The sequence below is a fragment of the Leptodactylus fuscus genome, chromosome 10, assembly GCF_031893055.1.
Source record: "Leptodactylus fuscus isolate aLepFus1 chromosome 10, aLepFus1.hap2, whole genome shotgun sequence".
Lineage (NCBI taxonomy): Eukaryota > Metazoa > Chordata > Amphibia > Anura > Leptodactylidae > Leptodactylus > Leptodactylus fuscus.
Window position 1 is genome coordinate 65,642,259 of NC_134274.1, and position 72,089 is coordinate 65,714,347.

Below are 72,089 nucleotides of genomic sequence, written 5' to 3' on the forward strand. Positions count from 1 at the left end.
AGTGCAGAACTGGGGTGCCTAGATATGGTGGGAAAGTGTGGAACTGGGGTGCCTAGATATGGTGGGACAGTTCAGAACTGGGGTTCCTAGGTATGGTGGGACAGTAGAGAACTGGGGTGCCTAGCTATGGTTGGACAGTACGGAACTGGGGTGCGTAAGTATGGTGCGACAGTGCTGAACTGGGGTGCCTAGGTATGATGGGACAGTGCAGAACTATGGTGCCTAGGTATGATGGGACAGTGCAGAACTGGGGTGCCTAGGTATGGTGGGACAATACAGAACTGGGGTTCCTAGCTATGGTGGGACAGTTCAGAACTGGGGTGCCTAGGTATGGTGGAACAGTACAGAACTGGGGTTCCTAGGTATGATGGGAAAGTGTGGAACTGGGGTGCCTAGGTATGGTGGGACAGTGCAGAACTGGGGTGCCTAGCTATGGTGGGACAGTACAGAACTGGGGTTCCTAGGTATGGTGGGACAGTAGAGAACTGGGGTGCCTAGCTATGGTTGGACAGTACGGAACTGGGGTGCGTAAGTATGGTGCGACAGTGCTGAACTGGGGTGCCTAGGTATGATGGGACAGTGCAGAACTAGGGTGCCTAGGTATGATGGGACAGTGCAGAACTGGGGTGCCTAGGTATGGTGGGACAGTGCAGAACTGGGGTTCCTAGCTATGGTGGGACAGTTCAGAACTGGGGTGCCTAGGTATGGTGGAACAGTACAGAACTGGGGTTCCTAGGTATGATGGGAAAGTGCAGAACTGGGGTGCCTAGGTATGGTGGGACAGTACAGAACTGGGGTGCCTAGATATGGTGGGACAGTACGGAACTGGGGTGCCTAGGTATGGTGCAAAAGTTCGGAACTGGGGTGCCTAGCTATGGTGGAACAGTACAGAAATGGGGTTCCTAGGTATGGTGGGAATCTGCAGAACTGGGGTGCCTAGGTATGGTGGGACAGTGCGGAACTACGGTGCCTAGCTATGGTGGGACAGTACAGAACTGAGTTTCCTAGGTATGATGTGAAAGTGCAGAACTGGGTTGCCTAGATATGGTGGGAAAGTGTGGAACTGGGGTGCTTAGGTATGGTTGGACAGTGCAGAACTGGGGTGCCTAGCTATGGTGGGACAGTACAGAACTGGGGTTCCTAGGTATGATGGGAAAGGGCAGAACTGGGGTGCCTAGGTATGGTGGAAAAGTGCAGAACTGGGGTTCCTAGGTATGGTAAAACAGTAAAGATCTGGGGTGCCTAGCTATGGTGGGACAGTACGGAACTGGGGTGCGTAGGTATGGTGGGACAGTGCGGAACTGGGGTGCCTAGGTAAGGTGGGACAATGTAGAACTAGGGTGCCTACGTATGGTGGGACAGTGCAGAACTGGGGTGCCTAGGTATGGTGGGACAGTACGGAACTGGGGTGCGTAAATATGGTGCGACAGTGTGGAACTGGGGTGCCTAGGTATGGTGGGACAGTGCAGAACTAGGGTGCCTAGGTATGGTGAAACAGTGCAGAACTAGGGTGCCTAGGTATGGTGGGTACAGTGCGGAACTGGGGTGCCTAGCTATGGTGGGACAGTACAGAACTGGGGTTCCTAGGTATGGTGGGACAGTGCGGAACTGGGGTGCCTAGATATGGTGGGACAGTACGGAACTGGGGTGCCTAGGTATGGTGCAACAGTTCGGAACTGGGGTGCCTAGCTATGGTGGGACAGTACAGAAATGGGGTTCCTAGGTATGGTGGGAAAGTGCAGAACTGGGGTGCCTAGGTATGGTGGGTACAGTGCAGAACTGGGGTGCCAAGCTATGGTGGGAAAGTACAGAACTGGGGTTCCTAGGTATGGCGGGACAGTACAGAACTGGGGTGCCTAGCTATGGTGGGACAGTACGGAACCGGGGTGCCTAGGTATGGTATGACAGTTCGGAACTGGGGTGCCTAGCTATGGTGGGACAGTACAGAAATGGGGTTCCTAGATATGGTGGGAAAGTGCAGAACTGGGGTGCCTAGGTATGGTGGGACAGTGCGGAACTGAGGTTCCTAGGTATGATTGGAAAGTGCAGAACTGGGGTGCCTAGATATGGTGGGAAAGTGTGGAACTGGGGTGCCTAGGTATGGTGGGACAGTACAGAACTGAGGTTCCTAGGTATGATTGGAAAGTGCAGAACTGGGGTGCCTAGATATGGTGGGAAAGTGTGGAACTGGGGTGCCTAGGTATGGTGGGACAGTGCAGAACTGGGGTTCCTAGGTATGGTGGGACAGTACAGAACTGGGGTGCCTAGCTATGGTGGGACAGTACAGAACTGGGGTGCCTAGCTATGGTGGGACAGTAAGGAACTGGGGTGCCTAGGCATGGTGGGACAGTACAGAAATGGGGTTCCTAGGTATGGTGGGAAAGTGCAGAACTGGGGTGCCTAGGTATGGTGGGACAGTGCAGAACTGGGGTGCCTAGATATGGTGGGACAGTACGGAACTGGGGTTCCTAAGTATGATGGGAAAGTGCAGAACTGGGGTGCCTAGGTATGTTGGTACAGTACAGAACTGGGGTTCCTAGGTATGGTGGGACAGTACAGAACTGGGGTGCCTAGCTATGGTGGGACAGTACGGAACTGGGGTGCCTAGGTATGGTGCGACAGTGCGGAACTGGGGTGCCTAGATATGGTGGGACAGTGCAGAACTAGGGTGCCTAGGTATGGTGGGACAGTGCAGAACTGGGGTGCCTAGCTATGGTGGGACTGTACAAAAATGGGGTTCCTAGGTATAGTGGGAAAGTGCAGAACTGGGGTTCCTAGGTATGGTGGGACAGTGCGGAACTGGGGTGCCTAGCTATGGTGGGACAGTACAGAACTGAGGTTCCTAGGTATGATGTGAAAGTGCAGAACTGGGGTGCCTAGATTTGGTGGGAAAGTGTGGAATTGGGGTGCCTATGTATGGTGGGACAGTGCAGAACTGGGGTGCCTAGCTATGGTGGGACAGTACAGAACTGGGGTTCCTAGATATGATGGAAAAGTGCAGAACTGGGGTGCCTAGGTATGGTGGGAAAGTGCAGAACTGGGGTTCCTAGGTATGGTGGGACAGTACAGAACTGGGGTGCCTAGCTATGGTGCGACAGTGCGGAACTGGGGTGCCTAGGTATGGTGGGACAATATAGGACTAGGGTGCCTACGTATGGTGGGACAGTGCAGAACTGGGGTGCCTAGGTATGGTGGGACAATACAGAACTGGGGTTCCTGGCTATGGTGGGACAGTACGGAACTGGGGTGCGTAGGTATGGTGCGACAGTGCGGAACTGGGGTGCCTAGGTATGGTGGGACAGTGCAGAACTGGGGTGCCTAGGTATGGTGGGATAGTGCAGAACTGGGGTGCCTAGGTATGGTGGGACAGTGCAGAACTAGGGTGCCTAGGTATGGTGGGATAGTGCAGAACTGGGGTGCCTAGGTATGGTGGGACAATACAGAACTAGGGTTCCTATCTATGGTGGGACAGTGCAGAACTGGGGTGCCTAGGTATGGTGGAACAGTGCAGAACTAGGGTGCCTAGGTATGGTGGGACAGTGCGGAACTGGGGTGCCTAGCTATGGTGGGACAATACAGAACTGAGGTTCATAGTCCTAGGTATGATGGGAAAGTGCAGAACTGGGTTGCCTAGGTATGGTGGGACAGTGCAGAACTGGGGTGCCTAGCTATGGTGGGACCGTACAGAAATGGGGTTCCTAGGTATGGTGGGAAAGTGCAGAACTGGGGTGCCTAGGTATGGTGGGACAGTGCGGAACTGGGGTGCCGAGCTATGGTGGGACAGTACAGAACTGAGGTTCCTAGGTATGATTGGAAAGTGCAGAACTGAGGTGCCTAGATATGGTGGGAAAGTGTGGAACTGGGGTGCCTAGGTATGGTGGGATAGTGCAGAACTAGGGTGCCTAGGTATGGTGGGACAATACAGAACTAGGGTTCCTATCTATGGTGGGACAGTGCAGAACTGGGGTGCCTAGGTATGGTGGAACAGTGCAGAACTAGGGTGCCTAGGTATGGTGGGACAGTGCGGAACTGGGGTGCCTAGCTATGGTGGGACAATACAGAACTGAGGTTCATAGTCCTAGGTATGATGGGAAAGTGCAGAACTGGGGTGCCTAGGTATGGTGGGACAGTGCAGAACTGGGGTGCCTAGCTATGGTGGGACCGTACAGAAATGGGGTTCCTAGGTATGGTGGGAAAGTGCAGAACTGGGGTGCCTAGGTATGGTGGGACAGTGCGGAACTGGGGTGCCGAGCTATGGTGGGACAGTACAGAACTGAGGTTCCTAGGTATGATTGGAAAGTGCAGAACTGAGGTGCCTAGATATGGTGGGAAAGTGTGGAACTGGGGTGCCTAGGTATGGTGGGACAGTGCAGAACTAGGGTGCCTAGGTATGGTGGGACAGTGCAGAAGTGGGGTGCCTAGCTATGGTGGGACAGTAAGGAACAAAGGTGCCTAGGTATGGTGCGACAGTTCAGGCTGGGGTGCATAGCTATGGTGAGACTGTACAGAAATGGGGTTCCTAGGTATGGTGGGAAAGTGCAGAACTGGGGTTCCTAGGTATGGTGGGACAGTGCGGAACTGGGGTGCCAAGCTATGGTGGGACAGTACAGACCTGAGGTTCCTAGGTATGAAGTAAAAGTGCAGAACTGCGGTGCCTAGATATGGTGGGAAAGTGTGGAACTGGGGTGCCTAGGTATGATGGGAAAGTGCAGAACTGGGGTTCCTAGGTATGGTGGGACAGTGCAGAACTGGGGTTCCTAGGTATGGTGGGACAGTACAGAACTGGGGTGCCTACCTATGGTGGGACAGTACGGAACTGGAGTGCGTAGGTATGGTGCGACAGTTCGGAACTGGGGTGCCTAGCTATAGTGGGACAGTACAGAACTGGGGTGCCTAGGTATGGTGGGACAATACAGAACTGGGGTTCCTAGTTATGGTGGGATAGTACGGAACTGGGGTGCGTAGGTATGGTGCGACAGTGCAGAAGTGGGGTGCCTAGGTATGGTGGGACAGTGCAGAACTAGGGTGCCTAGGTATGGTAGAACAGTGTGGACCTGGGGTGCCTAGGTATGGTGGGACAGTGCAGACCTGGGGTGCCTAGCTATGGTGGGACAGTACAGAACTGGGGTTTCTAGGTATGATGAGAAAGTGCAGAACTGGGGTGCCTAGGTATGGTGGGACAGTGCAGAACTGGGGTTCCTAGGTATGGTGGGACAGTACAGAACTGGGGTGCCTAGCTATGGTGGGACAGTACGGAACTGGGGTGCCTAGGTATGGTGGGACAGTGCGGAACTGGGGTGCCTAGATATGGTTGGACAGTATGGAACTGGGGTGCCTAGGTATGGTGCAACAGTTCGGAACTGGGGTGCCTAGCTATGGTGGGACAGTACAGAAATGGGGTTTATAGGTATGGTTGGGAAAGTGCAGAACTGGGGTGCCTAGATTTGGTGGGTACAGTGCGGAACTGGGGTGCCTAGCTATGGTGGGACAGTACAGAAATGGGGTTCATAGGTATGGTGGGAAAGTGCAGAACTGGGGTGCCTAGGTATGGTGGGACAGTGCGGAACTGGGGTGCCTAGCTATGGTGGGACAGTACAGAACTGAGGTTCCTTGGTATGATTGGAAAGTGCAGAACTGCGGTGCCTAGATATGGTGGGAAAGTGTGGAACTGGGGTGCCTAGGTATGGTGGGACAGTACAGAACTGGGGTTCCTAGGTATGGTGGGACAGTACAGAACTGGGGTGCCTAGCTATGGTGGGACAGTACAGAACTGGGGTGCCTAGCTATGGTGGGACAGTACAGAACTGGGGTGCCTAGCTATGGTGGGACAGTACGGAACTGGGGTGCCTAGGCATGGTGGGACAGTACAGAAATGGGGTGCCTAGGTATGGTGGGAAAGTGTGGAACTGGGGTGCCTAGGTATGGTGGGACAGTGCAGAACTGGGGTGCCTAGCTGTGGTGGGACAGTACAGAACTGGGGTTCCTAGGTATGATGGGAAAGGGCAGAACTGGGGTTCCTAGGTATGGTGGGACAGTACAGAACTGGGGTGCCTAGCTATGGTGGGACAGTACGGAACTGGGGTGCCTAGGTATGGTGGGACAGTGCGGAACTGGGGTGCCTAGATATGGTTGGACAGTATGGAACTGGGGTGCCTAGGTATGGTGCAACAGTTCGGAACTGGGGTGCCTAGCTATGGTGGGACAGTACAGAAATGGGGTTTATAGGTATGGTTGGGAAAGTGCAGAACTGGGGTGCCTAGATTTGGTGGGTACAGTGCGGAACTGGGGTGCCTAGCTATGGTGGGACAGTACAGAAATGGGGTTCATAGGTATGGTGGGAAAGTGCAGAACTGGGGTGCCTAGGTATGGTGGGACAGTGCGGAACTGGGGTGCCTAGCTATGGTGGGACAGTACAGAACTGAGGTTCCTTGGTATAATTGGAAAATGCAAAACTGCGGTGCCTAGATATGGTGGGAAAGTGTGGAACTGGGGTGCCTAGGTATGGTGGGACAGTACAGAACTGGGGTTCCTAGGTATGGTGGGACAGTACAGAACTGGGGTGCCTAGCTATGGTGGGACAGTACAGAACTGGGGTGCCTAGCTATGGTGGGACAGTACGGAACTGGGGTGCCTAGGCATGGTGGGACAGTACAGAAATGGGGTTCCTAGGTATGGTGGGAAAGTGTGGAACTGGGGTGCCTAGGTATGGTGGGACAGTGCAGAACTGGGGTGCCTAGCTGTGGTGGGACAGTACAGAACTGGGGTTCCTAGGTATGATGGGAAAGTGCAGAACTGGGGTTCCTAGGTATGATGGGAAAGTGCAGAACTGGGTTGCCTAGGTATGGTGGGACAGTACAGAACTGGGGTTCCTAGGTATGGTGGGACAGTATAGAACTGGGGTGCCTAGCTATGGTGGGACAGTACGGAACTGGGGTGCCTAGGTATGGTGCGACAGTGCGGAACCGGGGTGCTTAGCTATGGTGGGACAGTACGGAACTGGGGTGCGTAGGTATGGTGCGACAGTGCGGAACTAGGGTGCCTAGGTATGGTGGGACAGTGCAGAACTAGGGTGCCTAGGTATGGTGGGACAATACAGAACTGGGTTTCCTAGCTATGGTGGGACAGTACAGAACTGGGGTTCCTAGGTATGATGGGAACGTGCAGAACTGGGGTGCTTAGGTATGGTGGGACAGTGCAGAACTGGGGTGCCTAGCTATGGTGGGACAGTACAGAACTGGGGTTCCTAGGTATGATGGGACAGTGCAGAACTGGGGTGCCTAGCTATGGTGGGACAGTACAGAACTGGGGTTCCTAGGTATGGTGGGACAGTACAGAACTGGGGTGCCTAGCTATGGTGGGACAGTACGGAACTGGGGTGCCTAGGTATGGTGCGACAGTGCAGAACTGGGGTGCCTAGGTATGGTGGGACATTGCAAAACTAGGGTGCCTAGGTATGGTGGGACAGTGCGGAACTGGGGTTCCTAGCTGTGGTGGGACAGTACAGAACTGGGGTTCCTAGGTATGATGGGAAAGTGCAGAACTGGGGTTCCTAGGTATGATGGGAAAGTGCAGAACTGGGTTGCCTAGGTATGGTGGGACAGTACAGAACTGGGGTTCCTAGGTATGGTGGGACAGTACAGAACTGGGGTGCCTAGCTATGGTGGGACAGTACGGAACTGGGGTGCCTAGGTATGGTGCGACAGTGCGGAACCGGGGTGCCTAGCTATGGTGGGACAGTACGGAACTGGGGTGCGTAGGTATGGTGCGACAGTGCGGAACTGGGGTGCCTAGGTATGGTGGGACAGTGCAGAACTATGGTGCCTAGGTATGGTGGGACAATACAGAACTGGGTTTCCTAGCTATGGTGGGACAGTACAGAACTGGGGTTCCTAGGTATGATGGGAACGTGCAGAACTGGGGTGCCTAGGTATGGTGGGACAGTGCAGAACTGGGGTGCCTAGCTATGGTGGGACAGTACAGAACTGGGGTTCCTAGGTATGATGGGACAGTGCAGAACTGGGGTGCCTAGCTATGGTGGGACAGTACAGAACTGGGGTTCCTAGGTATGGTGGGACAGTACAGAACTGGGGTGCCTAGCTATGGTGGGACAGTACGGAACTGGGGTGCCTAGGTATGGTGCGACAGTGCAAAACTAGGGTGCCTAGGTATGGTGGGACAGTGTAGAACTGGAGTTCCTAGCTATGGTGGGACAGTGCAGAACTAGGGTGCCTAGGTATTGTCACAGCAGTAGAAGTGTCTCTGGGGGCCCACTCTACTGTTGCATGTAAATATTGCCTGCTTATTTTTCGGATAGAGTATAAAGCAATGTTTTTTCATCTTTTTTTTTTAAACCCAGAAGTTTATTTTACTTTCCAATTTAACCTGGCCATATGAAGCTTTGTTTTTTTCAATGATACTATTTGGGGAGAACATATCATTCTTGATGAAGCTTTATTTTTATTTTTTGGGGGGGAGGGATATGAAAAATTGAAACTATACTGTAATTTTTTTTCAATGTTTTTCTTTTTATGAGATGTACTTTGTAGTATAAATAACTTGAACATTTTCACCAGTCATTACAATTGTGGTGATACCAAATAAGGTATGTACAGCTTATATTTTATTTCCTACTTTTGCATTGTAAATGCATGCTTTATGGAAAAAGCATGGAAAAATCACAATTCAAGAGTCTTCCTTTTTTCTTTTTACACTTTTTTTTTTTTACTTAAAAGGGCTGTCTGGGAAAACCACTACAGGAGACCAGTACTCCAGTATCTCTCAATGCAGTTCAGCCCTGCCGCTCTTGTTTTCTTTCAGTGGAAGTCCCTACTGCACTGTGAAGTCTCATTCCTGAGGTCGCTAATTGACCTCAGCGGCCATGTGCAGTAGTGATTTAAAAAAATGATCATCTTGGACAACCCCTTTAAGAACTACATACAGTTCTAATTGTAGTTTCTAGTAGTACATTTCTACTATGCAAGTAAACCAGAGGTTTTTAATTTTTAAGTCATCAATATGTGATCGGAAAGCGGTGCCGATGACATCAAGTTTATCGTTCGTATGGCACAGCAGCAGCTAAGTCCTGGTCAAGTAAATGGGGCTGAGCTGCAATACCAAACAGAGCTGCTACTATATGCATAGTACTGTGCTTGGTATTCAGTCAAAATGTGACCTGTTCAACCAGCTAATGTTAGGGATTCGGGTATCGTATTGCATATTGATGTGGCTACCCCAAAATGGCCGCCGGCTCCTGTATTGAACTACAAGAGCGGCTACTCCAAAATGGCCAGCGGCCGTGGCCATTTTTGGGTAGCCGCTCTTGCAGTTCAATACAGGAGCCGGCAGCCATTTTGGGGTAGCCGCTCATACAATTCAATACAAGAGCTGACGACCATTTTGGGGTGGCCTCTCTATGCTCTTGTATAGAACTACAAGAGCAAGAGAAGCCAGAAGAGGCAGAGTTGCTGCAGAAGAAGGAGGCGGCGCAGGAAAGAGCTCTGGGCAGCAATGGGGAAGCGCTCATCGGTGTTTCAACGCTGGGGCCCACCCTCATTGCTGCGGAGAGCTAATTTGCATACCGGTTAAAACCGGTATTTCTACGGAACAGCGCGACAGAGACCACGTCTAAAGGTAGGAGACGAATAGCCTTTCTTAAGGCTATTCCGACGTGGTAATTAGAAAAAAAAGTAGTTTAATAGTAGAATCCCTTTAAACATAAAGATGGCACTGAAAGCCAAATTTGCTGATGGTATCTAATAGGGGCTGCATATAGTGAGAATAGAAGGGGATTTAGCACTGAGGCCTGAGGACCCCCAACAGCAAGTGAAGAGGAAAAGTGACAAAGCCTGCAAATGATACACTAAAAGCACTGTCTGAGAGAAAGAACAATCTCATGGTAATTAAGGTAACTATACTTTTTTGTCTACCTCTATAATTTAAGCCTCCAGCAACAGGCTCACTACATTTTAACCACTTCGTGACTGGACTGTTTTCTAAGGTTCATAACTGGACACATTTTTAGTTTTTTGGTATATACAGTTTTGAATACTATAGTGCTTTTTTTCATTCAGGTTATTTAAACAATTGTTGCACATTTTTCAGTGAAATGTAGCGCTTCATTCTAATTTCCTTTTTGTTTTTGCATATTTTTTTTTTTTAATATCAGGAAAAATAAATATTTTTTAATTTTTTTTAAAATAGCACAAAGTGTGCTACTGAAATTTTTTTCAATTGCTGTTCCTCTCTGTTGAGGTTAGTTTTATATTACTGACACATAACTTTGTGTTGCCAGCAGGGGCGTAACTACCGTGGTAGCAGCAGTAGCAGCTGCCACAGGGCCCGGGCCATTAGGGGGCCCGGTGACAGCCGCTACCGCTGCGGTTTTTTTCAATAGGCAGTTACGGGCCCTATTCACTTGCCGATCCTGGCTGGGCCGGGATCGGCAAGTGACACCGCGGGCCCCACAGAGGCTATCATTATACTCGGGGGTCTTTGCAGACCCCCGAGTATAATGACCAGCGGATCGGGAGAGGTAATAAACATAAAAAACTGTTACTTACCTCTCCGCGATCCTGCCAGGCCTCCGTCCTACTGCTGTCTGACGTCTCTGACGTCACATGAACCCGGCATGCTTCCCGGGTTATGTGACGTCCGATGTCATTAACGAAGGACGCGAGAGGAGGACAGTACAGCACAGGAGCCGGGGAACAGGTAAGAAGCAACAGTGGGGTTTTTTTTTTAATGTTTTTATTCCCGATTTAGTCTCCGATTATTATACTCTGGGGTCTGAAAAGACCCCAGAGTATAATAATTGTTTATGGGTGTCCACAGAGGGACACTATTGGGGTTAACACTGTGTGTGCAGGGGACACTATAGGGGTTAACACTGTGTGTGCAGGGGACACTATAGGGGTTAACACTGTGTGTGCAGGGGACACTATAGGGGTTAACACTGTGTGTGCAGGGGACACTATAGGGGTTAACACTGTGTGTGCAGGGGACACTATAGGGGTTAACACTGTGTGTGCAGGGGACACTATAGGGGTTAACACTGTGTGTGCATGGGACACTATAGGGGTTAACACTGTGTGTGCAGGGGACACTATAGGGGTTAACACTGTGTGTGCAGGGGACACTATTGGGGTTAATACTGTGTGTGCAGGGGACACTATTGGGGTTAATACTGTGTGTGCAGGGGACACTATTGGGGTTAATACTGTGTGCAGGGGCAAGTAAGTAAGGGACATAATAGAGTGCGGAGGAGGGGGTCAGTCGAGGTCTTCGGCGTCAGTTGGGATGGGGGGGGGGGGGGGGCCCATGTCAAAAGTTCGCCACGGGGCCCCGCCATTCCTAGTTACGCCACTGGTTGCCAGAGTTGGGCTAGAACCAGTGATGTGGGTGTCAGTGGCAGACAGTATATAGTGCACTGTATTGTGAAGTACTAATGGAGATTATACCATCTGGGGGGCACTAAATGGCCATCATAACTGTGTGGCAGAATTATGGGGAATCATACTATGTGAGCAATGCTAGGCCGGTATCATACTGTGTGGAGAACTAAAGGAGCATTATCCTGTGTCAGAGTACTATGGGCATCATACTATGTGGGGTGCACTAAGGAGACATCACACTGTGTGGTAGACACTAAGAGGATATAATACTGTGTATTTCTACTACGAAGTCATTATGAAAGCAAGGAGACACTAATAGGGTGCAATTACTGTATATTACACAGTATTATTTTGTAGTGACACAAAGAAGACTGACATCTGGCAATGGCAATGTACATCACCAGGAAAATTACTGGTGGGCCGACTGGAATATGGGCCATTGGGCTGGCAAGCTACTTACCCTGAATCCTTTTACCCAGACTATTGCTGCAGAGTGCAGCCTGGCAGCACTGAGAATGTTTGTTGGATGAGCTTCCTAAAATTCTTTGCATGAGGTTCACCAAAATGCTATTATATTCTGGGATCTCTTCAAACCCTGGTGTATAATGAGCCTCCAAGGTGGTTTCTCTTCTGAGATGTCATGAATGACGTCACAGACCGCTGAGGCCTGTGACTGAGCCTCGGCGATCATGTCAGCATCATAGCCAAAATGCATGCACCTGAGCCCAGGAAAAGTGAGTTACACTGTTTATTATGTTTAATCACCTCCCCTGGGCCTCCACTCATTATGCTCTGAAAAGACCTCAATGTATAATAATGGTTCATGGGTGGCGAAACCCCAAAATTTGGGTTCTTCCGAAACTTAAATTTTTGAACATGTATAGGTACTTACATAGGACTGCTGCCTTTACATATACAGCAGGTAGCCCTGTGTAATATAGTGTGTATATATACTGTAGTATAGTGACAGGCAGCAGTTTGACATAGTAACTTACATACGACTGCTGCCTCTCCCTCCATGTAAAGCAGTTCTGTGCAAAATTACTTTTACTGCTTTACCAGGAGCCACTTATGCTGACCCTGTATACTTGTATTGACTCCACCTACTTGTATTGACTCCACCTACTTGCACTGAGTCTGCCTAGACAATGGGACCACGTTTAATTTTTTTTTTTCTCCCAGGGCTATTATCAGTTTCCAATCTGCCCCTGGTGGACATGGTTAGAGGCTGTACAGACAGCAGCTGCCACTATGTCTACTACGTCTTATGTCTCTCATGTCTATGCCTTCTCTGAACATCTGTTACCTAGTAGTTCCCATTAGTCCTTGACCTTGTCTCTACTCCATCCCACAGAACCTCTACCACTTCTTTCCCCACACACTTTCACCTGTCCTCATCTCAAAAAGTACAACCACCCCAGCAGGGTGCCCATTCTTGATAGTGCCAAAAGAGTTCTCCTGCTGAAACAGTTACACTTTGTGCATGTACCTTTAATAATAATAATAATAATGATATTACAGTATAGGTCTAGAAACTGTTAGCCTACATGACCATGCCAGAAAATGGCCATGAAAAATGTAAATTTTTACACAGCAGTTTGGCACTCAGGTGTACGCATTTTAGTGAATCGCTCATACATTTGCATGTATTGAGGGATCCGTGAAAACAGGCAAAATAGGTCATTATTCTGTTGAAACAGATTATCAAAAAATCGGTAATGTGAATAATAAAGTGAATTTGATGAACCCGTGTGATCATCGTTGGAAAAAAAACAAAAAACGCTGTCACACAGCCAATTTTCACTTTCAATTAATGTGTTTAAAGCATCCAAAATGTTTTGCAACTCTTTGAAGTACCACAATTGGACAATGGGTAAAAAATATGCAAATCTATTCTCCAGGATAGATTTGCATATTTTTTTACCCAGAATCCCTAGCGGAGCAGGAATGACTTGTAAGTCTCCGTACTGCCTATGTAGGCAAACACTCTCCCTGATGTGTACGATTATCCTCTGACCAAGGCTCTGGAACTCTCTGCCCCAGGAAGTGGTGATGGCGGATTCACTGAACAAGTTCAAAGTGGGCCTGGATGCCTTTCTTGAAGAGAAAAATATAACGGGTTATGGTCTCTAGATTTTAAGGACACGTTGATCCAAGGTTCTATACTGACTGCCAGATTTGGAGTTGGGAAGGAATTTTTCCCCTGAAATGCGTCAATTGGCATGAGCCTCATGGGGTTTTTTTTGCCTTCCCCTGGATCAACACTAGGGGACTGTAGGGTTATAGGTTGGACTTGACGGACTGATGTCTTTATCCAACCTCATCTACTATGTAACTATGTAATTGGACAATGTAACCCTCAGATTAAAGAAGGCTTTAGAGAAGAAGCTCCAAACCAGTGTCAGAATGAGGTGCCTAGGGCCCACAGGCAAAATAAATTCTGAGGGCCCTCTATACTTCTAGATGCAAATATTACCTGACAGTAATTCACAAATTCGTAAAATGTCGCTAACACTATTTTTTCCAGTAGTAGCTTCCTGCCTAGCCCTATTTCTATCTTGGCGTCCTTTCTGCAGCCTGCTGTCTGGCTCTTGCCTTCAACTAGAACCCTTTTAGATTTGTGAGCTTGGCAAGATGCTGCAAAATTATAGGCTATTGGGACCCCTGCTTTGTGACTGACTGTTAAGGCCAGGGCCCCATGTAGCGTAAACGCTTCTCAGTTGTCCAGTATGTCTACACTATATAAAAATAAACTGGATATTCAGTATATTAGATGCTGTACAATGAGTATCTGTATGAAGTATGCCATGGTCAACTGGAGACCCACCTGGTTCAGGAAACCAGTGGGGGCTTTCACCTGTGGACCAGCGTACAGCAAAATGCACATAAGAAGTAATGGAAATATAATAGACAATGAACTCTATGCTGCTGTGGTTTCAAACAAACAAGACACAATTGATGTGAAGAAATCAAGGAGGAAGATCCACATAACACTGTGGAGTGCACAGGAGATAGAGTGATGTTTTATAAAGTCAATGAAGCTTAGTCTTGCACGACAAGCTAGAAACATTTAGTCAGGGGTTGATGATCCTGTTATTAGCTGGGGGCAAATAAGGGCATTTGTGAAAACACTGCTTTTTTTTTACTTTCACAATTCACATGCATAAAAGTATTTATGGGCCATGATAAGTACCGGTAAATTGCAACCTGTGCAGCGGGGTTTCTCATCAATGGAGGGAGTGCAGTTTGTTGTTGGAAACCAGTAGCGTGGTCTTGGGTACCTACAAAATAGGGCCATTGGCAGAGCAAATAACAGATGGTGTGTTATGATTAGCTGAGTCACCCAGCTGTAAAACTGATGTGAGATAAAATATGACGAGTTATAGATATAGAGAATGGGGGTTTTAACATGCGCATACCAGACACACAGCTGTCAGGATTAGAGATGAGCGAATAGTATTCAAAACTATAGTTTCGAATACCTCACTCCATAGGAATGAATGGAAGTGGCCGGTGCATGGCCGGCGCTTAACCCCTTGCTGTTCGGCCGCTTCCATTCATTCCTATGGGAGAATCAATTCTAGTCAGGATTGAAAAGTGCTGCTGGAAAAACCTGTGGTGGTTTTTCCCGCAGAGCCTAAAGAGGACTTTTATGAACTCAAGTTGAAACCATTTCTCTAGCCCCCACCGTTCCCGAGCAATAATTTCCGTCAGCTTCAGTACACTTAGGCTCTCTAGGACAGTCCTGGATTGGACCAGACAGAAAAGTCATGCCCACCTGACAGTAGAGCCTAAATGAAACTTAGGGTTCGTTCACATTTGCATTCCGTCCGGAGAGAGTCCACATGGAGACCCCCCACCCGAACGGAATACAAACGCAATTGCAAGCGCTGTGCCCATTATAGTCTATGGGGTCCATGTGCTTGCTGTGCACGAATCATTTGTGTGTGCAGTGCACGGCAAGTACACGGACCCTGTTATAGCCTTTGGATTCCATGTGGTTTCATTGCTCACCACTTGTCAATGCACTCGGTATTCCATTCGAGGGGGGTCCCCATGCAGACTCCCCCGAACAGAATATCGAATTCAGATGTGAACCAGGCCTTACTTACATAAGCGGCAACTAATACCGCAGCACTTTACAAATATTTTCAGTGTGCAGGAAGTGTCCAAACAATGGGAGGTAGATTCCAGCCATTAAATTGTAGCAGCTTTTTGAGAAGGAATCCACCTCGAAATCAGAACCAAATTCCTCTGTGTGAACATAAGTCTTGAACAGAAAAAAGTCTATCATTTTACGTAGCAACCAATACTATGAAAAGTGAAAGCTGAGCTCAGACTGTTTGCTATGGGTAACAGGGCCTTTTTTAGTTTTATAATATAGTTGGGCTAGATCTGACAGCACTGTAACATATCAGAAGAGCGGTGCACACATGTACAGATTACAGTGTATTACAAGACTAGCTTGTGCAATAATAAAGAGTTGGCTAAAACTCCAGGCAGCCATTTACAGCTGAAACTACAACTTGAATGGAAAATGCACTGGAGGGTGATGACATTTTGCCACCACAGGCAAAGACATCCAGCGCTTGCTCGTACACATTGCTAGCTGTACACACACTGCTCACTTCGCATCACACATTTGTGATAAAGCGTCACCTTCCTGTCAACACCAATTTTAACTACGTATTTAAGTTCCGTGTCTGCTCATTTATAATAAAGTTATGTTCATAAAAAAATAAACTTTTATGAAACTACACATCCCATAAGTCAAAGCACATCGTTCCCTAAGAACAGAGCATGCGCATTATACATATCGACCTCCCACAACTCAAGGATTGTCCAATGAACGATTAGTTTCTTCAAGAAGCGGCATAGCACGGATCACGGCTCGCAATGTTGTAGATATTACGCATGCGCAGTACATCACAGGCAAACGCAGCTTTCATTTCGCACAGGCGCAGTCAGGCCTAAGCCGCAAGCAAGGGGGTTCGCACGCTAAGTGACGTAAGAGCGCTGACCCGGAGGGGGAGCTCCGCGCCTGCGCAGTGCCGCATACAGAGAGCGGACTGGCTGACGGACGGATGCCGGGAGGGCCAGAGCCGCGGGGCCGCCCGAAGCGGGCAGCTGGGGCCGAGGGGGCGGCCGTGGAAGATGAAGTTGTGACCGGGGGCTCCTCCCGCCGAAGGAAGGCGGAGTGTCCGCGGAGGAGGAGAAGCCGCCGGGAAATGCCTGGGGAGGAGGAGGAGGAGCTAGGTCTTGGGGGCAGGCACAGGTGAATGACGTCACGGCAGGGGGTGTCGGGGGTCTGCGCTTTTAGTTCTTGTACGGTACAGTCTCCAGCTAGGGGGAGGGGGCGTGACACTATTGGCTAAAAGTGGGTTGAAAAGTTGATATGGGCGTGGTCAATTGATTAACATACTGGGCGGGGCTCATTTGCATATTGGGGTGCCTGTGTCTGCTTGTGTTAAATACTCTAAATTATTGAGTATATGCTATGTGGTTGAAGCTGGGGGCATGGGGCATAGGCTGGGCATTGGCTTAAGCTAGGCTCACATCAGGGCCATATGCCATAGAAGAGGAGGTGGGCAGGGCTAACTTCTGTCAGGAGTTGTAGCAAAGCATTGTGGGATGTGAATTAATAAGCTTGATTTCCATTTACAGCTACCTGGAGGAAGAAATGTTAGCTAATAAAGGTAGGTGTGAGCTCAGAGCCATGTACTGTCCATGTTACGTGTGGAAGCTTTGGAAATACCTTCACTAATTACATGCCCACATACATGTCAGTTCTCCTAACAATTGGAATGGGGGGTGTCCTTTTGCTGGATGATTTAGGAAATCCCAGATTGGAATCCCTAATTTTTGGTGACAAAGAGCACAATGTCAAACTTTTGGTGAAACATATGCTTCTGGCTGAAAATAGCACGGTGGGGATATGCGGCCTGTCATTATACAACTATATTCTGGGTGACCATCGTGTGCCCAGTTGTAAGTTCTGCGTTCCTGTGCCAGTGAGACTTTCATTACCAACACATGCAAAACAGGACCCATTTAGGAAAATACTTTCATGGATTTTCCTAGAATCTTAAGTTTTCAGCTATCCACAGCATAGGTGACAGGTGTCTAAACACTGTCAGCCACAGGACCCAGTGTTCTTGTGTCACTCTTTTTAAAGGGTCAGTGGAGCCCCCCCTCCCACACATAATACACAAACCAATGGGACCTTTTCTTATGTGTATGTAACATGTTTCATGAATGAACTTAGACCCATGCATATTATTTGATATAGACATTTAAAGGGAATATTCTTCAGTATTCAGATCTGTAAAAACATGGATGACATCATGCATCACTGTACTTCTTACTTTGTATACAAAGCAAATGGCTTTGTATATAAAGTACCTATCACAGTGACGCATGTCATCCTTGTTTCTAAAGCTCCCAATATACTCAGTGCTGCTGCTCTCTTTCTGTACATACTGGACAAATAACATATAATATGGAACTTACTTACCACCAAGAATTGCCAGATGCCTCTTGTTCTTTGAGACTGCTAACGGGCAGCATTATTTATAGAAATTTAGAAAATTATAGAAATTTTGCAGTGACTTTTATTTACCAAATGCTTAAAATGCTATGAAATAATAAACTGATTAATTCTGACCTCACCTTGCGTTTGTTACTGGCTTGAGTTTCCAGTTTATTGTTAACCAAGAAAGTTCATGATAGCTAGTGGAATGATATCAGTGGGCAGGCATCAGTATTTTGACCTAATGCCATGTCCAAGGCAAGTTACATTTAGGCTAAATCCCCATATAGTGAGACGCATCGCATTTTTTCCGAATGTCTTTCTGCCCCTATTATACCTATACAGAAAACGCCAGCGTTTCCATAGGTATAATTGACATGCTGTGATTTTCAAAGAAGCAGCTTTTCCGCTACGGATTTTTTTTCTGCAATACGGCTTCGGGCTAATTCTAGCTAATCCCATCCACTTTGTAGGCAGCGTGTTCAGCTGGCCTAGCACTAAAGGGGTTGGCCACTCTCAGACCAATATTGACAAACAAATGTACAATAAAAAGATATACAATTTTCCAATATACTTTCTGTATCAATTCCTCACGGTTTTCTAGATCTCTGCTTGCTGTCATTCATTCTGTTACTTCTAGAGGATAAAGCTCTGACCATGGTCATGTGATTTATGGTCCATGGTCATGTGATGAGCACACAGGTGCTGCTCTTTATAGTCACAGGACAGTAATCAGACAGATGTCTGGTAATCAGCTGTACACCTGTGTGCTCATCACATGACCATGGACCATAAATCACATGACCATGGTCAGAGTTTTATCCTCTAGAACAGACCTGAGCAATGTACAGCCCACGGGCCACATTCGGCCCTCTGACTGCTTCTGTCCGGCCCACATAGCTAGTGGAAGGTTTTTCAAGGACCTGTGATGATGTCATCACAGCCTATCACCAGGATAGACTATGACTCAATAGTGGGCGGAGCAACACGGGACTGTGTGCTCTCTGCAAGCTGCCGGCAATGGGGGCTGCTGGATGATAAAGAGAGAAGAGACAGCATGTGTGAGCAAGAGGGGGGAACTAGGGGCAGATGTAGGGGGGCAGTTAAACTTAATGCACATGTAGGGGGGGCATTAAACTAGGGGGCAGATGGAAGGCGACATTAAACTGGGGCAGCTGGAGGAGGATATTAAACTGTGGAGCTAGCTGGAGGGGGACATGTCTGCCTCTAGTTGCCCCCAGTTTAATGTCCCCCTCCAGCTGCCCCAATTTAATGTCCCCTCTAGTTTCTACTAGTTTATACTGGGGCACCAGGAGAGGGACTTAATACTGTGGGACATTTGGAGGGAAACGTTATAATGTGGGGGTGTATAATGTTAGGGTGACTGTAGGAGGATTTTACTTTGTGGGGCACATGGAAAAATGATTGAGAATGGGTGGAGTCAGCAGAGAAGTGGGTGGAGCTAAATTTGCCATGACGCGCATGGCCCTCTAGAACTGCTACAATTTCTCATGTGGCCCCATGGGAAAATTAATTGCCCATGCCCACCACTGCTCTAGAAGTAACAGAATGAATGACAGCAAGCCGAAATCTAGAAAACCGTGAGGAATTGATACAGAAAGTATACTGGAAAATTGTACAACTTTTTATTGTACATTTGTTTGTCAATATTGGTCTGAAAGTGGCCAACACCTTTAATACTTCTCGCTTCCGGGTTCTCTGTTATATGAAGGTAAAGTAGAAGGAGGACAATAAGATAATTGTCTTTTATCACCAGTCACTCTAGTCTTTACTATAAGAAAAGGGTCAGATTTACTATATGAAGGTTTTTCACCTCTTTTGACCATTAGGGGGTGTTCATTATCTCTATGGAGTCTTCAAACTAATGACTTAGCCACAGGGTAGGTTATCAGTATATGATCTGCATAGAACAGCGCTTCTGATAGCTTCCATAGCTGGCGGGCAGTGGACTAAGAATGCATGCAGGTTGCCCCTATCCAAGTATTTAGCCCTGCCCGCTACATATTTGGTGGTTCTGGGGAATTGCAACTACAGATGACGGTAGAAAATTTCAGCTGCCCTCTACTTTTGTTCACAGACATGCCTGGCAGTGACTTTCTCCCGTATCCTATACAACGTGTTGGAATATAACTCCACTATTTTTCCACAGCATAGCTCTAACTTCTGCTTCACCTTTTTTTGTAAATGGGTAACAGCCATGGTCAGACATAAGCAGTAAAAATCTCCTAATTTACTAAAAAGCCAGTGAGTGACTTCCTATGAAAGTAAATGCAAGCTATGTGAATTCATAGAAAATAATGAAAGGTTTGGCAATCTTTTGAAATGTGTAAATAATGGAATCTCTGATCAATATGTCCTTTTATACTTGTATAGAGGTGAATGACCCACCTAAAGATAGTACAGAAGGTGAATGGCTTTCCTTCTGTTTGTCTGTGATGGGTGTCTTTGGCAGTGCCCATGTTTATTGGGAGTTTGTCATTGGAGGTCATTGAAGTCTGAGATGCTTAAAATCCCACATAGGATGGAATTGCTGCTTATTTTTCTTCTGTATTTGTGCCGTAGTAGAATATAGTGTAAGGCAAGTAAGATTTTATCAAATGGTATCCACATGCTGTAGAAATATTCTGCAGAGTAAGTCACCTGTGGTGGAGATTTCCCGATTCACAGCATGTTAATATCTGTTGCGGATTGAGCAAGAATTTAATGTGGTTGATAACAATGGGGAAGGCAAAATCCGCCATCAAATCGCAGGTAGTGTCTTGTACTACATTTCCAATCTCAGCAATAGCCAAATGCTCAAAATTGAAATGAATTATTATTTTTTTTAAATTCTGCAGATTTTTCTATATTTCATTAGGAAAACTAAAATAGAGCTACACGGCCTCAAGACTAAAAGGAACCCTGTCAACAGGAAAATGTAGTCCAATCTGCAGGCATCATGTTCTAGAACAGGAGGGTGTAAGCAGGTTGATATGTCGTTTTGTGGCAAAGATTTGATAAAACTTGTCATTTAGCCATTAAAATCTCAGCTCTTTCTTTACTATAAAGTCAAGGAGACTGTCCTATCAGCAATTGACAGCTGTGACTGTCTACTGAGATAGCTGTCAGTCACTGGCAGGACTGTCTCCTTTACTCTATAGAAAAAAAGAACAGAGATTTAAGTGAGATTTAAATCCAAGTTATAGAATCTTTCCCCTTAAACGGATACCACAATCTATTGTTTATTATGGCTTGTGGCTCGGAGATTGCATTGCATTTTCCTGGTGACATGTTCAAGTGTATTTAGTGGACATTGCATTTCTCTTGGGAGGACGAGTCCTATTCTGTTCTGTTATTTAAAACCTTATATTTTTCCTTTCACGTTTTCTATTTCTTTGCCTCACCTCTCAGCACCAAAATGTGAGGTGGAGGAAGTAGTGGTACAGGAGACAGAGCCTCCAATATTAATTCCCGATTCACACCTGGATGTGGTGGAGACCCGTACGGTTGTGAGGGAAGGTGTCCTGCGCAGCACACGCTCAGATTCCCCTACCTTGGAACTCATCTGTAAGACAGAACCTGACCCAGATGATCTAGTCTATGGTAAGAAAATGAAGGCCGTGTGCTCAGTCACAAATATGATACCATGTTACACAGGCAAGTACAAGTCATGAAAACCTGCTTAGCGAAATGAACATATCGTGCCAGGTCAACTCTACTGAACCGCGTTTGGGTCAGGAAATGTAGTTGATACATGGAATGTTTTTTCATGGCCCAAACATGGCCATGTAAAGCAGCTGGGAGGAGTTCCACATATGTGGATTTGAAAAGGATTTTTACTGTGAGTGGCACTGTTTAGAGTGGTTTTCTAGGATCACAATATTAATAGTCTATTGTTAAGACAGGTCATCAATATCATAGCAGTGAGGATCTAACTATGGGCACCCCTATCATCCATTTGTTGGTTATTTTGATTGCTTATTACAGTATCTGAGCATTTACCTGCAGTTTCGTTTGGACCCAAAAATGTCCAAACTGAAAGTGCTGTTATACTCTGGGATTTCTTCAGACCCCAGTGTATGATTAGTAGAGGCTCATTGAAGGTTAGCAAACATATGAAAGACTGTAACTCACATCTCCTGGGCTTCAGTGCTGGTATTTGTCCTCCTCCGGCCTCTTCCGTGACATCAGAAATCGCTGAGGCCTATAATTGGGCCTCAGTAGTTACGTGGTGTTCTGATGTAAAAGTGTAAGCACCACGTCGTCTCAGCAGGTTCTGATGTCATTCAGGAGGCTTGAAGAGGTGAGTAACACTGTTATTTATGTTTGCTCACCTCCCATTGGCTGAAGAGACCCATAATAATAATAATAAAGCGGGTTCTGACTCAGAAGTCTTCAGTCTTAATGAACTGCTGGGGGAAACTCGCGAGACAAATTTTACAAGACTTGCCCAACACATGCTTATCTTCCGTAGACTCAAACCCTACAGCAGCTTCTTCATTTTTTACAGAAGTTATAGTGTGTAGAACATGCGGTACACAATGTGCACTACCACTAGTAAGCACATGAGTTGCAGGTAGATGGATAAATGTAAAAGGGCTTGGCTGAGTGCAATAGCTGGTCAGCAAGGCTACTAAAGAAGGGAGACCTCCACCAATCTGATATTGATAGCTATAGACCATTAGTATTCTGATCATAGAAAACCCCTATAAGGCCAGGGCCCCACGTTGCGCAAATGCAACCATTTGGCTGCAGCATTTTACAGTACCTGCAAAATGGATGGGATTCTGGCTAATCCCATCCACACATTGCTGAAAAATATCCACAGTGCTGCAATTTTAAAAACCGTTGCATTTTTCTAAATCCCAGTATATCAATTATATCCACAGAAACACTGGCGTTTTCTGTATAGGTATAATAATAGGGACAGAAGGGACTTTCTGTGAAAAGCACTGCAGAAAATAAACCGCGATGTGTTTCCGCCGTGGTCTTTTTCCAATGCTTTATGGTTGCAGCTTGCTACGTGGGGCCTAAGCCTCAAGGTTAAAATACAAAGAGCAGACATTTTTGTTTGTTTGTTTGCATTAAACACCATTATGGTTGAGGTCACACATTGCTGAAAAGGTAAATTTTCTGTTGCAGATTTTGCTTCCTTTACCTTTCTCTTTAGGCCCCGTTCACACGGGGCAAGAGGGGGCGGATTCCACGTCATAAACCACCCGCTCATAATGGTGGTCTATGTAGACTGCTAGCTACTAAAGAAGCAAGCTGCTCCTTCTTCATGCAGATTCTGCGGCTCATTGAGCCACGGCGTCCACCTCGCGGCAGCACCCTCCGAACTAGGCCCATTAATTTGGGCCTACTTCCGGAGCGGGAAGCCGCGACTGTCGGAAGCTGCGACAGTCATGGCAGGCAGGTTTTGCCCCGCGTCAGAATCAGGACCAAAATCCGCCATCTGCGCCCCGTTATTTTTTATTCCACTTGTGGCTTTTGCTCAAAAACACACAGCAAAACCTGCCAAAAAAATGCCACTTTTCTACAAAGTCTGGCCTTAGCATAAGGTTTAAAAAATGATGCATTTTACAGTTTCAATAAAGTGAATGAGGTGAACTCCCCTCCAGATCACAGGAAAAAAACATGGTGGAAAACGCAGTGTTTTCAAAAAAGCATTGGTTTTTGAAAAACGCAGCATGTTACCATAATTTTACCTGAAAGAACGCTGCGTTTTGCAAAAATGTAAAACGGAGGAAAAGCAGTGAAAAACACGGAAAACATATTTTAGTGATTGTGTTTTCAGATATATTTTTGAGCCTTAAACTGATTTAGGTCTGTGAAATAGGAGGGGATGAGATGAATTGTAGCCTGAATATCATCTGGGGACTGATGTTTGAGGAATCTTTAGAAGGATTGTAGGAGAATGTGGTTGCAATACGCTGCTATTATTGTTTATTCTTTTTCATGGTTTGCATTTTACAGAGATCAATGAGGGTCCTTCATCATATACAGCTGGAATCAGGTAGTATGTCTATGAGACAAGGCCAAGACATCTATGTTGATTTTCCTAACTTTTTCAGCTGATGCTTTGCTTTTCTGTGCTCTTCAGTGACGAGGAAGATGAGGAAGATGATGTGTTAATAAGTGAGGAAGAGACTCCATATAAAGATGACCCCACTGATGAAACATACAGACCCCCACAGCTAGAAAGGTATCAGACATTTACAGAAGCGGTGTGCTTAACCTCCTATAGTGCCTCCATCTTTCCTCATCTGTCTCTAGCTTCTTTCATCTCCATAATGCTCTTTCTTGCTTCCCGTTGCCGCCTCTACATCTCAGTGATGATGATGACGAAGAAGATGAAGATGAGGAGTTGATAAGTGAGGAGGAGATTGGTTATAAAGATGACCCCAGAGATAAGAGTTATAGGCCACAGCTGAACAGGTACATGATGCTGCAGTTGTTTTGTTGCCTTTTATGCATCTTACTTCCATCTTGCTCTAGTTGAAACTCTATGTTTGAAAAACTGTTAAAGGTTGTGTACTGCTTCCTCGAGCGTATTCAACTGCTACCACCCTGTTAGAGAGCACATTATAGTGATAAACATGATACTTCCGCTATGGATCTCACTTTTGTACATTTGGAGCACTGCTATTGCTGCTCAAATAGGAGATGGTAGGAGTTGTGCAGGAGTCGTACTCCAGGGAGTTGAAGGCCTGCCCCAGTTCACAGAATGCTTGATTTGCATAAGACTTCAGAGTTGTTTTTCTCCAAATCTACAACAGTGACATACATAACAAAGGCATGTTGTATCAAGGCAAAGTGTCCTGCAACCCCATGGTGACAATTGAATGTGCTTGGGAGAAGAGGTACATTCTGTTGAAAGTATACCAAACTTTTCACTGTAAAATTAGAAAAAAAAGCAAGAGGTTGATGCGGCAGAATGCTTTGCTGCATGTTTCTAAAGCCTTCCTTTTGAACCACATTTTCACAGAAATGCACTTGACACTTGGACCCCACACAGATCTGCTGATGCAGCAGTCTTTGGGCTCTGTAAGCCACAGCAGTGGATGGGAAGCAGAAGCAGTCATTGTATGCTGGTGGTGCCAAGGAATTGCAATTTTTCTCACATTGAATACGAGCATACCACTGCCCATCCATTGCTGTAGCTTTTGGCACTCACAGCCTGCCAAATCAGTGGATGTTGGACCCCCACACTTCAGATACTTATGACCTGTTCAGTGGATGCATTAGAAAACCCCTTTAAAGAGGGCAGTGATAACAAGAGTGGTTCATATAGTGTGTAGAAGCAGTGACCAGGCCACAGTTTTTCACTGCATCTGTAACATGGAAGACAACGATATCTTCCTGTTTAGTAAGTTAGAAGAATGATGAATCGGCAGCACAAATGGCCAAGCTTTCAAGGGAACAGTTTCTCAAAGGTATTGTGCTGGAGATTCTAAGCTGTAATGTAGCTGGCTGTCAATCTAATGCTTGTTCAGCCAGCACATATATATATCCTGGCCTCCCCATTAACATTTACTCTTTGTCTTCTATTTGCATAATGTTCCTGAAATGGTCACACTCTGTATTTCCAAAATGAATTGTTTGCCTACCTGTTTTTTTCTTCTGCCAAAATTCTTTCTTAGGTCATCTACTGGCACCAGGCGCAGAGGTTCTCGCACCAGAGAAGAGACATCCCCTGTAGAAGTAAAGATGGAAGTAAAGGAAGAGAATCCTGTCCCTGAGCCAGAAGCTCCTAGGAAGTAAGTGACACTATAAACATTACCTTCTAAATAAACTTTGATAATCTCCTGAATATGCCGTGAGTTGAAAGGCCTTAATGCATATCAAATTATTGGCTAGTCCCACGGAAATCAACAGGTGATGCTAACATTAATGTAAGTAGTAAATGGAATGGGTGACCTACAGTACTCAGGGAGATTATAAAAACTGAGATTATTTAGTTTAGATTACAGTAATTTAATAACCATGTATAAATATATCAAAGGTCAGTACAGTGATCTTTGGGAAGATATCTTTATACCCAAGAATTTAACAAAGAGCATCCTCTTCCATGTTTAGAAGTACCGTATATACTCGAGTAAATCATTCCTTTCCCTAGAATACATATAAAAGTAGAGAATTACTGTGAAACACATACACATTAGGTATCCCTGTGTCTGAAAGTGCCCGGTCTACTGAATATAGGGTATCTGCAGTGCTCCTATTCTGTCGGGAAGGGGTTAATAGGAGCACCGCAGATACCCTATATTCAGCCAGGCTGAATTCCAAGTGGGAGGAAAAAAACAGTCCTCAAGCTCAGGGAAGGGGCAGACAGACAACCAAAACACCCCCTCCCCTTCCCCAGCACCCAGCATCTACTGCACCCAAAAACTCTGACCATTTTAATTTTTGAAATTTTCCAGTAGCTGCTGCATTTCCCCCCCTTGGCTTATACTCGAGCCAATAAGTTTTCCCAGTTTTTTGTGGTAAAATTAGGGGCCTCGGCTTATATTCAGGTCGGCTTATACTCGAGTATATACAGTTAAAAGAACGTTTTTACATGGAAATAAAAATGGGGTTTTTTTTACTGTAAGAGCAGTGAGACCATGGAATACTCTATCAGAGGAAGTCATGGAGAATTCACGTAAAGAGTTGAAGAAAGGCCTGGATGTCTTCCTTTTATTTATTAAAGTGGATGGCCAGGATATTTTAGTATTGTCTCAGGAGGCCAGAGAAAGTGAAAAATAATTTTTAAAAAACCCTACTCGCCCCTCCTTGGTGCTCCGGTGTCCCAGGCTGCCATCCGATCCTGCAGAGCTCTGGGGCTTTACCGGCAGAAGTTCCTGCCGCACATGATCACTGAGCAGCCTAAGGAAAGAACACAGAACATCACTCATAGACATCAAAGGTGACGTCCCAGTTCCTTTCCTTAGGCTGCAGATTGGCCTTTAGTGAAAGGTGAGTATAGTTCCGAAATACTAAAATATCCTGGACAACCCCTTTGACCCCTTCCAGATTCTTTAAAATGGTAGCTACTCTGTTACAGAGTATTCTACATACTTATAAGTATAGTTTCCTGTATGGTGAACACTGTAGCAGGAAAAAAATCTAAAGTGCTGAACCGCTTTTTTTTATTGTTTTGCCTCTGATACAAATTTGAATCCAAAGTGATCCAAGCAATAGACATTCCCAAAAAATAGTATAACTAAAAAGGACACTTGGCCTTGCAAAAAAACGCACTGTGGCAAAGTTTTAGATTTTTGTTAAGATGTTAAAATGTAAATAAAACTTGGGGCCACACGGTGGCTCAGTGGTTAGCACTGCAGCCTTGCAGTGCTGGAGTCCTGGTGTTCAAATCCCACCAAGAGCAAAAAACCATCTGCAAGGAGTTTGTATGTTCTCCCCGTGTTTGCATGGATTTCCATCCCATATTCCAAACAGACATACTGATAGGGAAAAATGTACATCGTGAGCTCTATGTGGGGCTCATAATCTACATTTAAAAAAAAAAAAATGTAAATAAAACTTTATAAATTTGGTATCCCCGGAATCGTACCAAAACATAGAATACACTGCAGAGTGAACACCATAAAAACTAAGCCCGTTAGAAAGTTATACAAATGCACTTTTTCTTCACATCCACCCCATTCTGATTTTTTTTCTCCAGCTTCCCAGTACATACAGAATAATAAATGGTAGCATCATGAACAACAATTTGTCCCGCTTTGAACAGAAAAATAAAAAAGTTATGGGGTTTGGAAGGCGGGGAGTCAAAAAGAAAAATTTAAAAATTCTTCTGGTGGAGAGGGGTTAATATTATATGTTATAGTTAATAAATTTTTGGATATGGGGATTTAGGGGTTTATCCTCATTGCCATATTTGAAGTTGGGAAGGAATTCTTCCTATATGAGGAAAATTGACTTCCACGCACCTCATGGGGTTTTTCTACCGGCAGAAATATGGAACAGGCTCTTCAGACTTGAACGTGCCAGTTTATGCATGTGAAGAAGTTCCACATCCCTCCTAACATGAGGAGACTACCAAGTACTATGAGGAAGAAAATAAATGGAATAGATTTTTTAAGGTTAAGGCCACACATTGCAGAAATGCAGATAAAAACCTGGGGGTTTGCTCATCTCTGCAATGAAATGCCACACTGTGTCTTTGCTGCATTTTTCCTCATTGCATACAAGGTAGTAGAAAAAAAAACGCAACAATTCCGCTGGCAACATTAACATGCTACGTTTTCTGGTTCATTTTTTCCACTGTGTGGATGGGAAAAAACAAAATCTCATTCGCTTTACTGAGACTGTAAAATTCAGCATTTTTATTAATTTCCATTACACTTCTGCAGTGGCCAAAAAACATTGCTACATTTCTGCAACATGCGACCTTAGCCTTAAGAGGGGGTTTTCTGGACTTATATTAATGACCCATTGTTAGGATATGTAATCAGTATTAGATTGGTGGGGGTCAGACACTAGCTTTCCCACCAATTACCTATGCTCTGGTGAGTTAGGTCATGTTCATGATCTACATGGCCTATTTTCAGCTCAGTCCTATTTGAGAACTTAGGGTTGACATGCAATACCAAGCACAACTGCTATACAGTGTTAGTAAAGAGTAAAGACTGCTTCTCCAAATGCTGCAATCTACTCTAAGGATGTCATCAGTTTTATAATCCTGAGAATGTCATGGTTATTGATAAAGAGACAAGATTTGACTGATCTTCTGTTTTCAGTGTTTATTGGTGGATTTCTTGGTAATCCTAAGGGAAGGGATTGAAGCAAAGCAGTTTCATTTTTGTATTCCAGTTAAGGTGCCGATACATTTTTAGCAGTTGTCAGCCAAATGCTTGTTCAACCTACAGCTGTTCCTTTTGACTACTCCATCAGCCAAGCATTTGTGCGTTGTCCGTGAGGAAAGGGAAATAAGATAAACCTTTGTCAGACACCTCCTTGAGAATAAAAATGATCAAGCATAGAAATTCAGCCTGCTAAGCCTTTCTTATCCACGAAGTTATTTGTCAGAAAGGAGTTGAGAGGTCCCCATAGAAATAAGTATATTCTGCTCCCACCAATATGTTCAGGTTTAAATGACTTTTCTCTTAACTACAGTATCCCGGTGTATTCACTCAGATATGTGGCCACTTACCTGCTTGTTTAGTTCTAGTTAGTTTTAGTTTGTGATTATAATCGTGCTGGAACAAAATTACAGACTTGCACAGCCCAGGCAGCATTTGTAAGGCTAGTTTAACACTAGTGCTTGGCTCTCCATCATTTGGGTCCCCCAGGGGACACGAACATTGGAGAGCCCATCTTCTAAAACAGCGGTTACCCGTTGACCCTATAGACTACATAGGGTCTGCCAGGTGTCTGTCAGGTTTCTGCCATTTTTATCCTGAAACCTGCAGAGAGAAAAGCCCTACGTACAGGACTTTTCTGTCCGACAATTTTTGGTGGAATCTCTTGACACACATGTGAACCTAGCCTTAAATGTACTATGTTTTTAATTTTTTTTTAAAGAAAACATGAATGTTTTCTTTAAAACATGAAGATATACCATATATACTCGAGTATAAGCCGACCCGAATATAAGCCGAGGCCCCTAATTTTACTTAAAAAAAAAATGGGAAAATTTATTGATTCGAGTATACGTCGAGGGGGGGAAATACAGCAGCTACTGGAAAAATTCAAAAATTAAAATGGTCGGAGTTTTTGGGTGCAGTAGATGCTGGGGAAGGGGAGGGGGTGTTTTGGTTGTCTGTCTGCCCCTTCCCTGAGCTTAAGGACTGAGTTTTTTTTCCCCCACTTGGAATTCAGCCTAGCTGCATATAGGTTATCTGCAGTGCTCCTATTAACCCCTTCGCAACGGAACAGGAGCACTGCAGATACCCTATATTTAGTAGACCGGGCACTCTCAGACACAGGGATACATAATGTGTTTGTGTTTCACAGTAATTTTCAAATTTTATATGTATTCTAGGGAAAGGAGGGATTTAGAACTTTTATTTATTTTATTTTTTTATTATATATTTTTAAAGGGGTTTTTTTCACTATTTTATGGGAGTATATACGGTAACTGACTTTTAATGTGATTGTGCTATTCTGTGTTGCATTAACCTTTTCCCAACCTCTGCCATAGATGTATTCAGGAAGTCAGGAGGACAAATATGGCTGAGCCAACATTATACAGGGTGGGTGCTGGCTGTGTTACACAGCTGACACCTGTTGGCTGTGTTCATGATGTAAGATAGCTGAGGCATCCCTCGGACGCCTTTGTCATTTGTGAGATCAGCCAGAGGCAGGTGGCAACCTCAGATGGCACCCCAATATCCTTTGCCAAGATTACAGTGCAGATGAGCTTCTCCAGCAGGGTTTGATAGAATCGCACTGCTTGTACAATACACTACAGTGCTAAGTTAGTGCGTTTCTATCAAAGCCTGCCGGAGAAGCTCATCTGCACTGTAATCTTGGCACAGGATATTGGGGTGCTTTCTATAAGTGATCAAACAATTCTGGGGGAACAACAAATCAATAAAAGTATATTTTACATCTAAAATAAATAAACCAACAACATGTTATTGGTATTGCCATTTCATAATTGGTATTGTCATGTTTCACAAAAAAACAAAACAGAAAATGTCCATCACAGGTAGGGCTTACAGAGTTTGTTCGGAGAAGAATATTATATATGTTTATTATTTTGTTAAATCCAGCCCTCCAAATCCTATTAATATTATAAATGTGAAAGTTTGTGAGTTTGTGGGTTTGTGTGTTTGGATGTTTGCATGTTCGGATGTTTGTTCCTCAATCACGGAAAAACCGCTCCACCGATTTGGCTGAAATTTTCCACAAACATAGTCATTACACTCGATTAAACAATAGGCTACTTTTCGTCACAATAGCGCACATACGTTTGTGCCAGGACCCCCACAAAACCCAAACTCACACCACCATCTCTGCAATCTCACACACTTTGGACCATAGCAAGCCACAAAATTCATATTGCCCTCTACAGCCTCGCCCCTAACCCCACACAATCACATATACATATACTTTACCACTTTGCCCCTCACCTTACCGATTCTCCAGGAGGCTCTCTTTAACGCTCCGGAGCAGCCATGTTTGCCGACCCCCACCGCTCTGACAATCCGCGACACCGCCCACCCATGTCAATACCCCTAGGCGGTCTAATAAATGTGAAAAAAAGTTTAAAAAAAGTAAAAAAAAATATAAAAATAAATAAATAAAAAGGATTAAAAATTCAAATCACCCCCCTTTCCCTAGAACACATATAAAAGTAGTTAAACACTGTGAAACACATACATGTTAGGTATCCCCGCATCCTAAATCGCCCGCTCTACAAAGTTATACAAATATTTTTCCTGTTCAGTAAACGCCGTAGCGGGAAAAATGGTCAAAAGTGCCAAACCGCCATTTTTTCACTGTTTTGATTCTGCTAAAAATTTGAATACAAAGTGATCAAAGCAATAACATTTCCCGAAAATGGTAGAACTACAAAGTACACCCGTTCCCGCAAAAAAAGACACCCTATACATCCCCGTACACGCATGTATAAAAAAGTTACGGCTGTCGGAATATGGCGACTTTTCAAAAAATAATTTTTTAACACAGTTTTGGATTTTTTTTAAGGGGTCAAAATGTAAATAAAACCATATAAATTTGGTATCCCCGGAATCGTAACGAAACACAGAATACCGGGGACATGTCATTTTGGTTGCACAGTGAACGCTGTAAAACCAAAGCCCGTAAGAAAGTCGCAGAAATGCATTTTTTCTTGAAATCCACCCATTCTGAATTTTTTCCCTGCTTCCCAGTACATTATATAGAATAAATAATGGTGGCATCATGAAGAAAAATTTGTCCCAGGAAAAATTAAGACCTCATATGGCTCTGTGAGCGGAGAAAACAAAAAGTTATGGGGTTTAGAAGGAGGGGAGTCAAAAACAAAATGTAAAGTTTCTCACAGCACCGTATAGCAGCTCAAATACAAAGTAACTTCAACACAAAAGTCTCACGTATTCTCTGAATTACAGCAAAAACAAGATACAAACTTACATTTCATATCCCATACCATATACACAGTACGAAAACCTTACCCCCGCCTGTATATACCCACTTCTACAATCACCGCAGACGAAGTCGCGGGTACCAGCTAGTTCTAAATAAGAAAGTGTCTCCAGGAATAATGTCAGTACAGCGCCCCCTGCTGTCTCTTTCGATGCCACAGGATGCTCAGTCTTGCTTCTCTGTTTTCTTTTTCTCCACCAAGAATGCCAACAGATCCCTGGTATGGTGAGACGGCTGCCTCTGATGTCTATTTTATAATCATTCTGCCTTTACCAAAATCCAAAATTAAAATCAGCTTTTTTTTTTTTTTTTTATACAATGACTTTCTGGCATTTGGGATGGCAGACATGCTGGAGGAGAGAGAGAGAGCAGCATCATTACACATTGATAAGACAGGAGATGTGAGATTACCTCCGACTCCCTGTAGGCCCTCTAGCTAAGCTGTAGTTACAGATCGCAGCTCTGTTCTAATGGATCTTAGCTAAAAAACAGCCACGCAGTAAGTTTTGTGGAAAATGGCAGGTAATTATTCCCTGTAGACAGTCGCTTTAGACTATTCACTACTTAGAATGTAATTCTATGCAGAATCCTTTTAGAGCAAATGTATCATCAGAAAATGGCAGACAAACTTTTAAACCATTTTGTTGGTGGATTAAAGAGAAACTTTCATCACCTCCACCAGTTCCAGCTCTTTGCATTCCTCAATAGGTGCTGCTCCACAGATTCTGGTACAGTTGTGATTTTTTTTTTTAATTATTTTTTTTAATTTCTCTAGCCGCCCCCCCCCCCCCCCACACACACACACACACACACAGTTTCTGAGCTATTGGTGACGTTATCTAGAACATTCAGAAAATAATTGTATTAGCTTTTCTTCTCCTTCACTACTAATTCCTTTTTCCTCATTTTTGGAATTCAGATTACAGGGCAGTATTTCATTTGGGCTGTACTTTGTACTTTTGGGCTCAATACCATGTTTTGGGTAAAGCATTTTATTTCTTTTTCTTGTAAAGGAGAGGCCGTCGGCGCAAAGATGATAAAAGTCCAAGACTACCAAAGAGGCGGTGAGTAGGCGTTTGCATTAATGGGGTCTCAGATTACATCTAGGTGGTGCCCACAATGTTCTGAGCATGTATGTTAATAATAATGTAAGAGCCCATCTGTCAACAACAAGGAGGTGTTACCCATTTGCTACTATAAATACTATGGAATGTGCTCACTTAGAGGAAAGGTATCACTTGGAGGTTTATTTTATTTTATTTTTTACTAAATAGGGTCAGATACTGAGATATCTTTTATATATATATATATATATATATATATATATAAAATGTTTTTAGTTTCAGATTGCAGAATTTGTGTACGTGATTTTGGGGGAGGTCATAGCTTCTATTCCTCTCTGTTAAAGCAGTTTAGAGATATGCTATGCAACAACCACTATATCTGGAAAGTACTCATTATGGCAGATTTATGAGGCCTTGTGCTCCTGTGTACTGGTGTTCATTTTTCAGTTTTTTTGTGCCATCCTCGCCACTCTCCCAAAAAGTTGGCATGGCAAGGGGTCACTCAAGGCAGAAATCGGGTATGAATGATTCTGAAAATCTACGCTAGCTATGAGCTTGCTCAGATTTCCCTCCAAGCGCACCTCACTGGAATATGTTTTGTTATATGTGAGGCACACCTTACACTGGTGATTAAGTTATGAATCCCCCATTGATTTCTATAGGTAACTATTGTAGACATGCCGTGTGACCTCTGCTGGGAGGAGGAGGTGACCACCACCTATTTTGAATGGTAGATTCTGTGTCATCAACATTTAGTTGGTACATATATATGTACTGTTTAGAGCAACGTGTTATGTTAAACAGATGGGTAAAAGGGATGGACTGTAATAAAATTAAGACTATAATAATGACAAGCCATGCTCAGCTAAGGGAACATCAGGGTGGCTCAGTGGTTAGCACTATCATTCTGGATTTGAATCTGACCAAGCTCAACATCTGCATGGAGTTTGTAAGTTCTCCCACTGTTTGCTTGAACTTCATCTGGGTGCTCAGGTTTTCTCCCATACTCCTACAGAATTTTTGCAACTGAAAATCATATCAATACAGCTGAATAGAGTTTATTTTTTGTAAGTACATGGATTTCTGCAAGCTCCATTTTAAAATGAATAAAATAGATTTTTAGCACATGAGTATGTCAGAATTTTTTTTTCTTAAAGGGTTTCTCTAATCTTCGCAAGTTATCCACCATCCACAGGATTGGGGATAAGTATCAGATCGGTGGAGGTCTGAATAACTGGGGCCCCCCCAATCACAAGACTGTTTTGCATCCCAGCTTCTTTTACTCAGTGGACCACTGGAACCCTGTACTTTGGCTATTTCCGGTGATCCCATTGAAATAAATGGAGCTAGATTGCCTGGCTGATCACCGCTCCATTCAGAACAGGGAGCAAAACACCCTTGTTTTGATGTCTTGATCGATGGAGGCCGCAGTGGTTCAGACCCCACTGATATGCAACTCAATATCTATGCTGTGGATGACAGATAAGTTGCAAAGTTGTGAAAACCCTTTTAACCCCTTATCGACCTTTGACGTAGTATTACGTCATGGGCACAAAGTAGTTTGCGCACTTGAAGTAATACTACGTCAAAGACAGCCCGCCCGCTAAGCGGGCGGGCTGCATCGGAACTGGGTGTTAGCTCTTACAGTCAGCTAACACCCTTTTCCATTACCTCCGGTCGATAGTTTTACCAATCAGAGGTTTTAACCCTTTCAATGCAATGATCATACATGATCACCGCATTGAAAGTGTTCCGTGATCTTTTTAACCCCACCCGGCACCCCCCGCGGCAAGATCGGGGGGTGCCGGTGTCTGTAATATGCAGCCTGGGGTCTGGCCAGTGACCCCAGGCTTCCCGGAGCCCCCACATACCTGGCTGATCCTGGCAGGACCTTCTGACGTCAGGCTGTGCGTCTTCCTGTGATGCTCTGTGAGACATGTGCATGCTGTGTCTCACAGAGCATCACACTATCAAAGTATTGCTGAGTCAAGTGTCCTAAATGGACACATGAAAAAGTGAAAAAAAAACAGTGTAAAAAAAAAGTGTTTGAAAAAAATTTATAGTTTTAAAAAAAACCAAATTCCCTTTTTTTCTATAGAAAATGAATTATATTTTTTTTATTTTTTTAAAAAAACATACTAAAAATTAACAAAAACAATACATATTTGGTATCGTCGCGTCCGTAACAATCTGTACAACAATTAAAATGTAATGATCCGTCACTCGGTATTTAATTGATTAGGTGCTCAGAAAAGGCATCTCACCGCCATATTCAATTAAGAAAGAATATTTCTGGCACTCAATGGGAATTTTTCATATATTTATTTTAAGCATCCAGAGTTATACAAGTAGACACTGGACCTTTTCCTAATCACCATGTGTTCACTCTTCCTGCATCCGTTGTACTGAGGAAGGTCTAAATTGACCGAAACGTCTACTTGTATAACTCTGGATGCTTAAAATAAATATATGAAAAATTCCCATTGAGTGCCAGAAATATTCTTTCTTCAACCTGTACAACAAAACTGAAATAACATTTAATGTACACGGTGAACGGCGGAAAACTCCCCCCCCAGAAAAAAACCTGCTGGAAGTAGTGATTTTTCACCATCTCATCTTACAATCTTAGAAATAGAAAATATACTATAAAAAGTGATGAAAAAGTCATACGTACACCACAACATTACCAGTAAAAGGCACAGGTTGTCCCACAAAAAATAAGCCCTCAACCATCAGTGTCAACCGAAAAATAAAAATGTTGCGCCTCTCAGAAGATGGCGATGCAAAAATCAATTATTTACGTCCCCAAATGTGTTTTTGTTCTGCAGAATTAGTATTGCATAAAAAAATAATATAAATGAGGTATCGCCGTAATCGTACCGACCCTCAGAATAAAGATCACATGTTACTTATGCTGTACATTGCATGGCGAAAAATTTAGAAGATAAAATGTAATATGATTTTTTTTTTTTTTTTAATCCAGCAAGAAAGAGTTAATAAAAAGTATTCAATAAGATGTAGAGACCCAAAAATGGTGTCATTACAAAATACATCACATCCCGCAAACAACAAGCCCTTATATGGCTACGTCAAGACAAAAAAAAAAAAGCAAAATCGCCAAATTATTAGAACACAACTGGCTGCGGCAGGAAGGGAATATATGAGCTGTGCGAGCGTATATCAGGGGACACCCCAGATTTACAGCTTATGAGGGAAAAGACACCAGAAATGACCCCCAAAGTGACTCCCCCAATCATAGGAGCTACTGGGGCATAGTAGGGAATGTGGTGTTTGCAATGTCCTCCGCACAGCTTATATATTCACTCTTCGCCATCCGCTGTGCAGTCACGTCTGGGATACTAATACTCACTACACCCCCAGATAAATTCTTTGAGGGGTGCAGTTTACAAAATGGGGTCACTTCTTTGAGGAATCCACTTTTCTGGTACCATACAGGTTCTACAAACATGACATGGCGTTCAGATACCAAACATCCAAATCTGTACTCCAAAATCCGCATAGCGCTCCTTCCCTTCTGCAACCTGTTGTGTGCCCAAACTGCAGTTTATGCCACATGTATGACACATGTATGACACTGGTGTACCCAGGATAACGGACGTAATGTCATATGTGGGTATAAACTGATATTCGGGTACAGCCAAACTCAGAAGGGAAGAAGGGTTATTTGGTTTTTGGAGCACAGACTTAGACTGTTTGGGAGGTTTTTTTTGGATGCCATCACACTTTTGCACTTTTTGCACACTTTTTGGGCTCTGCCCAAACCAAAAGAGGCAGAACCACCTACGCATGCATGGAATTTCGATTCCTGATGATGTCTGCTTCTGACAAGCGAACAGGCTGGACAAAAATTCACGTAGGCAGCGGTGCGGGGGCTGATGAAGCTGTGCTCTGAGCCCCCCTTCAAACAGCTGATTGGTTGGGATGGCATGTGGTGGTATCCTCAGTATCCTAGTCCTTTAAAGCCCCCCTTGTATCCTCAGTGTTTTCTGAAAACTGGATAAAGAGCATAACAGTAATGTAACAATGGTGATCCCTAAACATTTTTTTTTTTTATCATTGCTGTTCCCTTCAAGTTGGATAGGGAAGGACTGCAGGTTTAGCATCGCAGACAGAGTTAAAGCTGCTCTTACCCACCATTCACCGCAACATGAGGCTTGCCATATAACTGTTTCCATGACAACCATGTAGTCTCGCCCTGGGTGACTGTGGTTCTTTTGCAGCTCTTGCTGTGGGTTCATGTATAAATATATGGATATTTCCTCAGTTGGTTCCTGACTGAAGTTTAGATATACAATATGTGCAATAAAATCAACAATGGGCTGAGGCGAACAAAATGGTATTTAACAGGGACAAATGCAAAGTTCTACATCTGGGTAACAGAAATGTAAAAAACATATATAGTATGGGAGGAATAGAACTAAGTGATAGCATAGGGGAAAAGGACTTGGGCATAATAGTAGATCACAAATTCAACATGAGCCAACAGTGCGGTGCTGCTTCAAAAAAGGCTAATAAAATTCTGGGATGTATTAAGACAAGCATTGAATCTAGATCAAGAGAGGTCATTATTCCGCTGTACTCTTCCCTGGTCAGACCACACCTGGAATACTGTGTACAGTTCTGGGCGCCTCAATTCAAGAAAGACATCGATATATTGGAGCAAGTCCAGAGAAGAGCAACCAAAATGGTGGAAGGTCTGCAAACCATGTCCTATGAGGAGCGGCTAAAAGAACTGGGATTGTTTAGTTTGCAGAAGAGAAGGCTGAGGGGAGATTTAATAGCAGTCTACAAATATCTGAAAGGTAGTCACAGTGCAGAGGGATCTCCCCTATTCTCATTAGCACAAGGAAGTACAAGAAGCAATGGGATGAAACTAAAGGGAAAGAGATACAGATTAGACATTAGGAAAAACTTTCTGACAGTGAGGGTAGTGAGAGAGTGGAATAGGCTGCCACGGGAGGTGGTGGGCGCTCCATCAATGGAAATCTTCAAGCGGAATCTGGATAAACATATAGCTGGGATGATTTAGGAAAACCTGCACTTGCAGGGGGTTGGACCCGATGGCCCTTGAGGTCCCTTCCAACTCTACCATAAGAAAAAAAAAAAATCCCAAGTGTGGGGCCATACTACGTTACTGGTTCTCACATCTGCTTGCTTGCTTGTGTTACCACGATCCATCGCAGACAGTCTTAAAGAGGACCTTTCATGTCCTCAGGTACAGGCAGTTTGTATACCGCTAGAAAGCTCTGAATTCAGCGCACTGTCGGCTTTTCCGTTATGTGCTGCGGGGCTGGAGATATCGGTGCCATTACTGATCTCAGCCCACTGTCAGAAGGGCTTTCCTGACAATCTAGCTGGGCTGTGAGGAACGCCCCCTCCTGACAGTACTCGTCCATAGACTAGTAGTGGCGGTTGTTCTCCACAGTTTAGCGTTATCGCTGAGCAGTAAGGAACGCCCCCTCTGACAGTACAGGGATATGGACAGTACTGTCAGGAGGGACATTCCTCACAACCCAGCTAGACTATCAGGAACGCCCTTCTGACAGTGGCCTGAGATCGGTAACTGCACCGATATCTCCAGCCCCAGAGCACATAACGGGAAATCCGACAGTGCACTGAATACAGCACACTGTCGGCTTTCTAGTGGTATATAAAACCGCATGTGCCTGAGGAAATGAAAGGTCCTTTGTATAGCTCTTTTCCCCTTATATAGTTTCTAATATTGATGACCTGTTTGTAAGATAGATCATCAGTATTAGATCTGTGAGGGTCCAACAGCTGAGACCTTGCAGATCTTCTGTTTGGGAACATTGCAGCTACCAGTGAAGTTTCCATGCTGGGAGCCACTCTGCTTATTTATGGGTGGCAGGTTTTGGTACTACAGCGTGTATGGCTGACATTGCAGTCTATGAAGCAGCGCTGCAGGAAACTCAGCTGTCACCTTTTCTGATTTATTATTGATAACCTATCCTAAAGTTAATCAAACAATATTACAAACTATTTATAAATACAAATTGGCTTATTATTTCCATAGTACGAGGTGGCAAATCCATTACTTTATATAATTTAGGAAAGACTAAGTGCGACTCTCTTACATTTTAAGGAGCTTTCCCTGAACCCATAAACAAAATAAAGCCTTGACACTCGTGATGATGTCACTGTGACCGGTGCATAGTGCAGGTTGGCAACACACATCAGTGCATATAGCACTCACCTGGTCATGCCCAGCACCAGAGTCCTCAGTGCCCGACATACCACTCAACTGGTCAGCCTCCTGGAAACAGCTACAGTTTCCGCTTCCATTGCAGATCGCCTACCAGAGTTCTTCACAAGCAGAGAAATAGAGATATCCACATTGGCACACCTTGGACCTCTCGGTGCAAGGTTCTTTACTGTTTTGCTAGTTGTAAATACAGGAGTTCATCAGCACTTGTAGACATATGGTTCTCCACGCCTCGGTGACTCTCTGTGCTTGCACTGGTAAAGGGGATTCAACGCCTGCTTCCTAATCCCAATCTCACCAGTAAAAGGGTTTGGCTAGTGCTCTGAATCGGCTACTGAGTGATGAGTTGTTAAGGTGTCTTTCCTTCTCAAGCTGACTAAGCCATGCATGCCGCCCTATGTACAGCAAGACACTCCTCTGCTCACTATTACACAAGCTTGCCCCAGTATGGGAACAGGCCCCTTAAATACAATGTTCTTTCCCGCTATGTGTATCCAGGGCAATTCCAAATACCAGTGAGTGACACCTTGATAGAGCAACCGACAACTTTGCTAACACACCACGTTCATTCTCTCTGGTTAGAACCATTGTACACCCGAGCCTAAACAACGTTCCCAAAGCATTGACTGTGCAATGACCTGTACCATCTGAAGAGATACTTACTAATTAACATATTACACAGTCGTACGCAAGTATTATACCATAAGCAATCTCAGTATCTAATGGCAAAAGGAAGCCACAGTTAAACCGAATGTGCAGTTTGAAGTAGTAGCTCCCTCCTTTACTTATGGTATGTACTTGACTACTGTGTAGTCACAGAGGAGAATCCTCAACTAGTTAAGGTGTATGTGTCCATAGTACCTTACATCACAACAGATTGTAACAAGAACTATTACTATGTGCAAATTATTTAGTGGAATCTTTACATTTCACATAGATTATGTGTATACACTGCAATCTTGGAGAGGACCTGTGGACCTGTCACCAGCAACATAATGCTAAATGACAGATCATATGACCGCTGCTGTGCCCCTGAACATTTTTTTCTTAATCTTTCACTGCTGCAAAACAGGACTACTTCATTACTTCTATGTCTTCCATATCCCACAACCCCAAATAACTATTTAATACATGTAACTCCCCATTCTATTCTCTGATGCCCCCTCCCACTCCTCTCACATCAGCTGAGGACTTTTCTTCACATTTCATAAATAAGGTAGACTGCATTAGAGACTGCTTCAACCTACATTCTCTGTAGCCCCAATATATATATATGCGCATATATATATATATATATACACACACACACACACACACTCCAGCTCTGTGCCTTTCCCGCTTAACCACTTTCGCTACTATTACTAACAAAAAGAACTTTCCTCCCTACTTTCCAGCTCACACTTCACCACTCCTTCCTGTCATAAACTTTCTGTTCCCTTGGCATCACAGACTTGGCCCTCTCCTGGATCTCTGCATACTTCACCAATTTCTTTTCTTTTGCTCGCTTATATGGCACCTTACAAATATTCTCATTAATCATTGTCCCAAGTAGCGCTCACAATGTAAGTTCCCTATCAGTGTGGCTTGGGTGTGTCCAGTCACTCTTCTAATGTCTATTACTTTCACACCATCTCTTCACCTCACCCTCTCTCTGTGTTGAACAAGGCTCTCCTAGGACCACCACTCTTCTCCATCTATAAATTGGGACCAGGACAACTCATTAAGTCCCTTGGTTCCTATGCCAACAAGACGCAGATTTACCTCCTGTGCCAGACATTATCTCTCTGTTCAAAAATCTAAAGTGTCTATCAGCTTAACATGCTTAAAACAGAATTTGTTCCCCCCCCCCCCCCTCAATCTCATTCAACCTTCATACTTGACCTATCAATGACAGTTGATGACTCTACCATCTCACCAGTCTCACAAGTCCATTCTTTGGAGGGTCACTTTTGATTCTTTAAAATCTCTTGTCCAAACTCTTACTTCTTCCTGCTGCTGCCCCTTCACCTCATTTATTCTCTTTTCTCACTTCAGAGTCTAGACCAGGGGTGAGCAATTAATTTTCCCATGGGGCCGCATAAGAAATTGGAACTATGCTAGAGGGCCGTGCCACGGCAAATTTAGCTCCACCCACTTCTACGTTGACTCTGCCCATTCCCAATCATCTTTCCATGTGCCCCCACAAAGTATAGTCCTCCCACAGTCACCCGTACATTATATGTCCCCACATTATAATGTTCCCTTCCAACTGCCCCACAGTATTAAGTCCCTCTCCTGGTGCCTCAGTGTAAACTGGTGGAAACTAGAGGGGACATGAAACTGGAGCAGCTGGAGGGGGACATTAAACAGTGGGGGTAGTTGGAGGGGGGCAATAAATTGACAGCTGGAGCGGGACATGAAACTGGGGGCAACTAGAGGGGGACATTAAAATTGGGAAGCAGACATTAAACTGTAGGGGTAGCTGGACGGTGACATTAAACTGGGGGCAACTAGAGGCAAACAGGTCCCCCTACAGCTTCCTCCACGGTTTAATGCCCCCTCCAGTCTAAGTGCCCTCTTCATCTACCCCCAGTTTCATGTCCCCCCCCCTCCATTTCTCCCTCAGTTTCATATCCCCCTTTATTTTCCCCATTTCATGTCCCCCTCCATCTCTCCCCAGTTTCATGTCCCCCCCCCCTCCATCTGCCATCTCTGCCCTAGTATAACATTCCCCTTCCATCTCTGCCCCTAGGTTACTGAGACAGACACACAGACAGATAGACACACACACAGACAGACAGACACATATAGACACACACACATATAGACACACACACACATACAGACAGACACATATAGACACACATACAGACACACATATATACAGACACATATAGACACACACATATAGACACACACACACATACAGACATATACATACAGACACACACATATAGACAGACAGACACATATAGACACACACACACTCTCCCCCCTGCATCTCACCTTACATCTCTCAATACCTTATGACACACTTACATGTCTCCATCTTCTGCCGGCACTAAGACACGCCTCCCTAGTCAAAGCTGTGCGGGCCGGACTGAATCAGTCCATGAATAACAGTCCATGGAGTCTCATCTTCCTCTTAGTTGGTGACCGCTATATGGGGGGGGGGGTGTATTGGGATAAATATAACAGTCCGTGGAGTCTCATCTTCCTCTTATTTGGTGACAGCTGGACACGTATTGGGCAGCGATCTCCACAGTGGCCTCTTCTTCTCCCAGTAGGATGTAGAGTTTCCTCTTCTCGTCTGCAGATATGAAGTCTGGGATGTGGGCAGAGAGTCTTTGGTAGTAGACGGCCCTCACAGCTGAGTATTTGGTGCAGTGTAGCAGGAAGTGGGTCTCGTCTTCTAGGGCCCCCTGGTCACAGTCCTGGCACAGTCTGTTCTCCCGTGGCTTGTACGTCTGCCTGTATCGCCCCGTCTCTATCTCTAGGTTGTGGGCGCTCAGTCTGTACTGGCTCAGGGTCTGTCTGTGTTTGGGGTGGCGTATTCTCTCCAGGTAGGTGGCCATGGTGTAGTCCCTTTGTAGGGATTGGTACACGGTGAGTTTCTTGGAGTTATTTATTTCGTTTCTCCATTCTTCAATGTACCGCTCTCTGTTTGCCTCTGTGGTCGCCTTTATTTCGGCCTTGGTTATCATCTGTTGGTGTTTTTGGTTTGGTGGTTGGCTGTTGTTTGGTTGGTGAGTGTCTGGTTTGCTCAGGTGGCTTAGCCATGCTTGGTGGTGGTAGGAGTCGGGCTTGCTCCCCTGGATGTGTGCCTGGAAAGCTAGCGCCCTCTTCTGTATGGTGAGCCATAGGGGGAGTCTGCCTAGCTCTGCCCTGCAGGCCATGTTGGAGGTGTTGCGATGGACATGGAGCAGGTATTTGCAGAACTCCAGATGGAAGTTCTCTGTTGGGCTGGAATGTATAGTGCACCATCACTGCAGACCAGCAAACCTATGTAACTTGTGTATAATGTGCTCAAGAGCTCCCACAACCTGGCTATACATCGAATGATGGCTTTACTGCTGGGGCTGGAATGGCAAGGGATTGAAGAGGTGAGTATAGTAATATTATTGTGTTATCCCATTCCTTGCCCTTGGTCAACAGCCAAGCTTGTTTTACTCCTGGAAAAAAATATATTACAGAGGTTTAGGATTATTATTATTAATGGCCAACAAATAGTTTCTGATGTGTAATTTTTTTTGCTTTTCAGGAAGAAGCCTCCTCTCCAGTATGTGCGTTGTGAGATGGAGGGATGTGGCACGGTATTGGCGCACCCCAGATACTTGCAAGTAAGGGAGAATCTCTGGGAAGTACGAATGCCATTTTCTGCTGTATTTTATAACAGGTGTATTACTGCTTTGTCTTTGTTGTGGTTTCCCTTTATTTTACAGCATCACATTAAATATCAGCACCTTTTAAAGAAAAAATATGTATGTCCGCACCCGTCATGTGGGAGACTTTTTCGCCTTCAGAAGCAACTGATGCGACATGCGAAGCATCATACAGGTAAACCTGACTTGATTTTTGTGCAAGGGGGTGATTCTGGTAATCCTGTATTTCTGTCTGATGCTACTTCTATTTTTAGACCAGCGGGATTATATCTGTGAATACTGCGCTCGAGCATTCAAGAGCTCCCACAACCTGGCTGTACATCGCATGATCCACACAGGAGAAAAACCCTTACAGTGAGTGTTTGACCTCTGAATATGTCCCTCACCATTGCACTAGAACTGTGTTTGCTTACTGTTTTCTCACCTGTCCCCGTCTGTAGATGTGAGTTCTGTGGCTTCACCTGCAGACAGAAAGCCTCCCTGAACTGGCACATGAAGAAACATGATGCTGACTCTTTCTACCAGTTCTCCTGTGGAATCTGCGGGAAGAAGTTTGAGAAGAAGGACAGTGTTGTGGCCCACAAAGCCAAGAGCCACCCTGAGATTCTTATAGCTGAAGCCCTGGCGGCCAACTCTGGCTCTCTCATCACCACCAACAACGAACTGCTGGTGACGGAGACCCCTGCTACCACAGCCTCAGTTGTGCAAGATGAGCTTGCACCCCCGCAAACCTTTCAATCTAGTCATGGCTCCAAGGTTTTAGTTGCTTGTTCTGCCCCGCCAGCAGAAGGACTGGGTGCTACAACAGAGGTTCTTATTGAGGATTCGGACTCCGCAGGACCCTAGAGCAGGATTATACTCTCCCTTCACAGCACCTAGACTGTTTCCTAGCCCTCTTTCCTCCCCCCCCCCCCCCCCCAGCTGGCTGGCTGTCTCATCCCTTCAATGCTTTCTATATGTTCTTGTAATATTTGCATACACTAATATCGGGCCCAAAGTTTTGCCCCTGGTGTTTTCAATCAGTTATCTTACAAGTTGTCTGGTTTTCTTACCAGTCTTCTGGTTTGGCATACTTCCATCTTTTCTTTGCTTGTTTCCAACCCTGTATTACAGTTTTATTTGTTTTTATTTTGTCTCTTCTTCCGTCCCCATCCCTGTCCCTTCCTATATTCCTCCTCAGGTGCTGTGCTGTGCACTCTCACTGTATATAATATGTTTAAAGAATAAAAAAAGGAGCTGTTCTGTCTCAAAATGGAGCCCTGTTCCCCCAAGCAAAGCTGCTAGTGTTACTTAGAGCGCTGCTTGCGGTCTCTTTGTACTCTGTGACCCATTGTCCATACTTTTTTTCACTTGTTAATTTTTGTCCCTTATACGAGTGAAATTTTGCACTTTAGAGTGATTCAAAGAGGGTAGTTTGCCTAAAATGGTTCTTTTGGTCCTTTCCCATTCACTATCCTGTCTGCTTGCTTGCACTTACCCATAAATGCCCTTTATGTTTCACCTCATCCTTTGGGACGCATCAGACCCTTATAAAGGGGAGATCTGTACATTGCACAGTATTCATTCAGTTGAATCTAATCAAGTTCCATTGCTGCGCCATAGTTCATTGTCTCTTTTGGCACAATTATTGCCTTGCTTTTTGGCACCACCTTTTCCAGCACTTTGAAATTTTCACCGACCTTGTCATCCATTTACACCTTGCACTTAAACCTATTCTTCCTGTTCACTTTTTAAATCTGATGAAAAAATAGATTTGATTTACTTGTTTGGGTATTTTACTCGTTTGGATATGGAGGTGTGTGTCTGATTTAATTGTTGTCAGATGTTTGTGTCCCGAATGGGTGTGAGTTACAAATTAAAATTCAGACACTTGGAAGTCGAGAGAAAAATGAAGTCCATGTCTGAATATGATTATATAAATATATATATATATATATATATATATATAAGTATATATAGAAAGAAAAAGTGAGTATCATTTTGCCTATATAGGTAACCCCTGGGCACCATGAGCGCCAAAAAACTGTTGTAAAAATTTGAAGTTGTTTCCTTTTTAGAAAAGTGCCCCCTCTTTCTGACTACTTGAAGATATAAGCTGGCTGCTGGAGCTCTCTGATTGGCTCTCGGATGCCATACTATTTTGTATTCTGTATGTATTGAATACAATAAAAAAATAAATACATTGCACCATAGTCTGGTGGAATATGTGAGCTTTAGGGAAGCAAATTATCTATCTCATTAAAGTCTTGATTTTTCACTTACTAGGTGCAAAGTTTTTTTGGCTTTTTTTTTTTTTTTGTTATTAACTTTTTTGTATTTGCCATTCGTTTTACTCTGCTATCTTAAAGAAAGCCCGGAAAAGGTTTGTGCATGTTTTTTTCTTTTAATAAAGCACCTACCAACATTAATGAATGTGTCCTTTGTCCAGTATCCCCAAAGGTCTCACGGTGTAACATCCCTGTCTTAAAGAAGAGAACCTATGTTTTCATTTTGGACTTACTAGTGATCAACTGACCACCATGGGTCTAAAAGTTAGAACCCACTGTGCAATGACCTTGTGCGTGGCTTAGTGATATCCATATCATCTTCTTATGTTCAGCACATACATTTTATACCTTATCCTATATTTTTATAATGGTGCTTAAGATTTATTGATCTGAAGCTTCTGCATTAACATAGATTTTTAAGGGGTTGTATCAATTTTTAGAATTTTCCCCTATCAGAAGGGTTGGGGATAAATTCATGATTGGTGCTTTTCGACTGATCAAACCCCCACCAAATTTGTGGCCATGCAGGAATGCGCTTCACCACTCCATTTATTTTCTACCATGGAGAATGTGTGAGGAGGCAGGGTGCATGCTCAGCTTGCTGCTCCATCAGTATGGGATGGGTAAGTACACTTTATACTGTACTATTATTGAGCACCACTAGTAAGAGTACTTTTACGTAGATCGACCCATGTAAACAGAGAAAATGATCAGCAGGAGTGCAGAGAGTTGGGCCTCCACCAATCTGGAATTAATGGTCCATCCTAGGGATAATTTCTGGTTTTCAGTTACTGCAAAAGTGGTAGAAGCTGCAAGTGATATCAGAAAGACACATTGCAACCTGTTACTGTCATCGCTCTGCGTGTACTTTCTCTAGTGACCCTAGTGAGTTGAAAGTACAGGGGGTTTTTTTTGTTGTTTTTTTTTTTTTTTAAAGGCACCAAAAATGCACGGGGTGTATTCATTGTTCTTAATTGGCAAACAGCTAATATCTGGCCTTGGCCACCCCCACCATCCTTAAAGGGGTATTCCCACGTCGCATACTCACCAGTCTTCGCTGCTGTAAAATCTTCTTTCTTCCTGGTTTGTTGTGTCATTGGTGGGCGGGGTTACATATGCAAAGCCAGCGGCAAGATGACATTGCATCTATGCCGCTGGCCCTGCGTGCGCGCTCATAGATGGTGAGACCAGTCAGTTCTCCGGCCTTCACAATGCTAATACAGACCCAGCATCCGCTGTAATAGAAAGGCGGATGCCGGGGAGGGTTAGACGCCAGCACAGGCGCCTGCAACATTGCTACGCTCCTGCCCTGCATGAAGCCAGCAGCAGCAGGAGCGATGCTGCTATTCCGCTCCTCCGCCCCCCCCCCCTTCCGGAATAGCAGCATCGCTCCTGCAGCTGCTGGGTTCATGCAGGGCAGAAGCATAGCGATGTTGAAGGCATCTGTGCTGGCGTCTAACCCTCCCCGGCATCCGCCTCTCTATTACAGCGGATGCCGGGTCTGTATTGGCGACCCCTTCCCCCAAAATGTAAACTACCCCCCCCCCCCTCCAGGCTCGCTCCTGTGCACTTAGCCCCTCCTCCCTCCCCCCTGAGAGCAGCAGATACATCACTTGACTTTTGACCAGATAAGTCAAGGGATGTGTCAACAAAAAAATGAATAAAGTAAGATAATGGACAAACAAAGCAGTTTTGCTGAAGCAATGAATTTAGGAAAAGTCTTACATTCACATTAACAAGCAGTATAGATAGGATCCTTGTGACGGGACAACCCCTTTAAGCTACTTGCACAATGAGGTTATTACTTTGTGGGTAGGGGGTTACCTTAAACAAAGGTTCAAAAACGCCAGCATCATGTTGTACTTTTTTGTTGTGTTGGAGCTGGCATTTTTGATGAAGTCAGAGCTGCAGCGTGGGTCAGGGAAGCAAAAAAAAAAAAAAGTCATGAAATGAACACAACCATTAAAAACACAATGTTATAGTATTTCATAAATAGCTATTGAATAACATGTCATGTTTTGTCAAAGGTGTGGAAATTGTCCCAACAGCAAAAAGGTTTTCTGTTAACTTCTTTTTTTTTTTTTTTTTAGATCTTAAATTAAAAATTGAAATAGAAATACCATAAAATTGGGATTTGTAGGGGATTTTTTTTTTTTTTTTAACTTGCTCAGTAGGGCGAGCTCCTTAAGTTAAATTTTCAACTTCACAAATAAATAACACTGGCAGGATCCTTCAGTGTTTTTGCCAGGGATGCTTGAAAAAATGCCAAGCTAACATACCAAGGATTTCAAGCTAACAATTACCCAGGGAGTCAGAAAATGTAGAAAAAAAATAGCATTGTTTATAGTAGCTGAGCTGTCTCATATTTTGTATTGCACTGGCTCCAGGGTGGTATTTTGGCTTCTTTATAATGGCCAAAACATTGTTACATTTCTGAAAATTTGTCTACAAATTCAGAATCATTTATGTGACAATTTTGGGGAGATACACTATGGCTGTGTTCACACTGTGCTTTTTTAAAATCCAAGTGTCTGCTTTTTTAATTTCAGTAAAGAGTAATTAGATTTATTGTGGCAGTACAGCTGAGATTTTCCATTTAATGCCATTAGCTTTATGCCGGGGCCCCATGGGCTGGAAATGCCGCGATCACAGCGTTGTACAGTACAAGCAAAGTGTAAAAAAAAAAAAAAAAAAACAGCACGGACACGCTGCGATTTCCAAATCATATTACATGAGTAAAATGCAGATGTGTAACAGCACCCTTATGCACAGAAGAATTGGGCGCCAGCACTTAACCATTGAATTGAAGTGTTTCCTTCTGCCACAGGTTATAAAATCCAGCTTCTAGCTATGCAGTCTCCTGGTACACACATTTGCTCAAAAGAGTTCACTGAATTCCACTGGTACTGTAATACGATTTCACCATTGCAAGAAGTCAATTTGTGAAGTTTCTTCCCTTTCAGAGAATTCCTGAGTTGTCATGAAAAGTTGAAAGATCTTCATGGTCTTTTTAGACAGTGTGTTCTCCGGCTGCATAAGCCTGCATACATAACTGCTAGTAGCCTCATTATGGCAGTAGCACATTTTACTTTTCTCGCTGGGGCATGTACAATAAGGAGCAGTCTGTCCTCATCCCCTATCAATTACTTGTACTGTAATTTTGCAAGGATTAACTGACAAATAGCTAAGAAAAGCTCAAGTATAGGGTTGAGCTGATCTTGAAATTTCAGGATCTATTTTAAAATCCAATTTCCGATCATTTTCCATTCGAACCCGATCCCAATTCCTATCCTAATGCAAGTCAATGGGATTTTTTTTCGAAGATCGGATTTTAAAAACGATCCTATTCACTAAACAGCATGTAGTCCAAAAATTTAAACAATTTTTGGACTTCTCGCTGTGTAGTGATTAAAAAAAAAAATCCCCCCTGGTGTCCGCTTACCTGCACAGATCCGCTGCCGCTCCTAGTTCTTCTTGGTCCGGTAAGGTCTTGATCTCCTCTTCACAGGCCTTCAGAGCGCCGCCACCTTCCTAGGCTAGTGTTAGAGATGATGGGAGTAGGTGGAGCTTGTTGTGGCTTAGGAGAGTGTGGGCGGGGAGACGTGACTCCCCTCCCAGTACCCGCCCACACTCTCCTAAGCCACAAGCCCCGCCTTCTCCCAGCATCTCTATATACTAGTCTAGGGGGGGGCGCAGGGTGCTCTGAAGGCATGTGAAGGAGAGAGGACCAGATCAGAAGAGGGCAGCGGCAGCACTTCTGTGCAGGTAAGTTGAGCGAAGTTCGCGAGTAGATAGATACTACTGTACATTGACTTGTCTAGTAGACAAGTCAATGTACAGTAGTATCTATCTACTCGCGAACTTGCCTCGTCGTACTCACAGCAGCGCAGCACACAGTGATTTACCGCAGCCTGCCACTCTTCTGCTTCATCCCTGTTTTACCGTATATTCAGCTGAGTATACAGTAAAACAGGGACGAAGCAGAAAAGTGGCAGGCTGCGGTAAATCCATAGGAGTGAATGGACGCAGCCGGCACGCAGGGGGTTAAGCGGCCGGCCGCTTCCATTCATTCCTATGGGTGCTAAGCTTAACCTCCAATCTCAATCCCGCCCGAAAAGATTGGGATCGGAATTCCGATCTCGATCGTGAAATTTACTCGATCGCTGATCGGAATCCGAACATTTCCGATCCCGATTGCTCAACCCTACTCAAGTGATAATAATTGTGGCCATTACATGTTCTGCCATGGACAAGCAGCTGCTGTCATTATTTTTCCAGTGGACTTCTAGGGACTGGAAGCTTATTATCTTTGGCAACAAATCCAGGTTCTGTTGGATCCAACGATGGTCAGTTTTAAATATGAAGGCCTCCTGGTGAGCACGCCTAATCCTGCCTTTCCTGTGAAGCAATACAAACCTCCAGCTGTTGGTGTGGTGTTCTAGGGAGTTATCAAATACGACAGTCAGTCTCCCCTAAGGGTGCATGCACGCTACGTAACGCCAGGCGTGTATCAGAGCCGTACACGCCGGCATTACAGCAGACTGCCGAACACTTCCCATTCACTTCAATGGGAGCGCTCGTAACAGCGGCGTTTACGAGCGCTCCCATTGAAGTGAATGGGAAGTGTTCGGCAGCCCTGCTGTAACGCCGGCGTGTACGGCTCTGATACACGCCCGGCGTTACGTAGTGTGCATGCACCCTAATAGTGATATGAGGGATACTAACAGCTCAGCGATATGTGCAGGATATTCTGCAGTCACTTGTATTGTGGCAGGGCTTCCAACTGGCATTTTTCAGCAGGATAATGCTCACCCACACACAGCATTTCCTTGGCCTGCTATTACTGAGGGTCTAGAAGTCCAGTTGCAATACCTGTGGGAAATATGATGCAGGATACCATGTGGAACCTTATCCAGGCTAGAAGTGGTCCAACAATGTACCCGAGCCTTCTTTCAGTTGTAAAATTTTTCCCAACAAACTTCTTTCTCAAATATTGTAATCACTTATGTAGATCACCACTACAGTCATACATAGAAAGTTTCATTCAATTCCAGCAACTCCTTGGTGCAATGTTTTTTTTCGATAGTATGTGCAATAGATCTTCATTAATAAAAGCAGAATCAAGATCTATCCTCACCTATTTCCTCAATCTGTGAAGTACTTCTACCTGGATAATGACCACCATCAGATGTAAGATGGAGGACACCCTTTATCCACCTCTTGATTGTCCTGCAAGTCTCAGTAAGTGCTTCCTTGTTTTTACTTTAATGTTCCGCTGCATCCCTGGCGAGCATGTACTAACTCACACAATTGGGGTGCTAAGCTAGCAAGTGGCAGACTGTGGGGATCTTCTGGGAGATGCCATTGCTTGATACATGTTAAAAGAATGTGGGCTCCACAGATAATAAAATACAGAGCTGTATAGGGGTGTGAAAAGAGGCTAAAGAGGGGAGAAAGCTACTCCAGATACCTCTGATAATAGCTAATCCTCCTTAGGGCAAAGGGATCTGCAAAAGAAACGGCACTCTAATACAAAATCCTATTATCTAGGTACATCTTTTATAATTCTAATTTAGGTGACATGCGCACGTTTGTGTCACTGGGCCATGATTCAACAACACTGATACAACATGGTGACTTCCGCCTGTGCCTCCATTGGCCCATTCACTGAAGTCAGTGACACAGATCACAAAATGGACAGTATAAGGACCTGACTATACACACGTGGACAAAATTGTTGGTCCCCCTCGTTTAGTGAAAGAAAAACCCACAATGGTCACAGAAATAACTTGAATCTGACAAAATAATAATAAAAATTTCATGAAAATGAACAAATGAAAAGCAAACATTGTTTTTCGCTTCAACAAAATGAAAAAAATTTAATAAAACTAATGACACAGGCCTTGACAGAAATGATGGTTCCCTTAACTTAATATTTTGTTGCACAACCTTTTGAGGCAATCGCTGCAATCAAACGATTCCTGTAACTGTCAATGAGACTTCTGCCCCTCTCAGCAGGCATATTGGCCCCCTCCTCATGAGCAAACTGCTCCAGTTGTCTTAGGTTTGAAGGGTGCCTTTTCCAGACGGCATGTTTCAGCTCCTTCGAAAGATGCTCAATATGATTTAGGTCAGGGCTCATAGAAGTCTACTTCAGAATAGTCCAATGTTTGGGTCTTTTTAGCTGTGTGTTTTGGGTCATTATCCTGTTGCAAGTCCCATTACCTGCGACTGAGATCAAACTTTCTGACACTGGGCAGCACATTTCTCTCTAGAATCCCTTGATAGTCTTGAGATTTCATTGTACCCTGCACAGATTCAAGACACCCTGTGCCAGATGCAGCAAAGCAGCCCCATAACATAACAGAACCTCCTCCATGTTTCACAATAGGGACAGTGTTCTTTTTAAGATATGCTTCATTTTTCCGTCTGTGAACATAGAGCTGATGTGTCTTGCCAAAAAGTTTGATTTTCGTCTCATCTGTCCATAAGACATTCTCCTATGGCTTGTCAACATGTAAATTAGCAAATTCCAGTTTGTCAGATTCAAGTAATTTCTGTGACCATTGTGGGTTTTTCTTTCATGAAATGAGGGGTACCAACAATTTTGTCCATGTGTATATATGGTCGTGTGTATGGTGCCATAGAAGTGAATGGGCCAGTATCCTAGCTAAGAAAAAGACAACACACTAACAGCGCACATGGTCGTGTGCACAAGGTCTTGAAGTGTGCCTTCAGCATTATATTATAAAATAACAAGGCCTGATAAAGTATTCTTGTTGTTTTTACTTGTAATATTTTATTTTAACATGTACAAATTATTTATTTGATTTTCATACATCACTAATACATGTGAAGACTCTGAAACTGCAATACAGTGAAACCTTTTTGAGACAACCCCTCAAACTGCATTGTAGAGATTTTGTAGGGCAGTGTTCTTCTTAAGGAATTGGTCTTAAGGAGTTAAAAACCCCTCACTCTCAAGAAGCAGCTAGATTGTGGTCAGCATAATACACAGAACTATGAAAATAACCTCTTTATGAATTTCCCAGATGAAGAACTGAACTGCATATAAGGCCGCAGCAGTGATGTATATAGGAGTAATATTACATCCCTGTCCTATGAGTACATACCCCTTCATACGTCACAATATCCTGCTGGCCTTAGAACACTGTAATTTAACCTATGATCTACAAGTACACCCATGTTCTTCTCCACCAGTGACCCTCCCAGCTAGGACTGTCATGGCGAACCTGTGGCACGGGTGCCAGAGGTGGCACTCAGAGCCCTCTCTTTGGACACCAATCCGTGGAACAGATTATACTGTGTGGGGGCCAACGTGGAGCCGATTGCACTGTGTGGTGGTCATTGTGAAGCAGATTGGACTGTGTGACGGTCACAGTGGAGCAGAAAGCTCTATAAAGCCCCATCCATATGACCATATATTGCAGGTCTGTAATTGTGTGCAATTGTGGATCCGCACATTATTAAGGTTAAATTGCCGTGTTGGCACTTAGTGATAAATTAGTGGGTTTTGGGTTGCAGTTTGGGCACTCGGTCTCTAAAAGGTTCACCATCACTGCCCTAGGACATATGTTGTATTCAGATAACTTTTACTCAGATGCATAGCTTTACATTTATCCACATTGAACTTCACTTGCCATGTGCAAGTCTAAACTCTCAGTGTCCCCAAGTCTGCTTGTAGCCTATGTGCATCCTCTATAGACTGAACTGCACTACATAGTGTCATCTGCAAAAATAGAGACAGTGCTATTAATCCCATCTATATCATGAATAAATAAATGACATAACAGTGGACCCAGCCCTGAACGCTGAGGTACACCACTTATAACAGAGGACCAGTCATTGGCCACAACTCTCTGGATATGATCCTTTAGCCAGTTTTCAATCCAATTACAAACTATATTTTACAAGCCATTAAGTGTCCATGAGAGAAAGTGTCAAAAACATTTACAAAATCCAAGAATACTATATCCACAGCCTCCCCCGTCCAGACCTCTATACATATCAAATCAGGGGGAGTGATCATCTCTTGTAGGAGAAAACCTATTGTACACACTGCCCTGTGTGTGTCTGGAGGAGGAAGGCCTAAAAAAATCACCTTTTGTGTTGGTGAGCAAACCTTGAGGACTTACCTGCTTTGTATCCTGAAGATACTCATGTATTGTTTTGGTACACTTGATAAAGGGGTTATCCCCGAAACGCTGGTGAAGGCGTCGTGTGTTTGAAATCCAATAAAGTGCGTTGTTTGAATTAAACACGTTTGGAGTCAGCGCAGTGTTATGCCCGAATTCTGGTTGTTTATCCCTGTTATACCACCCGGTGCGGGTGTTGGGTTTCCTGTTGCTCATCAATGCTCCAGTTCATTACTGTCAATACCTCCAAAAGGACTGTTGGAGTGGACAGAATTTGGTCGCTTGGTACAATTGTTTGTTCCATGTTTATACTCCTATATATAGTCGCCTGAGAGTCCCCCCTTCCCCAAGTTTCCCCACAATGGATGTTAAGCTCACTGGTTTGTAATTACCGTATATACTCGAGTATAAGCCAAATTTTTCAGCCCAGTTTTTGTGCTGAAAAAGCCCCCCTCGGATTATACTCGAGTCAGCAAAAAGAAATAATTATTATTTTATTTTTTTAGGGGGGGGGACTATGACCAGCCACAATATTAATGTATAGAATCTCCCATAAAATAGTGCAAAAAAAAAGAAACTAAAATAAAGGTTCTAAATCCCTCCTTTCCCTAGAATACATAAAAAAGTAGTAAATTACTGTAACACACACACACACATTAGGTATCCCTGTGTCTGAAAGTGCCCGGTCTACTGAATATAGGGGATCTGCAGTGCTCCTGTTCCGTCGGGAAGGGATTAATAGCAGCACTGCAGATTCCCTATACTCAGCCAGGCTGAATTCCAAGTGGGGGAAGAAAAAACAGTCCTCAAGCTCAGGGAAGGGGCAGACAGACAACCAAAACACTCCCTCGCCTTCCCCAGCACCCAGCAACTACTGCACCCAAAAACTTCGACCATCTTAATTTTTGAAATTTTCCAGTAGCTGCTGCATTTCCCCCCTAGGCTTATACTCGAGTCAATAAGTTTTCCCAGTTTTTTGTGGTAAAATTAGGGACCTTGGCTTATATTCGGGTCGAATATTATATACTCGAGTATATACGGTACCTGGGGAAATCCTAGAGCCCTTTTTGAAAATCAGCACTACATTTGCCTTGTGCCCGTGCCAGTCCCTTGGCACTGTACCACTCATTGGAGAATATCTAAGAATTAAGAATAGGGATACAGCAATGACAGAAAGGAGTTATTAAATACTCAGGCGTTTAATCCATCTAGACCCAGAGCCTTGCTCATGTTTATTGTGTTTAGTTTGGCTTGGACCATTTCTATATTTATCCAATGTATTCTATTGATTGATGATTTATAAGCATTGGTGACACCTACATCAACCCATTCAGTAGCTCTGCTTCTTTGACCTCGGCATGTTTTTATTTATATAAAGAATGTTTTTGTGGTTAGAGTTGCTTTCCTTAGCCACGTATCTTTTATTATGTACTTTAGACGATTTTATTTCCCTTTTATAGATTTAAAGTTTGGTAATTCTTAAAGGCTACAGTTGACCCTTATGATTGATGTTTTTTAAATAATTGCTTATTGTCCGAATAACCATTGCTGTAAACCATAGGGGGTTTAATTTCAGACGTTTCTACTTGGGTATACATTTTGCTATATACACTCACCGGCCACTTTATTAGGTACACCTGTCCAACTGCTCATTAACACTTAATTTCTAATCAGCCAATCACATGGCGGCAACTCTCTCTACCTATTTTAAGCAGAATGAGGGACTGAACGCTAGTGTGAACTGACCTTTAGGTGAAATTTGATTATACTCACTATTACCAAGTATTTGCCAACAATGACACTTTCAACAAGTCCCGCATTATTAAAAATGATCAGATCCAGAAAAGCATCCTCTCTGGTTGGATCTTCCACAGGCCGGACCATAGGTGTCTTGCAACAGGTTAATGAATTTCTTCCCCTTTGCAGACAATGCAGAATCATAACCCCAGTCAATATCCGGGTAGTTAAAATCTCCCAGCAAGACCACCGTCCTCACCTGTGCTGACCACTCAGTTTCCTTATACAACTGACCCTCTCACGCCTCAGTTATGTTGGGGGGTCTACAGATTATGCTAAAAATTATTTTATCAGTGGTCACATCCTTATGCTATTCCACGTCCTCACAATCTTCACTCACACTTGTCTCTTTCATGTTCGGATTATTCACCCTTGTATACTAGATGTACTGAGTTTATACCTGTGTATATTATACTTTGGAGATATATTCTTTGGAGATTTATACAGACACTATATCAATGGTTCTATATGTTCTGCAGACTGCACATCAACTTGCTTCTTGGTATCGTATATTATAAACAACGTATCATGTATTATACTTAGTTGTGCTTCGCTTGCATCCTCAACTTCATCCTCCTGGGGCTCACTGGATTACTACCAGTGCCTCAAAGAAGAGAAGGAAGAACAAGAAGAAGAAAAACTGAAGACCACCAAAGGAGCTAAAGTGAATATAGCTTGTTGGGGGTGCTTTTTGGAAAACACATTCTGCATTACATATAATTGAGCACCGCATCATCAGCAGCAGCCTTCCCCTTCTCACCACCCTTTGGAAGCAGTGAAGAAATGTAGGAGGGGGGATCTTGTGTGAAGAAGGAGGCGGTGGGAAGACTGCTGCTGATGCTGCTGTAGTGCTCAAGCAACAGTTAGAAAACTTCTGGTGCTCCGTGCTGGCTAATTTAAATATCACTAAATCCAGGATAATTGAAAAACGCCCATGCTGACGATGGAATAAAAGGTAGAGCCTTTGTAAACGCTATGCAAAAATATATTTAGCTAAAAATGCCTATTGCAAATGATAGATTCCCTTTAAGAATTCAGAAGAAGGTTGTAAAACTCACCTGTGTTTTTATATCAGTGCACATGAGTATATTCCATTTGTCCATTTTTTCCTGTCCAAATGACATCAGTGTTTTGTTATTTGTTTTGTTTTTTTTGTTTTTTTTAAATGAAGCTTTTTCGGCATTTCCTAGAACATCAGTGAGAAATGGGCTGCACATGGATGGCGTCAGAGTGCTGTTTGTATTTTTTTTTCACTAACCTATTGACTTGAAATTGTGACTTTATTCTAAAAATTGGACCAAAGCAGTGAATGCTGCAATTTCAGTCAATGTAAAATATGGCTATTAGACATATGAATACATCAGTTAAAGAGAACCTTTCACCAGCGACTCCAGTTCTTTGCATAGTTTAATAGAATTTTCTTCTGTAACTGTCCCTGAGCAATCAGTGGTTAGCTTTGCTGTCTGATACGCTACTAACGCTATGTACTGTCAGTTGGATGGTGTCAGATAGAAGCAGGCAAGGGCTTGTGCTGAACTCCAATCAGAGGTGAACAGTGTCAGATCTCTGAGCCACGCCACTTTGCCTGCTCCTGTCTCACAGTACAATAGGCAACCAAACTAACAGCACTTATTAATCAGGACTGGTGGGGATAAAGAAAAAATTCCAACTGTGCCAGAATCAGTGAAACAGTGTCTATTAAATGATCCAAATAGCTGGACTTGGTGGAGGTGACGATAGGTCCCCTTTAAACTTATTGTACCAGTGTTCATTCTGTCTGCTGTCCTTTTTACACTTGGACAACACATGGATGGAAAACATTATCGTCTCACTGGGTCCTTATACAACAGAAATTTTGGAAAAGGTAGATTCTAAGTCAACAGTCAAATCTATTTGAAAACAGTTTCCTATAAGGATCACATCAACAAGTGTACAAAAATCTAGGTTCGAGAATTTAGGTACATATCTAATGGGATCTGCCATGACCTATTATGAGTAAAACCTGAGACACAGAATTTGGTAAGAGCTTATAAGGCTAAAGCCTCACATTGCGGAAATGCAGCTTCGTTCGTTGCAGATTTTGTTGTGTTTTTTTGAGCCAAAGGCAGGAGTGGATTGAGCAGAAGGTAGAACTATAAGAATTTCCTATTGTAAATATTCCTGGCGTTGGCTCAAAAAAACGCAACAAAATCTGCAACAAAAAAAGCTGTGTTTCTGCAACGTGGGGACTCAGCCTAAGAGTAAATACCAGACACATATCTATCACACATATATTTCTGTAAAGAGGAGAGAGAAAATATACAGTTCATAAATACAACATTATTCTACAGGACCTAAGTGTATACAACCAATCTCCATATATAGGTCACAGGGTGAGTATATATGGAATAAAGATTTTGTTTTTTACACTGCCCATGGTCTCTCAGTTGACAATTGCTTTTGGTAGCTTTTTAGTGATCTTTTAGGGGGAACTAGATTGTCAGTGAGTCCTGGCTTTTTTCGCTTCCTCTTATCATTTTGAGGTTCCTCAACTTGTTCTTCTTCATTCACTAAACCAGTCATCTCCAAGATGTTACTGCTTGAATCGTCTCCACCGATCTCTCGCTGTGCAGAAGTTGCACTTCCCTGAGGCAAGTCAGTACCATGGCTGTATTTGCATTTGGTTCCATAACGACATCGCCCATCTCTCTGGTAAGACAGACAGATACCTTTTCCACCCTTTGCCCAGTTGCCATCACTCAGTTTGACATGCCTTTCTAGGATGCTTAGTTGTGCCTGCTTCTCATCTTGGAATGGGTTTGAGAACACACTGCTGGAACTCAACCCGCTCTGGTTACCAAGACAAGGTGCGGGCAGCCTGAAGGAGGGTAAAGGGGAAGGGAGGGATGTTGAGGGTTTCTCCGGCTTATCTTTATTATCATTTCCCGCTTCGTCTTCGCTGCTGGAGGCTTCATCTGCAAAGAAACTGGACTTAGATGGAACCTGGCTGAAACAAAAAAAAGAGGACAAAGTTGTTAGATTGGAAAATCCTGTGCAGAAAACACAGCTTCCCTAAGACAAATACCGTATGCATATTTAATAATATGGTGTCATGATCAAGATGGGATAGGCAATCATTTCTCATGGTTATGAAGGGAAGGGATGCTAGTTGGGGGACTGGAAATCTGACCACTGCTACTCACTCAAGCTCCCTACCAATGCTGTCAATCACAGTTAATGACTCCACAATTTCCCACCCCTCACAAGTCCACTGCCTCAGGGAAACTTGGTCTTTGAAACCACTCAAGTAAGCCACTGACCTTTCTGGCAGAATCAATTAAACCAAACATATATCTCAGTTTGCTTATTCCTCAATACTGAGTCAGCCACAATGTTATTGCATGCCCTTAACTTACCACCCAGATTACTGCAACATTCTTCTCTGTGGCCTCTCCTGCAGCTCTCAAATTGAGCATGCTCAGTTAAGGCACCCCCTACCTCGTTCCTCCTCTTCCAATCCTTTATTAGCTACCAATTGATAATTCAATTCAAAATATTAAAATGTAACTTTTGATTCTCAGCCAGTATTTGCGTTGTTAATAAATTATGTAAGATACTTTATTAACTAATTTTGGCTCCTTTCTGTGAAATCCTGCACTTCTCTTTTTCTTCTCCTTACATCTCTATTGAGAGCTGTATACTGCCTCTCACTATGTATGGTATACAGACTTGTGTGTAATGCGCGGAAAATAAGGGTGTGGAGAGGTTCGCTTGAAACAGGGATTATAAAACTTGCTTCTGATGTAAAATGAAAGAGGAGATGATCAGCTTTCATATAATACTAAGGTTCTATATTATTCAGAGGTATTATCCAGTCGAAAACATTGGGAGCAGCTGCATATCAATATCCCAATCTCAACTGTGTTTGCAATCAGTTATATCTCTGGAAAACATACAGGCAGGAGGTAGCACTGCAACTTTAGTGTCAGATGAAAGATGAGAGTGACGCTTGTGAAATAGCCTCCAATAAAACTCTTATTACACTGCATCTTTCACAATTGTATAGGACAGAACAATAAATCTATCACAATAATTTGGCATAAGGTCATATTCTAATTTCATTAAATTCATGGAATATTGTTATAGAAATTGGTATTGCTCTTTCTCCAGGATTTAAAGAAAATTGATACTGATTATTCATCCATAGGATAGTCTGACACATGGACCCGGTCCTGCTCATCTGTTTCGGCTGACAGAGATTGTATACCAGGTTTGTGGCTTCTCCTATTTAAGTGAATGGGAGTGGGGATGCAGTTCTGCATTGTATAGACCAGAAGCTCCATACACTGTAACAGTGGTACATGGAACTACAGTATCGCTCCCATTCCAGCCATATAGCTAGGTCACGTTGTATCAGATCCTGGATAACCCCTCTAATCTAAGACCAGTTTCACACAAGTGTAATACAGGTGCATTTCTATCCCTCTATTACAGCCAAGTGCCGTGGGTCTAATGATCCCAATTGGCATAGATCCCTATGATGTGGTCAATACCCCTTAGGAGTAGGGATAGGACAACAAGTTCCCATTTGCTCACCATGATGTATTGTCAGCTGCCGCATCTTCATCATCAGAGCTGGAGGAGTTGTATCCTGAGAGAAGCCCCAGTGAAGATGGAGCGGAGCTCATGGCTTACTGATCCAATCCGGATAACACCTACAGAAAAGAAAATGTCTTTCATTATTACGAGCATGGTCGACAACGAGACCTCAGGGATGCAAACACATAAACAGCCCAGGGTCTATAGACTTAAAAAACAATATTTTTAGCCTTTGTTCACTATGGCTCTGTATTACTTAATTGATGCTAGAAACATATGCCAGCAAGCAGCTAACGCAGATTTCTATTTAGGTGCATAGACCCTGTCATTTTATGTACTTGGTCAAAAAATATTGGGGAAATTCTGGCTAGGATTATGAAAACTGGTGTGGAACCAGAGATCGCACTACATTTTTTAGCCACGGAGGAGTACAAACTTTGCAGGAATGGAAATAAATGGTATGTAGGCATAATAATGCTAAGAGGTCACTCTTTGAGCAGGGCAACAATTACTACGACTGCCTTCCATGTATAAATAGCGAATTAAAGCTTCATGCACATGATCAGGGCACCAAACTTCTGAGGGGGCCCACTGGGCTGCTGGGTACTGACTGCAGAGGGGGCGGCTGCCCTGGGCCCACCCAGGCGCTGCCATTAATACATGTTTTACACCTCCTGCAACTTGGTTGTCTTGTCATCCGGAAGCCACATGAGGCCTGCGGTTGACAAGAAAATCAGAACACAGACAGATGTATGCAACTCAGCACAGGAGCGTGATTATGTCTTAGCATTGCGTCACCTGTGCGTGGACAGGCAAGGGCTGGCAATTCCGTACATCAGGATTGCAGGTAGGTGAGTATAACTTATTTTTTTGTTTTTTTAGTACAGTGGTAGGTATTTTAAAAGTATAAGAGGTTGTTAGGAGGTGTAATTATAACTATAAGGGAGGGGGTATTATGAACATAAGGGGGGGGTCATTTATATTAGGAGGCATTATGAATAGAGATGAGCGAACAGTGAAATATTCGATATCCGTTTCGAATAGCCCCTCAATATTCGACTGTTCGAACGAATATCGAACCCCATTATAGTCTATGGGGAAAAATGCTTAGTTTCAGGGGAAACCACTAATCGACTCAGGAAAGTCACCTAGTCTACTAAGACACCTCAGGAAATGATGCCAACACCTCTGGAATGCAACTGGGACAGCAAGGGAAGCATGTCCACAGCAGTCTCCATTGTGGTCCGATCTCAGATGTAGCAGAGTTGACACAGCGCTGCTACATCTCAAGTATAGCAGAGCTGAGCGGGAGCTGACTTTTTCCCATAGGAATGCATTGACCAGCGTAGATTGGCCGAATGCCATACAGTGTACAGCATTCGGCCAATCAACACTGGTTCTGCCGAAGCTTCGTCTGTGAGGAGGTGGAGTCTAAAATCGGTCCACAGTAGTCTCCATTTTGGTCCTATCTCAGATGTAGCAGTGTTGAGCGTACAACCCTGCCAGTACATCTATCCCTGTCTTACAGTCACATAGTTCACAGTCTCATTTGAACCGAATCTGAAATCCACCATTCGTATAAAGTTGAGCTCACCTGATTTAGCCAGTCAATTACTTTTTCCGATGCCTACATTGTCGTAGTTCCTGTCCCACCTCCCCTGCACAGTTATTGGTGCAAAAAAAGCGAGGAGGGGATACAAATTTTTAGTGCGTTTGCAGCGTGGTATTCGATTGGAATCGAATATCTCGAACAGCCTGATATTCGATCGAATACCAATTCCATCAAACGCCATTTGCTTATCTCTAATTATGAACATAAGGGGGTAGTCATTGATATAAGGGGTCATTAGGGGCACAGAACAATAAAGCCACCACCCAGACATATATATACCCAATGGTCAGTCTGGAACTGGTTAATAGGCAGTGGGGGTTCAGTAACAGCCCCTATTAACTTACCTATCCCTGCTCATGCCCATGGCTTCCTCTTCCCTCATCAGCTACTGTGTCTCCCCTATAGCATACAATGTCACTGTGGCTCATAGATGTGCGGTATTATATACTGCTAGAAAGCCAACAGCGTGCAGAATTCAGCACACTGTTTTCTAGCGGTATATAATACCGCACATCAACGAGGACACGAAAGATTCTCTTTAATGGTGTCAATTTCAATGGTCTGCCCCCACACATTTTTACTAAACCAAATATGGCTTTCTTGGCAAAAAGTTTGAAATCACCTGTCTTATGGTTTACAGGGATTTATCATGTCCTTCTAAGAATTCCAGGAAAAGATTATGAATATGCAAGTCATCCTTGGTACAAATAATGAATTTGCTCTAGCACCACCTCATGGAAAGTAGCTCCCTTTAGTTGAATGCAAGTAAGATAAATCACTCAATATCACAAGTGGGTTCCAGACAGGTAACATTTTGTGACATCAAGGTTTTACAATTCTCACAAGAACAACAGACCCTCTAAGCTACAATACAGCTTTGACTACATAAGAGTGTGCAGCCTAAAGAATTTCCCCGTTCTTCAAGAAGGAAATTTTATCAGGAACAAGAGCCAAGCAATGTACCTTAATATGCAGGCCCGGTGGCTTATTTAAAGTGACCCTGGTCACTGTTACATGGACACCCAAAGCAGCCACCTGGTAAAAGCAGAGAAGACTTCACTGGCGACTGCCAAAGGGTTTCAGCCACCAGCAAAGATGCCCTGAAGTATGTTCACTTTGAATGAACTCTCCCAGTCAGTGGCATAACTAGGAATGGCGGAGCCCCGTGGCAAACTTTTGACATGGGGCCCCCCTCCGACCGACACCAAAGACCTCGACCGACCCCCTCCTATGCATTCCTGTGTGCTCTATTATGCCCCATAGTGGCCCCTGCACACAGTATTATCCCCCATAGTGGCCCCTGCACACAGTATTATCCCCCATAGTGGCCCCTGCACACAGTATTATCCCCCATAGTGGCCCCTGCACACAGTATTATGTCCCATAGTGGCCCCTTAACACAGTATTATCCCCCATAGTGGCCCCTGCACGCAGTATTATCCCCCACAGTGGCACCTGCACGCAGTATTATGTCCCTTAGTGGCCCCTGCACACAGTATTATCCCCCATAGTGGCCCCTGCACACAGTATTATGCCCCATAGTGGCCCCTCCACACAGTATTATCCCCAATAATGGCACCTGCACATAGTATTATCCCCAATAGTGGCTCCTGCACACAGTATTATCCCCAATAGTGGCTCCTGCACACAGTATTATCCCCAATAGTGGTCCCTGCACACAGTATTATCCCCAATAGTGGCCCCTGCACACAGTATTATCCACAATAGTGGCCCCTGCACACAGTATTATCCCCAATAATGGCCCCTGCACATAGTATTATCCCCAATAGTGGCCCCTGCACACAGTATTATGCCCCATAGTGGTCCCTCCACACAGTATTATCCCCAATAATGGCCCCTGCACACAGTATTATCCCCCATAGTGGCCCCTGCACACAGTATTATCCCCAATAGTGGCCCCTGCACACAGTATTATCCCCAATAATGGCCCCTGCACATAGTATTATCCCCAATAGTGGTCCCTGCACACAGTATTATCCCCAATAGTGGCTCCTGCACACAGTATTATCCCCCATAGTGGCCCCTGCACACAGTATTATCCCCCATAGTGGCCCCTGCACACAGTATTATGCCCCATAGTGGTCCCTCCACACAGTATTATCCCCAATAATGGCCCCTGCACATAGTATTATCCCCAATAGTGGCTCCTGCACACAGTATTATCCCCAATAGTGGCCTCTGCACACAGTATTATCCCCAATAATGGCCCCTGCACATAGTATTATCCCCAATAGTGGCTCCTGCACACAGTATTTTCCCCAATAGTGGCCCCTGCACACAGTATTATCCCCCATAGTGGCCCCTGCACACAGTATTATGTCCCACTGTGGACACCCATAAACAATTATTAAACTCTGGGGTCTTTTCAGACCCCAGAGTATAATAATCAGAGACCCGGGGGAATAAAAACATTAAAAAAAAAATACTGTTTCTTACCTGTCCCCCGGCTCCTACGCTGTCAGCCTCCGCTGCCGTCCTTCTTCAATGACGTCGGACGTCACATGACCCAGGAAGCAGGCCGGGTTCATGTGACGTCAGAGACGTCAGACAACTAAGAAGGAGGCTTGGCAGGATCGTGGAGAGGTAAGTAACAGTGTTTTTTATGTTTCTTACCTCTCCCGGTCCGCCAATCATTATACTCGGGGATCCGAAAAGACTCCCGAGTATAATGATAGCAGCGGTAGCGGCTGTCACTGGGCCCCTAATGTCCTGGGCCCTGTGGCAGCTGCCTCTGCTGCTATGGTGGTAGTTACGCCACTGCTCCCAGTCTTCTCTTAGCGTTAGAAGAAAGTTTGGAAATGGAGAAGTTTCTAACCTGATCAACTGCCCACAGGTGAGAAAACTGTCCCATCTTTAGCTAGCGGTACCAGTAACTGTAGCAGCTGCTTCAGCTCGGGGACACGGCTAGGATCTCAACTGTGTTCTTTCACATGTATCAGATTTATTTTGCCTTACTGCTTCCTTAATCCTATATGTTTGTATTTGTATTAGGGACTGGTCTTTCTGGCCACTGGCAGAATCATCTGACTAACAACTGGGTTTTACAGGGTCTCTAAGAAGAAATACGGCTTTTAATAACATATCTGTTCAGAACTGTATTGATCAGAATACAATTATCTACCATATTACAGACAGCAATACATGTGCAAAGCCAATAGTAAACCCGGCTGTTTCCTTCTCATCTGCAGCATCAGTGCGCTGTTAATGCCAAGAATGTCATAGAGTGACTCACCACTAGGGGATTCTTCCAGACAGTAGGAATATAGGAGTGTCCTATATGTTCTACAGTACGCTGCTATCAGACAGCTCTGTAAGCTCAGCAGTAAAGGCTGCATCCCTGATGCTGTAAGTAAGTTTAATGATTTCATATTCACTTGACAGGGAAATATTGCACTACGAAAAATGCTGCCAGGCTGGTTGCCCGCTACCCATACTGCATGCACAGAAACGGAGGTAGGAACATATATGGGTGCTGTGACCTACCACCCTTTTAAGGATCTCATTTTCCTCATGAATCATCTCATTTTCCTAAAAGCAACAGTGGTTTATATATTTCTGGGTGACAACCAAGATGTCATCCAATGAATTCCATACCTGACTGGGGTCTTCAGTCCTCACATTGGCTGCATAACAAGATAGATCTCCTGTTCAGCTGTGCGGTGTAATAATCCCTGTGGCAGCAAATCGAATTTAGAGATGTTTGAGATTGTACACGGTTTACATCTATCCTCAAACTGGGAATGGACCATAAAGTGCTAAACAGCATTGGCCAAGAACCACAACAGGTCCCCACATTCTCCACAAGAGGCAATCTCAGCCACTATTGTCAGCCTGCCATACATACTGGCTACAGATAGTATATAGCTGATAATCCAACAAGTCATTTCTTCTAAACACCTGTATACATGAAGGCCCAGCATGTATGTATTGTGAATAGGTGGTGTATAGTAAGCTACAGCAATACGCCCCCTGGTGGTGACTTATCTCTAATATTAAGAAAAAGCTTGAGCATGCCGAAATTAAACATGCTCAACCCTTTCTTACATGCCTGACACTACCATATCCATTAGATGGTTTGGATGGTCCAGCTGAAATTGGTGACCTTGGCTGATGAGTATAGCCACCTTACAAGGAACATATTGCCAATTTTTTGTTTTGTTTATTAAAAGCAGAAAGTGAAATTTAACACTTTCTTCTAATCCGTTTTTAATTTATGATTGTAGACTTCGTCTATTCTATTATCTGCACATAATCATGGAACGGCCAATTTGTCTGAGTTTCTCCTCTGATGTGTTTAAAGGGGCTCTATCACTGGGAAAAGTCATTTTTAACTGATCACATCCTTGCATAGCCTTTAGAAAGTCTATTCCACACCTACCTTTGTTATGTAGATTGCCTCAATGGTTTCTGAATAAGTCCGTTTTTATTCATATCCTAATTAGACTGGTGCACGATACATCGTGCACCCCTTTGCTATTGTTTCCTATGTTAGGATGCTGCCTCAGCTTCCTGTTTGCACACACACATAGGAGAGACGAGTGCTGCTGGGAACTTCCTGTGCTGGCTGGAAGTTCATTAGCATATGAATAAAAACGGACTTAGGAAAGGCAGGTGTGGAATAGCCTTTCTAAAGGCTATGCAAAGATGTGATTAGTTAAAAATGACTTTTTCCAGTGATAGAGCCCCTTTAAGGGGTTTTCCGGGCAAAAAATGTTTTTTTTATTTATTTATTTTTTTTAAAAAAGTTTGTTAGTGCTATTAATGGGTTAATAAATGCACCCATCTACCTTTAGCAGTGTTTTGAGTGATTTCTGGGTGTCTCGAGGAGCTCCTGGTATCTTCTGCATTTGTTTACAAGGTTCAGCTTCCTGCAATATAATCTCAATGCTCGCTACCTTTCACTTTACTCCTCCCCTTCCTCCCTACCATACACCCCCTCTCTGTCTCTCTAGCTATCCCACTCACAACTACTAGCCTGTCCCTACCTACTTAGCTCAACCCCTGACTCCATTATATACTTATCACTCTTCCTTCCAGTCTTCCTCCTGTGGGACATTCTTCTTTTCTGACTGCTATTATGCGCTATAGTCCCAGCGCTGCTCTGCAACTGACAATCCTCCTCTACTGCGCAAGTCTATGATGCTGCTCCCATGCCTGCGCAGTAGCGGTGGATTATCGGCTGCACGAAGCAGCACTGGGTTTATAGCACTTACCGGCAGACAGAAAACAGGGAGAATCCGACCCACAGGAAGAAACGTAGTAGCAAGAAGTTAGCCAAGTATGATGGAGTGAATGAGCAGAGGGGTAGTAGAAGTGATGTTCTGTTTCCGGAAATGGAGCATCACCAGATAACCAGCAAGGGATATGAGTAATATATATTTCTGAGAAATTATGTTATTTAGAAGGTAGACCGGAAGGAGAGAGGTGTGTTTAGATTAGTGCAGGGATTTAATTTTATCTTGGACAATCCCTTTAACCACATTTAGCAATATGCTTTACAGCACAGCAATAGCCATAGGCAGCAACAGATTGGAGCAAACTCACAAAGAATTATAGGAAATTTCTGGACATGTACAGGGAGGTGGTGCAGATAAGCAGTTACATCATCTATTGTCCGTAGTAGATGTAATGATAGGTGTTATGCTGTGTTACCTATAGAGCTATAGCGGTATATTTCTATACGTGATGTAAATGAAGCAACTGCTGCTGCAAGAAAAACCTACAGAATTCAAGTGTCAGTCTATTTATTAGTTAGTGGTTAAAAATAATATAAATATAGTTACATGGAAAATGTGAAAAATTCTTTACAAATATGTTTAACATAAAAATTGGTTTAAAAAGTACGGTAGGTAATTTTTCTAGTGATACATTCCCTTTAAGGCCACCCATACACACAAACACATCAGTATGCTGTTACAAAAATATGAGACATAACAGGATCAATAAAATGGAAAGGGAAGCAAGATCAATGCAATATAATCCTGTTTTTTCATTTCCTCAGTTTATCCAATTCAAGATTCCATAAATGGGAATGCCTATGCCTTATACAATTATATACCTCCTAATCTTCACAGATAAAAAGGCTGCGCTGCTTTCTTTATATCCTTCATTTGAAAGTGATTTTGAGCCCCAGTATTGCCTGCTACAGTACTTACATCATACCCTTCGGGACAGGTCTCCTCCCTCGTGTCTCTTTATGAAGCATCACTGGTCATTATGTTAGAAGACATAACTAAAGTGCTTTAAAGGAATCTGCTCAGGCACTGATAGGGTTAACTGATCCAGCAAACCATGCCTATTGATAACCAGGCAGATGATTAGGGGGAAGGGTATCGGGTGCTGAAGCACAAAAGACTAAGTGCAGGCAACTCCCAGCTGAAACCTAATGCCCTTCTATTTGATTTTTCACTTCACTGAATACCAGGAGAAAATTTCTAACCAAGAACATATTTGAGAAAGAAGGCGAGGAGGATGTAAGTATGGTTGAATAACTACAGCTTATATACAGACTACAGGGTCTATTGGAATGCAGAAATATTACCCACAGAAACAAGATAGAGTACCAACCGTGAAATGATGGATGCCCTCGGTCACTGAGCAGGGTAGGCTAGGTTCACATCTGCGTTGGGTTTTCCCTTCGGGTGGGGTCTGCTTGGCGACCCTCCGAACGAAAACCTAATCCTATTAAAAAAGTTACCTTCAGAAACCAGCAGACCCCATAGACCAGGGGTGCCCAATACGTCAATCGCGATCTACTGGTAGATCACAAAGGACGTATGGGTCGATCGCGGGATGCAGGGATCCCCGGTGTCTGCTTGTTCACAGTGCAGTTCACTGGCATTCAGTCGCAGCATTCCGATTCTGATTAGGCCTGAATGAATGGGCCTAAACTAGAGCGTGTCTCGAGCTGCGGAATCCGTGGCAAGATAGGGCGTCGCTTCTTTTTTCTACTACTAGTGGGAAAAAAGTGAGCGGCTCCCATTGAAATCAGTGGCAGCCATTTTTGCAGACAGATTTTGAGGTGGATTCCGGTCAAAATCCGCCTGCAAAAAAACTCCGTGTGAACTAGCCCTTAGACGGCATCCTTAAAAATGCACCTCATACTGAATGCATCTGCTACAATGAGACACACGATGTCACAATTGTATTTCTGTATAAAGGAATATTTCCTATAGGTATAATGTTACTACTTTTGGATCTTTGGTGACTTTAAGGTACATGGGAAATTTGTAGAAAGCAGGAAAAGTATATACATTTATTTGTTTCAATCAATTCAAGGCACCTGGAAGAACTATGTAAGGAATCCAGTAGACTGACTGAATCTAGTATGGGAATCCAAAGTTATAGAAGATAAAAGTAGAGGTCATTGCGACCCCATCAATTAGAGCACCAGGATGTGAAGCCTATGCGACTGCCAGAGACAAGTACAGTACGTCTGGCAGTCCCAAAACCAATGAATGGAGCAACAAACCAACCGTGGATAGGGAATAACTTTCAAACCTATGGCTGAAGCCCCACGTGGTGTAAAAAGCGTGCCATTTTACAGTTTTAACAAATCCCATCCACATATTTCATAAAGATATCCGCAGAGGAAATGCTGCATTTGAAAACAAACATCTGAAAACTGCTTGCTCTTTGCAGAGAACTGGACATTCTGCAAACCTCACAAATTACGATATAAGGGGAAAAAGTCTTATATTCACATCTTCTCCTGGATGTTTGATTAAAAATGGGACATATATATTTATTTATTTTCCCACAAACAGCAAGCAGTATTCTCCTATGTCATGATCAGTTGGGCTGTTCCCAGTTATTTATTTACTATTATACAGCTGTTCCTGGTAAAGTTACATGTAAATAAACCAGTATTAATAGTAATGGCTAATAGGGTTGAGCGATCGTTTTAGGCAGGATTGAGGTCGGAGGTTATTTCCCACAATGCTGTGCAAGCATTGTGGGAAAAGCGAACGATGTTAAGAATGAATGGTGCCGGCGGCATCCATTTATTCCTATACTCAACCGCTCTGCTACATCTGAGATCTACATCTCAGATGTAGCAGAGCTGAGTATACAATAAAGATTCGATAGACAAGTCCACTTACCGCTGCCACTCCCCGTCTGTTCTCTTCTTGCCTCTTCTCGGTCCGGGCACGCCCCTAGCTCCCAGGTTACTGTTACAGACCTAGGAAGAAGGAGGGGCTTGTGGCTTAGGAGAGTGTGGGCGGGTACTGTAGCCACCCACTCTCCTAAGCCACAAGCCCCGCCTACTCCCCGCATCAGTAAAACTAGCCTGGGAGGTGGAGGCACATACGGTGCTCTGAAGACATGCGCAGTAGAAAGAAGAGGAGCGAGAACAGCGCAGATCGGTAGCGGCAGCTGGTAAGTAGACAACAGGGGGGACTTAGGTAGCCAGGGGATTTTTTTAATCACTAAACAGCATTAAAGCTTTCAATTGTTAGATTCCATGCTGTGTAGTGAACAGGATTGTTTTTAAAATCTGATCTCTGATTAGTAAAAAAAATCCCATTGACTTGCATTGGGATCGAGATCGGGTTCGAATGAAAAATGATCGGAAATCGGATTTCAAAATCGACTCTGAAAAGTCAAGATCGGCTCAACCCTAACGGCTAAGTGAGGGAGGCAGACTGCTCCTTATTGTAAACTCTCATAGTCTAAGAGACAAATGTGCTGCAGCTATAATGTGATTAGCAGCAGAAAAACTGATACGACATCATGTAGGCTGGCTTATACAGTTGGAAAACAGACTACAGAGCAAGACTGCTCATATTTTAACTTTTCATGAAAACTCAGGTACCGTTTAAGGCTATAGTCACACCACCATGATTCTTGCCCATGTTTTGTCTGTATGGGTCCTATTTACTTTCAAAAGGAGAATCAGCGCCATGTGAATAGAGCTTAAAGGTCAGTTCACACGGCAGAAAGTGAAGTGGAAATTCCTTTTTACTTTCTGCTGCCGACTTTCTTGCGCAGTTAGCCACGATGGAATGCTGATGCAATGCATCAGCCTTCCGTCACGGCATCCTGCTCTTGGTTAGGCCCGGATGAATGGGCTTAATCAGGAGGGAATCTCGAGCCGCAGACACAGAATCCGCCTGAATATAGGTCAAATTGCTTTTTTTTTCCGCTGGCTGAAAAAAATTGCCAGAGGGGAAAAAAAACTGCTAGTAACACAGTTGAAAAGAATGGGAGGCGTTTTTTCAGGCAGATTCTGCATCAAAATCCGCCTGGAAAAACCTCAATGTGAACAGACCCTAAGAGATGCAAGGTGTATTGATCTTAGCTTCATCAACCCAATGATCATGTGCTTGGAGTTGCAAAGTTGAGACTTGGCATAGGAAGGTTTGTAACACTAAAATAATCGTGCATAAGTACATGATGGCGGTTTAGTGTCCCCATACTTGCTGACAGGTTCCCTTTAAAGCCCAAAGAAGCCTGTCCATAAAGAAGTTACCATACAGTCTAGGTCTACACCGCATACATCTCACTAGCTCACAGTCACAGCTTTTCCCCATAGAAAATAAATGATAACGGGGTGAATTTCACTTAACCAGCGCAGAGTTTGCTATGGAGATGATAACACACAACTCCCCCCTCCATGCGCCACATTACAGCACCACTGCTGTCCAGGTGTTCCTGAATTTCCCGGCATGCTCTGTAACTATATGCCCATCTTATACAAAAATATAAAATAGCCAAACATGCAGCATTTCCGCTATAGAACCGCTCGTCCACCCTGACCGTTCGCACGAGCTGCGACATACTAACTAATCTGCGCTCTTTTATTTTGTTTTCTATTTTTTTTACCTTCCCGTTTTCCTGTCCCCTTCGTCATCAAATTGCGCCAGCAACCTTAATGACGTCATTCATGTGCGTCACTTACTGTAAGATGAAGTGGGCGGGACCTTTGTATGGTTGGTAAGTAAAGCAGTAAGGGGCGTGTTCGAAAAAAATCTGA

The 72,089-nt window shown here is 44.0% G+C and overlaps 2 protein-coding genes across 2 annotated transcripts; one reads left to right on the plus strand and one right to left on the minus strand.

Moving 5' to 3' along the window:
• The first annotated feature begins 16,367 nt into the window (after positions 1-16,367).
• ZFP91 (ZFP91 zinc finger protein, atypical E3 ubiquitin ligase) lies at positions 16,368-46,090 on the plus strand. The gene is made up of 12 exons (XM_075258584.1): positions 16,368-16,665; positions 17,055-17,086; positions 21,331-21,522; positions 23,896-23,935; positions 24,023-24,124; positions 24,253-24,357; positions 25,563-25,679; positions 33,027-33,077; positions 43,562-43,640; positions 43,743-43,857; positions 43,937-44,036; positions 44,123-46,090. The coding sequence occupies exons 1-12, from the start codon at positions 16,475-16,477 to the stop codon at positions 44,526-44,528; spliced, it is 1,530 nt and encodes a 509-aa protein (XP_075114685.1). The 5' UTR covers positions 16,368-16,474; the 3' UTR covers positions 44,529-46,090.
• Positions 46,091-56,612: 10,522 nt separating this feature from the next.
• On the minus strand, positions 56,613-72,014 carry LOC142183379 (uncharacterized). The gene is made up of 3 exons (XM_075258453.1): positions 71,939-72,014; positions 60,478-60,596; positions 56,613-58,888 (listed from the first exon to the last, which is right to left on the minus strand). Exons 2-3 carry the CDS (start codon positions 60,567-60,569, stop codon positions 58,306-58,308), a joined length of 675 nt encoding a protein of 224 aa, XP_075114554.1. The 5' UTR covers positions 60,570-60,596; positions 71,939-72,014; the 3' UTR covers positions 56,613-58,305.
• Positions 72,015-72,089: the final 75 nt, after the last annotated feature.

Bases quoted from the DNA above. Each gene is read 5' to 3' on its own strand.
- ZFP91 (XM_075258584.1), top strand. From the start codon at position 16,475: ATGCCGGGAGGGCCAGAGCCGCGGGGCCGCCCGAAGCGGGCAGCTGGG. The intron at 43,858-43,936 runs GTAAACCTGACT...TTCTATTTTTAG, and splicing joins ACATGCGAAGCATCATACAG to ACCAGCGGGATTATATCTGT. The intron at 44,037-44,122 runs GTGAGTGTTTGA...CCCCGTCTGTAG, and splicing joins ACAGGAGAAAAACCCTTACA to ATGTGAGTTCTGTGGCTTCA.
- LOC142183379 (XM_075258453.1), bottom strand. From the start codon at position 60,569: ATGAGCTCCGCTCCATCTTCACTGGGGCTTCTCTCAGGATACAACTCC. The intron at 58,889-60,477 runs GTGAGCAAATGG...TTTTTGTTTCAG, and splicing joins GCAGCTGACAATACATCATG to CCAGGTTCCATCTAAGTCCA.